Source organism: Bos mutus, chromosome X, assembly GCF_027580195.1.
Source record: "Bos mutus isolate GX-2022 chromosome X, NWIPB_WYAK_1.1, whole genome shotgun sequence".
NCBI lineage: Eukaryota > Metazoa > Chordata > Mammalia > Artiodactyla > Bovidae > Bos > Bos mutus.
In genome coordinates, this window is record NC_091646.1 from 13,828,449 (window position 1) to 13,900,537 (window position 72,089).

The following is a 72,089-nucleotide window of genomic DNA, read 5'->3' on the forward strand; positions in this document are numbered from 1 at the left end:
AAAAGCAAGAGAGTTCCAGAAAAAACATCTACTTCTGCTTCATTGACTATGCCAAAGCCTTTGACTGTGTGGATCACAATAAGCTGTGGAAAATTCTGAAAGAGATGGGAATACCAGACCACCTGACCTGCCTCCAGAGAAATCTGTATGCAGGTCAGGAAGCAACAGTTAGAACTGGACATGGAACAACAGACTGGTTCCAAATAGGAAAAGGAGTTCATCAAGGCTGTATATTGTCACCCTGCTTATTTAACTTCTATGCAGAGTACATCATGAGAAATGCTGGGCTGGAAGAAGCACAAGCTGGAATCAAGATTGCCGGGAGAAATATCAATAACCTTAGATATGCAGATGACACCACCTTTATGGCAGAAAGTGAAGAGGAATTAAAAAGCTTCTAGATGAAAGTGAAAAAGGAGAGTGAAAAAGTTGGCTTAAAGCTCAACATTCAGAAAATGAAGATGATAGCATCTGGTCCCATCATTTCATGGGAAATAGATGGGGAAACAGTGGAAACAGTGTCAGACTTTATTTTTGGGGGGCTCCAAAATCACTGCAGATGGTGATTGCAGCCATGAAATTAAAAGACGCTTACTCCCTGGAAGGAAACTTATGACCAACCTAGATAGCATATTCAAAAGCAGAGATATTACTTTGCCAACAAAGGTCCATCTAGTCAAGGCTATGGTTTTTCCAGTAGTCGTGTATGGATGTGAGAGTTGGACTGTGAAGAAAGCTGAGTGCCGAAGAATTGATGCTTTTGAAGTGTGGTGTTGGAGAAGACTCTTGAGAGTCCCTTGGACTGCAAGGAGATCCAACCAGTCCATTCTGAAGGAAATAAGTCCTGGGTGTTCATGGGAAGCACTGATGCTGAAGCCGAAACTCCAGTACTTTGGCCACCTCATGTGAAGAATTGAGTCACTGGAAAAGACTCTGATGCTGGGAGGGATTGGGGTCACTAGGAGAAGGGGACGACAGAGGATGAGATGGCTGGATCGCATCACCAACTTGATGGACATGAGTTTGAGTGAACCTTAGGAATTGGTGATGGACAGGGAGGCCTAGCATGCTGCGATTCATGGGGTCGCAAAGAGTCGGACACGACTGAGTGACTGAACTGAACTGATTCTGTTCTCTATAATTGCTCTTTCAATTTTGATCAAAAGAACAATCTTTTATCTCTTTGGGTAAGTCCTGAAATGTGTGAAGCCTTATAGTAATGACTGTTTAGTAGCTTTTCAATTTATTTTCTACTTATGATCATAAAATCCGTAACTAAAATAATTTCTCATCTTCTTTTTCAATATCTACACTTCTATTTTAACTGTTTCATGTGTTAATGCCTTGATTACAGTTTTAAAGCAATCCTTTTGTTCTTTTTGATTTAATTTTTGCCACTGAGCATAATGTTCACATCCAAAGAGAAAGCCCTCTTCTATATCTCATTCTCTAATAACCATGCAAAAGGAACATATCAGTTCTGTTCAGTTCAGTCGCTCAGTCATGTCTGACTCTTTGAAACCCCATGAATTGCAGCATGCCAGGCCTCCCTGTCTATCACAAACTCCCGGAGTTCACTCAAACTCGCGTCCATCCAGTCAGTGATGCCATCCAGCCATCTCGTCTTCTGTCATCCCCTTTTCCTCCTTCCCCCAATCCCTCCCAGCATCAAAGTCTTTTCCAATGAGTCAACTCTTTGCATGAGGTGGCCAAAGTACTGGAGTTTCAGCTTTAGCATCATTCCTTCCAAAGAACACCCAGGGCTGATCTCCTTTAGAATGGACTGGTTGGATCTCCTTGCAGCCCAAGGGACTCTCAAGAGTCTTCTCCAACACCACAGTTCAAAAGCATCAATTCTTTGGCGCTCAGCTTTCTTCACATATAAAAGATGCTTAACCTCATGAATAAATAAAGTAATGCAAATTAAAATGAAAACAAATACAGTTTTTTCACTTGTCATTTAGCAAAGATAAAAAAGATTGATATGCCCAATTGCTGACATAGTTATGGGAGAACAGATACTCATGTTCTACTATATTTTAAATATTCTGAAAGTTTAAATTTGGTTTTCTCATTAACTCAGTATTTATTCATTAGGGAGTATTTTTTCCCCAAAAAATGTGCATAGGTTCTGTTTTAAATGTGCTGCTTTTTTTAAATTGCATTATGGTAAAAGAATTCCGCCCATTCATTTTTCCATTCTTCCAGTTTACTGAGCTTTTATGGTGGGGCCTAGTAAGTGATCTCCTGTCAAATTATATCATAAATGCTTTTATAAAAGCATATTTTTATTCATGTAAATATAACATTTATATCATATTTATATTCCACAAAATAGGTTAATAGTGTGTACTAAATTAATTCATAATGTATTAATTATATTATTAATATTCTATATCAGAGGTCTGCAAATTAGGGCCCATAAGGTAAATCTGGATAGCCACCTGTGTTGTAAATGAACTTTTTTGGGAGCCCAGACAGTCCTGTTCAGTTATGCATTATTATCTGAGCTCTTTCATGGTACAATGATGCCCATAAAGCCTAGAATATTTATTATTGGCCTTTTACAGAAAAAGATTATTGACCACTGTTCTCTTTTTTTCTCCCTTTTTATCTGATTATTTATTGGAATAGAGATGTTTTTAAAAAGATTTAGAAGTTACAGTTGTGTCAATTTCTTCTCAAATTTCAACAGATGCCAGTTTTATGTATTTGGCACATAACAGCCATGGCTATTCTATAAAAATGACCCTACTTGCCATATTTAATACCTTTTGTCTTGCATTATTTTAGTACTTCTATCTGTGGGTTCTGTTTGCTTGGTAAATCTTTGCCAAGTTTGTTATTTTTAATCTATCTCCAGTGCCCTGGGAGCAGGTCTGGTGTTGAAAGGAAGGACTTGCAATGGCTAATGAGGTTCCCAAGGACAAGGAGAGTGGGATTCCACACTCGTTGTCCTCAGATGACGCTTCTTGTTCTTTGAGAGTTGGACATACAGTGTGGGTAGCTGGATGCCTTATCCCTCTCTGAATGTGGTCATTGTTGCCAGGGTTAGACATAAGTTGGCTTCTAATTGTACTATTTCAGTTGGGACCATCTGTTCTGGAGTAATTCTTTTTGGAGATTAACATATTATTTATCAATAACCTTAGTTTACAAAACTGTTTGTTTTAACTTTGCAATTTTTCATGCGGTATTTTGAATTTAATATTTTCAGTGGGAGGATGAATGAAGGAGATAAATTAGGGACAGTAGATAGTTGTATCACAGCTTACAATCCCATGTGAACTTTTAGAAATACCTAAAGTTGATTTTTTTTTTTTTTTTGCCATGTGGCATGTGAGATCTTGGTTCCTTGATCAAGGATTGAACCCACACCCCCACGCCCCACATTGGAAGCACAGAGTCTTAACCACTGGATTGCTGGGCAAGTCCGTAAATGTTAAATAATTTTGATTAAATCACTTCAATATTTTTAAGCTAGTATGGTTTTTATATAGCTCTGAATGTGGCTTTCATGGGTTCTTTAAGTATGCACTGAGCTCCTACTATGTTTCAGACAACGTGCTGAATGGTAGGTAGGGTATCACGATAAGCAAGATTGGATCACTTCTTAAAGAAGCTCAGAGTTCATGTGGGAAACCAACAAGTAATTGACAAGTTCAATAAAATGATTTTATGGGTAAGAACACGATTGAGGTTCTCAATTAATCTGGACTTTTGAAAAATACAGTTTTTATTTAAATATTTAATTTGTATAACTACTCTCTGTAGAAAGGATAGCTTTTCCAACAAATGGTGCTGGAATAACTGAACTTTTGCATTGAACAAATTGATTCTAGACACTGACATTAACCCTTTCATAAAATGTAACTCAAAATGGATCATAACCTAGATATAAAATACAAAACTATAAAACTTCTAGAAGGTAACATAGGAGAAAACCTAGGTTACCTTGGGTTTAGTGATGACTCCTTAGATACAGTCCCAAAGGCATCATATGTGAAAGAAAAATTGATAAGTTGCATTCCTAAAAGTTAAAAACCAAAAAATGTTTCTACTCTTAGTTCAGATTTTTATACTTCAGCTAAAATTTTACATTTCAAATCATGGCATGGTGGTATCTCCATCCAGCCAACAACTCAACTCCTAAAGTGTTATCATCTTTGTCTCCTCTGCAGTGTTTGTGTAATTATTTTTGAAAATACTTAAATTTACACTTACTTTGTTAAAAAAGTAGAAGCATAGATCTTATCATTAATAAAATTGGTAAAGAAAACCATCAGGCCTGCTGAAAGCTGTGATTCTTAAGTTTTAGTTAGATGCTCATTGTATTAATTAAAAAAAAATAAATTCATAACGTGAAAAAATATACAAAAATTAGTACAGAGTAAGTCATAGACTTAAATGTAAAATGAAAACTATACAGCTTCTTGAATAAAACATGAGTGAAACTCTGAGTGACCTTGGATTGGATGATGAGTTTTTAAACAGCAAAAGTATGAATAATGAAAGAAAAAGTAAATAAATCAAATTTCATTGAAATAAATAACCTCTTCTGTGTGAAAAACACTGCTCAGAGAATGAAAAACCAAGTCACAGAGAGTGAGGCATTTGCAAAACACATATCTGATAATGGACTTGTGCTAAAGTTTTCCAGATAATTAAAACTCCAGGAAAACAAACAACCCAATGTGAAAAAAAACTGCAAAGATCTGAACAAACATCTCCCCACAGAAGATATATAGATGGGTACAGATGGCAAATAAGCATATGGAAATATTTGTCAGTAGAAAAATGCACATTAAAACAACAGTGTGATACCACCACACCTATGAGAATGGCCAAAACCCAAAACCGCAACATAACAAATGCTGTGAGAATGTGGAGCCACATGAACTCTCATTCATTGCTGGGGGGAATGCAAAATAGTGCAGCCACTTTGGAAGACAGCTTAACAGTTTCTTACAAAACTACACATATTCTTACCTCAGAAAAATTACATCTTATACAATCGGATATTATTCAGTGATGAAAAGAAATGAGCTATCAAACCAGGCAAAGACACGGAGGAAACTTAAGTGCACGTTACCAAGTGAAGCAAGCCAGCCTCAAAAGGCTACACGCTATGTGATTCCAACTATATGACATGTTGGAAAAGACAAAGCCATAGAGACAGGGAAAAAAAAAAAAAAAGAAAAGATCAGTGTTTGCCAGAGCTTGGGGTTTGTGGAGGGAGGAATGCAGAGATAGACTGCTGGGAATTTATAGGACAGTGCAGCTATTCTGTGGAGAAGGCGATAGCACCCCACTCCAGTACTCTTGCCTGGAAAACCCCATGGATGGAGGAGCCTGGTGGGCTGCAGTCCACGGGGTCTCAAAGAGTCGGACACGACTGAGCGACTTCACTTTCACTTTTCACTTTCATGCATTGGAGAAGGAAATGGCAACCCACTCCAGTGTTCTTGCCTGGAGAATCCCGAGGATGGGGGATCCTGGTGGGCTGCCATCTATGGGGTCACACAGAGTCAGACACGACTGAAGCGACTTAGCAGCAGCAGCTATTCTGGGTGATACCCTCAGGGTGAAAATACTGCATCATGGATTTCGCAAAACCCTTAGATCTGTGCAACAAAGGCTGAACCATCATGTAAACTTTGGACTTTGGTTGATAAATAATGTCTCAGTGTTGGTTCATCAGCTGTAACAAATGTGGCATGCCAACTCAAGATGCTGATAATAAAGGAAATTGTAGACAATAGAGTAGGTCGAGAGCAAGTATGTGGGAACACTCTGTGCTTTCTGTTCAACTTTTCTGTTAACCTAAATCTGCTCTAAAAGAGAAATCTTTAAATTAAAAAATCACTGTCAATCAGCTATCTAACTATCAATCCACACCTTTCACTTAGAAAAAAGGCCATATATTATAAAGAAGATAAGGTCTGACTTTCATACCTGCTTGACATTGTACTACAGAGCTAGAGAAACTGGACTGGAAAAGAGAAAACCAGAGTTCAAGTTTGGTTCTGACACTTACGTGACCTTTTGCCTGGGTTTTGTTGTTGTTGTTCAATTGCTAATTCATATCTGATTCTTTGCAACCCCATGGACTGCAGCACATCAGGCTTCTGTGTCCTTCACTATTTCCCTAGTTTGCTCAAACTCATGCCCATCAAGTCAGTGATGCCATCAAACCATCTCATCCTCTGTCCCTCCCTTCTCATTTGGCCTTCAATCTTTCCCAGCACCAAAGTCTTTTCCAATGAGTTAGCTCTTCGAATCAGGTGGCCAAAGTATTGGAGCTTCAGCTTCAGCATCAGTCCTTCCAATGGATATTCAGGACTGATTTCCTTTAGGATGGACTGGTTGGATCTCCTTGCAGTCCAAGGTACTCTCAAGAGTCTTCTCCAACACCACAATTCAAAAGCATTAAGTCTTCGGTGCTCAGCCTTCTTTATGGTCCAACTCTCACATCCTTATGGGACTACTGGAAACTTTAAACTGGGGCAAATACTGCCTTTTTAATTGTTAACTCATAAGATTTACATATGTAAAACATACATGTTAGCAGCACAGTGCCTTCTCTTTGAAGACTCATGGTTGTATTTTTCTCTGAGAAGCTAGTTTTTTTCTTTGGTAGATATGGAGAATATTGGACATAATCTCATTCCCTCTTCACATCAGCTACTATGAACTATAGACATCTAGGTTATGTAGTTTCATAATATTTTGGGTGTTGCCCTCACCCCAGACTTGGCTTCAACTTGCTTTTGCACACAGTTAATTTTGTCTCAACTTATTTTTACATGTATTTGATATCTCTATACTAGTGTGTGTGTATTCTTAAATATCTTTAATTCTCTTGGGAACATGTGAGGAATTAATTTCTAAGAAATAAATGAATGAAAATATTTATAATTGTAAATCAGTGCCGATTTTATCAGAAGGAATGATGTGTGGAATGAGGATCTCATTAGTAATATATTTTTTTCATAATACTCAGACTTTTATTCAGTACAACTTTTACTGGGTAATTCTCAGCATTATTTTCAGCTTGCCTCATCTTTATATTATTCAAGTGTTCAGGCAGGCCCAAGAGATGTGAATGTCTTGTTCTATTAGGATTTATGGGAATAAATGGCATGCCATGGGAATATGCTCCAGAAGTATAATCAAACGTGTTCATTTCTCTTTCTATTCGCTGACTGTAGGTAATAAAATATTGAAAAATGTACAAATTTAAGCACAGAAAAATGTTAACTGCCCAAATGTTAGTAGTTACTGATGAAATTGCATGTGTAATGGTGTCTGTCAAGAGGGTGATTCTGTAAAGGACAATTAGTCTCACCAGAAAACATTTATTGAAATTTATCTGTGGTGAAATGAACCTGAACAGATCACATGAATTGTATTTGACAATTAAATTTGATTGGAAACTGCTGATCTGGAGAATTGATTGTAGGTGTGGATTTAGCAGTACTGATCAAACGTTCACTGCTTGGCACTTTCTGGTAATGAAATTCCCTCAGGATAAGAAACACCATATTTATCAAATTTAACAAACGTATGGTGCAGATGGATTAACTTGGACATCTTATGTACCATATGCATGTCAAGTGCTAGACTCATCAGCAGATATGTTTTTTGTTGTGAAACATTACTTTTACCTGACTTTCTTCATCAAAGGATATATGATTAGGGCTTCTGCCTCATTTCCTTCAACCCTTAGTGTCAGCTCTCTTGACAGTAAAATAAGAATTTCAGAGACTGACTTTGGCCATTTCTCTAAGTAGTTATGAAAGCAAGAGTTTGACAATGGATTCAGTTCAGAAAAGAGAGATGGCCTATTACAAGGCACTTGCTGCTGCTGCTAAGTCGCTTCAGTCATGTCCAACTCTGTGCGACCCCATAGACGGCAGCCCACCAGGCTCCCCCGTCCCTGGGATTCTCCAGGCAAGAACACTGGAGTGGGTTGCCATTTCCTTCTCCAATGCATGAAAGTGAAAAGTGAAAGGGAAGTTGCTCAGTCATGTCTGACTCTTAGCGACCCCATGGATTTCAGCCTACCAGGCTCCTCTGTCCATGGGATTTTCCGGGCAAGAGTACTGGAGTGGGGTGCCATTGCCTTCTCCATAAGGCACATGGGGAAAGGTAAATTCACAAAACTGAATATATCACCAATAAATAGGTAAATAATAGCAGGCTTTCTTTGTGCTGGGAGAAAGCAGTTTAATGGATAATAAGCATGAGAGCTCTGGCTTAATGCCTCAGTTCTGCCACTCATTCTTGGAGAGACCTTGGGGCAATCACTTAACCTTCCTGAGTCTCAAATTTGTTACCATTCATCTCATGTGTATTGTTAAGTCAACCATACTTCAATTAAAAAAAAAAAAAGAATAAAACAACATTTACCTATGGGAGGAGTGTCAGGATTAAATAATATGGTATCAGGCTTCTGCTTCTGCGTATAAAGCATAACTGGAAACTTTGAATGTGTGGGATACTAAATAGCAGTAAAGGATATTTGTGGGTATTCTCAAAAAGTTAAAAAATGTATCTGCTAATTATATCTGTCTTGAAGTGCAGCGAGTTGATTCAGTCCTATTCCTCACTTCAGGGTACAGGACTATGCAAAGCCCTCAATTTAATCTAATTTGTTTTTTATCGTTCTTTCTGATCCCCCTACCTATTCCCTTCCTCCACGTGAGTAGTCATTTTTAATCATTTGATATGTCTTTGTTTATATTTTAAACATTGTATATAAATAGCATGGTGGTTTATTTTATGTGTTACTTAAGGGTTATGGGATGCCCAGAGAGCAAGTGAAACATCATTCACATCATTTCTTGGCTTAATCTGCAAGGGTGTCTTTGGAAGAGGTAAGCGTTTGAATTGATAGACTGAGTAGAGCAGGTTGCCCTGACAGTTCAGGGCAGCCTCCCAGCTGCTAAGCACTCACACAGAACCTAAAGGGCAGAGGAAGGGCAATTCACTTTCTGCTTGAGCGGAGACAGCCCTCTTCATCTGCTCTCAGAGACAGTTGCTCCTGATTCTCTGGCCTCCAGACTCAGACTGAGATCCACACCATTGCTCTCACTCTGCCCTGATTTTAAGGCCTTCGGATACAAACTGAATCTCACCACTGGCTTTCCTGGCTGTCTAGCTTGCAGAGGGCAGACCGTGGGATATCTCAGCCTCCCTAATCATGAATAAATTTCTCTAACAAATCTCCTGTTATATATATTAGGGAACCATTGACTGAAACTGCCCACCTTGGCCAGGCACAGTGATAAACTGCTTGCCTGAGTTGTCTGACAACACGAGCTCCTGAAAAGGAACCTGGTGCTGCTGTGAAAAACTAACCAGGAGAATTCAGAAGGGCCTGAAAGGAAGGAGAAGATTATACGTCTTGGCCTACCAACCTCCCAGAATCCTTTGTGCTGGACTCTATCTTGGCTGGGAGATGTGCGAGTCACCTGGAAGGACCTCAAGTCACCAGATGTGGGCCAAGCATGATGACTGACCAGAAACAACTTGGAAACTAACCCCGTTGCCATAAAACCTGAGACTGTGAGCCACATGGTAGAGCGGTTCTCATGGGCTCCTTTACCCTACTGCTCTCTGCCCTGGCACCCCTTCTCAGTAAGGTCTCTTGCTGTGTCAGCACATGTGTCCCCGTGGACAATTCACTTCTGAGTGTTAGACAAGAGCCCACTCTAGGGCCCTGGAAAGGGTCCCTCTTTATTGCAACAGTATGGTTACCACTTTTGGGATATTGATTAAGAAGACTTTCTCTAACATTAAGGTAAAAAAGTCTTCCTTTACTTACATTCACATTCTTAAGTAAATGTATATTAACTTTACATTTATGTCTTTAATTCATACTACAGGTCAGTTTTCTCAGTACCATGTACTAAACATCCTTTTCCTGTTCATTTAACATGTTGCCTTTATCATATATCTGGTTCTGATCTCTCTCTTCATCTGTTGTTTTGTGTATCTTTGCCAGGACTACACCATTTTTGTTACTTGGCCACCATGGTGTTAGTCAATCATGTCTGGCTCTTTGCAACCCCATGGACTGTAGCTTACCAGGCTCCTCTGTCCATGGAATTCTCAAGGCAAGAATACTGGAGTGGGTAGCATTCCCTTTCCCAGAGGTTCTTCCCTGAATGAAGGTGAAGGAGGAGAGTGAAAAAGCTGGCTTATACTGGGTGCTTGGGGCTGGTGCACTGGGATGACCCAGAGGGATGGTACGGGGATGGAGGTGGGAGGAGGGTTCAGGAAGGGGAACACGTGTATACCTGTGGCAGATTCATGTTGATATATGGCAAAACCAATACAATATTGTAAAATTAAAAAAAAAAAAAACTAAGATCATGGTATCCTGTCCCATCACTTCATGGCAAACAGATGTGGAAAAAAAATGGAAACAGTGACAGACTTTATTTTTTTTGGCTCCAAAGTCACTGTGGACTGTGACTACAGCCATGAAATTAAAAGACACTTGCTCCTTGGAAGAAAAGCTATGAGAAACCTGGACAGTGTATTAAAAAGCAGAGACATCACTTTGCTGGCAAAGGTCTGTCTAGTAAAAGCTATGGTTTTTACAGTAGTCCTGTATGGATGTGAGTTTTGGACCATAGAAAGGCCAAGGACCAAAGAATTGATGCTTTTGGTGCTGGAGAGGATTCTTGAGAGTCCCTTGGACAGCAAGGAGATCCAACCAATCAGTCGCAAAGGAAATCAACCCTGAATATTCACCGGATGGACTGATGCTGACACTGAAGCTCCAATACTTTGGCCACCTGATGCAAAGAGCCAACTCATTGGAAAAGACCCTGATGCTGGGAAAGATTGAGGGCAAGAGCAGAAGGGGGTGACAATGGATGAGATAGTTAGATGGCATCACCAACTCAATGAACACGAGTTTGAACAAACTCTGGGAGACAGTGTAGAGCAGGGAAGCCTGGTGTGCTGCAGTCCATGGGGTCGCAAAGAGTCAGACACAATTTAGCAAGTGAATAATGACAACAAAATATGAGATTAGAGAAGAGAGAGAAATGAGTTTGTTGATTCCTCTATAAATTCTGCTGGAATTCTTACTGGTGTTGAATTTAATTTATAGAATATTTGGGGGAAAGTATCATAGTTGCAGTATTAAGTCATCAAAACCATGATCATTGCATATATTTCAATTTGTTTGTACCATCTTTTTAGGTATTTTTAGAGTTTTACAACTTTCTGAAAATGAGTTTTATGAACATATTGTTGGGTTAATTCTCAGATACATTGTAATATTTTCTACTATTATGAATGGTACCTTAATTTCTTATTACAATTTATTATTGCTATTATAAAGGGAGATGATTCATTTGTATAATTTACTATTGTATCTGGTAACCCTGCTGAATTTTCTTATTTTAATAAATTGTGAACTTTTTGAGTGGCATTTCTGTGCAGATCATCCTATCAAGACAGATATGAAAGTTGTGTCACTTCATTTAAAATCCATGGTGGTGGTTTTGTTGCTAAGTCATGTCTAACTCTTTGCAACACCATGCGCTATAGCCTTCCAGGCTCCTCTGTCCATGGGATTCTCCAGGCAAGAATACTGGAGTGGGTTGCCATTTTCTCCTCCAGGGGATCTTCTTGATCTAGGGATCAAACCTGGATGCAGGAAGCTTCTTTACCCACTGAGCTATGAGGGAAGCCCTTAAAATCCATAAACATCATTTATTTACTGTACTGTGATGACTAGGAACTATAGTGTTATGTTTAAGAAGAGCATTGACAGTGTTCTTCTTGTTTTAGATCCTGAAATTAGTGGCTAATAGTTTCTCTATTAAATAAAATGCTTATTGAAGGACTTCAGGAGAGTTTTTCTTTTCAGTCAAGTTAAGAAAGCCCCTTCTTGAGTTTCTGAATCTTTTGCTTTCATTCAGAGGTATTAAATTTTATCAAATGTTTTCCTTAGGAAAACCTGAAATAATTCTGTAGTTTTTTTTTTTTTTCCTCTGTAGTCTTTAGGATTTTAAATATATTGCAATATTTTCTTCTGGCTTCATTTTTTTTTTCCCAGATGAGAGTAGGTCTTCATTTTGATCATTGTTTCCCTGTATGTCTTTTTATTCTGGTTGCTTTTCAGAGGTTTATTATGATGTGCTTTTTTGGGTGCTTTTTGATATATTTTTCCTGCTTGAACTTCACTGAGCCTCTTGGATCTTTAAATTATACTGATAACTTAGAATTTTTTTTCTCTTTCCATTTCAGACATACTTTTCAGTTCTCATTTTGACATTTAGTGATGACCGTTTCAGTCCAAGAAGTTTGTAATTGCCCTCTCATTTTCTTTCACATAGAGAATGCTGGTTAACTTTCGCCCCAGCCTAATAGTGTAGGCTGATTCTGATTTGTAACAATTCCCTGGTTCTGCCACAAAAGCAGTTAGCTCACCAATAGCTATCTAGATTTCCAAGAACAGCAATTAGATCACTGTTCCAGTAGTCCTCAGTGGCAGTGCACATAAGGCAAGCTCAAAGCTGTCTCTGAACTTGAGATCAAGAACATGGCATAGTCTTACCAAGGTGAGAGTGGAGAATCTCAGGAGGGCAAGAGTTCTCCAAAGAAGTGTCTTCATTATAAGGAGCCCAAATATTAACATCTCTAGTTACATTGTCTGACTTGATAGCCCTTTCCTTTATATTGCTGAATAATATTTTGTTGTATGGTTGTACTACAGTTTTATCTTTTCATCTAGCCAAGGGCATTTTGATTGCTTCCAGTTATTGGTGATTATGATGAAAGCTGATACAAACATCGTACAGGTTTTTTGTGTAGACAAAGTTTTCAACTCATTTGGGTAAATAGAAGCACAAATGGTGGATTGAAGCTATGTTTAGCTTAAGAATCTGCCAGACTGTCTTCCAAAGTGACTATTCCATTTTAAATTCCCATGAACAATAAATGGAAGTTCCAGTTGCTCCACTGACTCTACAGCAATTGATATAGTTGTTTTGAAGTTTAGTCATTCTAACAGGTGTTTCAGTTCAATTCAGTTGCTCAGTCGTGTCTGACTCTTTGCAACCTCATGAATTGCAGCACGTCAGCCCTCCCTGTCCATCACCAACTCCCAGAGTTCACTCAGACTCGCATCCATCAAGTCAGTGATGCCATTCAGCCATCTCATCCTCTGTCGTCCCTTCTCCTCCTGCCCCCAATCCTTCCCAGCATCAGAGTCTTTTCCAATGAGTCAACTCTTCAAATGAGGTGGCCAAAGTACTGGAGTTTCACCTTTAGCATCATTCCTTCCAAAGAACACCAAGGTCTGATCTCCTTTAGAATGGACTGGTTGGATCTCCTTGCAGTCCAAGGGACTCTCAAGAGTCTTCTCCAACACCACACTTCAAAAGCATCAATTCTTCGGTGCTCAGCTTTCTTCACAGTCCAACTCTTACATTCATACATGACCACAGGAAAAACCATAGCCTTGACTAGACGGACCTTTGTTGGCAAAGTAATGTCTCTGCTTTGAAATATGCTGTCTAGGTTGGTCATAACTTTCCTTCCAAGGAGTAAACGTCTTTTACTTTCATGGCTGCAGTCACCATCTGCAGTGATTTTGGAGCCCAAAAAATAAAGTCTGACACTGTTTCCACTGTTTCCCCATCTATTTACCATGAAGGGATGGGACCAGATGCCATGATCATAGTTTGCTGAATGTTGAGCTTTAAGCCCACTTTTTCACTCTCCTCTTTCACTTTCATCAAGAGCATTTTTGGTTCCTCTTCACTTTCTGCCATAAGGGTGGTATCATCTGCATATCTGAGGTTATTGATATTTCTCCCGGCAATCTTGATTCCAGCTTGTGTTTCTCCCAGCCCAGCGTTTCTCATGATGTACTCTGCATATAAGTTAAATAAGCAGGGTGACAATATACAGCCTTGATGAACTCCTTTTCCTATTTGGCACCAGTGTGTTGTTCCATGTCCAGTTCTAACTGTTGCTTCCTGACCTGAATATAGGTTTCTCAAAGGCAGGTCAGGTGGTCTAGTATTCCCATCTCTTTCAGAATTTTCCACAGCGTATTGTGATCCACACAAAGGCTTTGGCATAGTCAATAAAACAGAAATAAATGTTTTTCTGGAACTCTTTTGCTTTTTCCATGATCCAGCAGATGTTGGCAATTTGATCTCTGGTTCCTCTGCCTTTTCTAAAACCAGCTTGAACATCTGGAAGTTCACGGTTCATGTATTGCTGAAGCCTTGCTTGGAGAATTTTGAGCATTCCTTTACTAGCATGTGAGATGAGTGGAATTGTGTGGTAGTTTGAGCATTCTTTGGCATTGCCTTTCTTTGGGATTGGAATGAAAACTGACCTTTTCCAGTCCTGTGGCCACTGCTGAGTTTTCCAAATTTGCTGGCATATTGAGTGCAGCACTTTCACAGCATCATCTTTCAGGATTTGAAATAGCTCAACTGGAATTCCATCAGCTCCACTAGCTTTGTTCATAGTGATGCTTCCTAAGGCCCACTTGACTCACATTCCAGGATGTCTGGCTCTAGGTGAGTGAACACACCATCGTGATTAACTTGGTCGTGAAGATCTTTTTTTGTACAGTTCTTCTTAGTGGTGTCTTGTTTTAGTTTGTATTTTTTTAACGAAAAATGATGTTGAGCAAATTTTCATATGTTTACTTGCCATTTGTATATCTTATTTGGTAAGGTATCTGTAAAGGTTTTTTTGCCTTTTTAAAAATTGAGCTATTTCTTTGTCATAGAGTTTTAGGAGTTCTTTGTGTATTTTTGATATAAATGTATTATCAGCTGTATGTTGTACAGATGCTTTCTACCAGGCTATGACTTTTCTTTCCATTCTTTTAATAGTGTCTTTCATGCAGAAGTTTTTATTTTTAATTCAATAAAAGTCAAACATATAATTTTTATGAATCATGATTTTGGTGTTGCATCTAAAAACTCATCACCCAATTGAAGGACATATATATTTTTGCCCATATTTTTCTAGAAATTTTAAATTTTTAAAATTAGTTTAAATTTCTATGATCTATTCTATATTAATTTTTATGTAAGGCATTGCATTTCTTCATATTATATATTTGTTTCTTTTTTAACAGGGCTTCCCTGGTGGCTCAGCAGTAAAGAATTTGCCTGCCAATGTAGGAGACACTTGTTTGATCCCTGAGTTGGGAAGATCCCCTGGAGAAGGAAATGGCAACCCACTCCAGGATTCTTGTCTGGAGAATTCCACACACAGAGGAGCCTGGCAGGCTACAGTCCATGGGGCTGCAAAGAGTCAAACTTGACTGAAGTGACTTAGCATGCACACACAAGCTCTAGGCTTCATATTACTAACCAACACTTGTGCTTTTATTTCTAGTTTTTTGAAAAACAAAATGAAAAAAAATTTCCCAAGCACTGCTGAATGATGATGACACTGACCAAGAATCGTTGACTGGTTGTTGACACCACTATTTTGTATCTTGGGATATTAATCCATTAGCTGAAGTATGAAAATCTGAAATAAGAGTGGAGATATTATTTGGTGATTTCATTATATAATGTCTGAAATAGAGCTTTTCAGTGTTGATGACTAGAGTCACAGTAGTCACTCTCCTGGCCCCAGTGATAAAATACGGCAAGAGGTCTACTCTGGGCTCTCTTGAAATGCAGAGTAGCATGGGGGAAAGAACTCAAACCGTCATGGGTTATTTTGAAGTTGACCACATCCCTGAGCATACTGAAAATGTGTGAACTTCTGTAAGACCTATAATATATGGCTTGAATTAGGAGTAGTTTTAACAAATTATTAAAATGATTTTAATACAAAATATCTCATTGTTCAAAAATGAATCTCAGAACATTGCTAACTGGTTCTTAAAAGTCATCTCCAGATAGCCTGGCATCCCTCTTTTTCTTATTTTATTTTGGGTTGGTAATTTAGCTATGGTTTTTCCAGTAGTCATGTATGGATGTGAGAGCTGGACCATAAAGAAGGCTGAGCACTGAAGAATTGATGTTTTTCAACTGTGGTGCTGGAGAAGACTCTTGAGAATCCCTTGGATGGTAAGGAGATCAAATATTCATTGGAAATGCTGAAAATGAAGCACCAGTACTTTGGCACACCTGATGTAGAGAACCAACTCATTGGAAAAGATCCTGATGCTGGGAAAGACTGAGGGCAGGAGGAGAGGGGGACAACCAAGGATGAGATGCTTTGATGGCATCACCGACTCAATGAACATGAGTTTGAGCAAACTCCGTGTGATAGTGAAGGACAGGGAAGCCTTGTTTGTTGCAGTCCTTGGGGTTGCAAAGAATCAGACACAATGTGGCGACTGAAAAACAAAATTTATATAATTTTTCCATTACGACTGAATGGAAATTTTAGAATGAATGCACATACTTCTACAATTCAAATAACAAATAATTATTCCAGGATCCATTCAATCCATTCCAGCATAGCTGTCTTCCAGATAATTCCTTAAAGAAAGCATCTGATTGTGATACTATCAGTTGTGTGACTATATTTAGATTGATTAAGATTTAAGCTCTTCTTTTCATTTAATGACTGTTTTTCATCACTATTTTTGCCGATGCTTTGTCTCTGGTAAGTTATCATTCTCATTTTATAAAGTTATGCTCCATAAAAGTATTTCTATATCTAAATTGCTGTGATCCTAGAATCAGTTCAGTTCAGTCACTCAGTCATGTCCAGCTCTTTGCAACCCTATGAACTACAGCATGCCAGGTTTCCTGTCCATCACCAACTCCCAGAGCTTACTCAAATTCATGTCCATTGAGTTGGTGATGCCATCCAACCATCTCATTCTCTGTTGTCCCCTTCTCCTCCTGCCTTCAATCTTTCTCAGCATCAGGGTCTTTTCCAGTGAGTCAGTTCCTCACATCAGGTGGCCAAAGTATTGGAGTTTTGGCTTCAGCATCAGTTCTTCCAATGAATATTCAGGACTGATTTCCTTTAGGATGGACTGGTTGGATCTCTTTGCAGTCCAAGGGACTCTGAAGAGTCTTCTCCAACACCACAGTTACAGAGCATCAATTCTTCATCTCTCAGCTTTCTTTGTAGTCCAACTCTCACATCCACACATGACTACTGGAAAAAAACATAGCTTTGACTAGCTGCACCTTTGTTGACAAGGCAATATCTCTGCTTTTTAATGTGCTGTCTAGGTTGGTCATAGCTTTTCTTCCAAGGATCAAGCGTCTTGATTTCATGGCTGAAGTCACCATCTGCAGTGATTTTGGAGCCCAAGAAAATAAAGCCTCTCACTGTTTCCACTTTTTTCCCCATCTGTTTGCCATGAAGTGATGGGACCACATGGCAGGATCTTCATTGTTTGAATGTTGAGTTCTAAGCCAGTTTTTCACTCTCCTCTTTCACTTTCATCATGAGGCTCTTCAGTTCTTCACTTTCTGCCATAAGGGTTGTGTCATCTGCATATCTGGGGTTATTGATATTTCTTCCAGCAATCTTGATTCCAGCTTGTACTTCATCCAGCCCAGCATTCCTCATGATGTACTCTGCATAGAAATTAAATAAGGAGACTGACAATATACACTCTTGACTGGATTTGGAATCAGCCCATTGTTCCATGTCTGGTTCTAACTGTTGCTTCTTGACCTGCATACAGATTTCTCAGGAGGCAGGTAAGGTAGTCTGGTATTCCCATCTCTTGAAGAATTTTCCACAGTTTGTTGTGATCCACACAGTCAAAGGCTTTGGTGTAGTCAGTAAAGCAGAAGTAGATATTTTTTCTGGAACTCTCACTTTTTCTATGATCCAATTTGATTTCTGGTTCCTCTGCCATTCCTATCAACTTGAACATCTGGAATTTCTTGGTTCACGTACTGGTGAAGCCTGGTTTGAAGAATTTTGAGCATTATTTGCTAGCATGTGAGATGAATGCAATTGTGCAGTGATCCTGGAATAATTATTTGCTTTTTGAACTGTAGAAATCTGTGCATTTATTCTAAAATTTCCATTCAATTGTAATTCTGTGTTGCCAGTATCATTCCTTTACACATTCACTTGAATTTAAGGTTAAATCTGATTTTTGTTAACTATTCAGATTAATTGCATTCTACCTTGGAAAACCTGTGTGATTCAACAAATCAGCTCAAATTAGAATGAGTACAGAGAAGTTAAAATTCTCCCACCACAGTTATTATATAATTTGGTTATTCATCACATTTAAGTTGTCTTGTTCTTCCCATATTTTAGTTACCTATTTTTTCTTGACATTTTCCATGAAAGTCACTGCAAAAGTGAGGAAATAATGATATTAAAAAATTTTAGAATTTATATGGAGATCTTATTACCTGAATTATAGGAGCCTTTTTTAACTGATGGAAGTATTATGATTTTACAATATTTTATTACAGTGAATCAAATCTGGTAATGAAACAGCTGTCAAAATTAACTGCAATTCTATTAAAAATTTCAGCCCAAAATTTCCTTTTTATCCAAGCACTTTTCAACATTTGATGTTATTGTATAATTTTATTTTATTTTTGTTTTATTGGAATCTACTGTCATTCATTAAAAACTTTACTAAAGCCATCCCTGTGGTATGCTGTTTCCTCAGATTAAATTAAGAAAGCATTTAGTGGACTAAGAGAAAGTGATTAAATAGAACATTTAGTTTCTAGAAAACTTACTGGCTTTAAGTATCAATTCTTATCATCTGCTAAAAATCCCAGTATTTTCCTAAATGTTCCACTTTCTTTCACTTACCTAATATATCAGTGATCAGCATACATTGATAAAAAGCCAGGTTATCACCTAATCAGGTAACCAACACTATATTGTTGTTGCTATTCAGTTGCTAAGTCGTGTCCCAACTCTGTGACCCCATGAACTGCAGCACACCAGACTTCCCTCTCCTTCATTGTCTCCTTCACTTCAATGTTTCCTCAAACTCATGTCCATTCAGTGGCTGATGTCATCCATCCATCTCATCTTCTGTTGCCCCCTTTTCCTCCTGCCCTCAGTCTTTCTCAGCATCAGGGTCTTTTCCAATGAGTCAGCTCTTCGCATCAGGTGGCCAAAGCATTGGAGCTTCAGCTTCAGTATCTGTCCTTCCAATGAGTATACAAGGGTTGATTTCCCTTAGGATTAACTTATTTTAACTCCTTGCTGTCAAAGGGACTCTCAAGAGTCTTCTCCAGCACAATTTGAAAGTATCAGTTCTTCTCAGAAGGTGCTCAGCTTTCTTTATGGTCTAAATCCCACACCCATACATGACTACTGGAAAAACCATAGCTTTGACTATACGGACCTTTGTCAGCAAAGTGATGTCTCTGCTTTTTAATGTGTTGTCTATGTTTGTCTTACCTTTTCTTTCAAGGAGCAAATGTCTTTTAATTTACTGGCTGCAGTCACTGTCCACAGTGATTTTGGAGCCCAGAAAGATGAAATCTGCCACTGTTTCCACATTTCCCTGCATCTATTTGCCATGAAGTAATGGGGCCAGATGTCATGATCTTTGCTTGTTGAATGTTGAGTTTTAAGCCAGCTTTTTCACTTTCCTATTTCACCCTCATCAAAAGGCTTTTTAGTTCCTCTTCACTTTCTGCCATTAGAGTGGTATTATCTGTATATCTGAGGTTGTTGATATTTCTCATGACAAACTTGATTACAGCTGTGAATCATCCAGCCCAGTATTTCTCATGATGTACTCTGCATGTAAGTTAAATAAGCAGAGTGACAATATACAGCCTTGATGCACTCCTTTCCCAATTTGGAACCAGTCCATTGTTCCATGTCTGATTCTAACTGTTACTTCTTTTCCTGCATAGAGTTTCTCAGGAGGCAGGTCAGATAGTCTGGTATTCCCATCTCTTTAAGAATTTTCCACAGTCTGTTGTAATCTACACAAAGGTTTTAGCTTAGTCAATGAAGCATAAGTAGATGTTTTTCTGGACTTCCCTGGCTTTTTCTGTGATTCAGCAGATGTTGGCATTTTGATCTCTTGTTCGGCTGCCTTCAAGGTTCCTCTTCCTTGAAGCCTATCTTGAGGGATTTAGAGCATTACCTTGGTAGCATGTGAAATGAGTGCAATTGTATGGTACTTTGAAAATTCTTTGTTATTTCTTTTCTTTGGGATTGGAATGAATACTGATCTTTTCCAGTCCTGTGGCCACTGCTGAGTTTTCCAAATTTACTGGCATATTAAGTGCAGCACTTTCACAGATCATCTTTCAGGATTTAAAATAGCTCAATTGGAATTCCATCACCTCCACTAGCTTTGTTCGAAGTGATGCTTTCTAAAGCCCACTTGGCTCACATTCCAGGATGTCTGGCTCTAGATGAGTGAATACACCATCATGATTATCGTGGTCTACAAGAACTTTTAGAACTAACACCCAAAAAAGATGTTCTTTTCATTATAGGGGACTGGAATGCAAAAGTAGGAAGTCAAGAAACACCTGGAGTAAAGGCAAATTTGACCTTGGAATATGGAATGAAGCAGGGCAAAGACTAATAGAGTTTTGCCAAGAAAATGCACTGGTCATAGTAAACACCCTCTTCCAACAACACAAGAGACGACTCTACACATGGAAATCACCAGATGGTCAACACCGAAATCAGACTGATTATATTCTTTGCAACCAAAGATGCCAAAACTCTATGCAGTCAACAAAAACAAGACCAGGAGCTGACTGTGCCTCAGATCATGAGTTCTTTATTGCCAAATTCAGACTTAAATTGATGAAAGTAGGGAAAACCACTAGACAATTCAGCTATGGCCTAAATCAAATACCTTATGATTATACAGTGGAAGTGAAAAATAGATTTAAGGGACTAGATCTGATAGATAGAGTGCCTGATGAACTATGGACGGAGGTTCGTGACATTGTACAGGAGACAGGGATCAAGACCATCCCCATGGAAAAGAAATGCAAAAAAGCAAAATGGCTGTCTGAGGAGGCCTTACAAATAGCTGTGAAAAGATGAGAAGTGAAAAGCAAAGGAGAAAAGGAAAGATATAAGCATCTGAATGCAGAGTTTCAAAGAACAGCAAGAAGAGAAAAGAAAGCCTTCCTCAGTGATCAATGCAAAGAAATAGAGAAAACAACAGAATGGGAAAGACTAGAGATCTCTTCAAGAAAAGTAGAGATACCAAGAGAACATTTCATGCAGAGATGGGCTTGATAAAGGACAGAAATGGTATAGACCTAAAAGAAGCAGAAGATATTAAGAACAGGTCCGAGAATACAAAGAAAAACTGTACAAAAAAGATCTTCAAGACCAAGATAATCACGATGGTGTGATCACTCACCTAGAGCCAGACATCCTGGAATGTGAAGTCAAGCGGGCCTTAGAAAGCATAACTACGAACAAAGATAGAGGACCTGATGGAATTCCAGTTGAGCTATTTCAAATCCTGAAAGATGATGCTGTGAAAGTGCTGCACTCAATATGCCAGCAAATTTGGAAAACTCAGCAGTGGCAACAGGACTGGAAAAGGTCAGTTTTCATTCCAATCCCAAAGAAAGACAATGCCAAAGAATGCTCAAACTACCGCACAATTGCACTCATCTCACACACTAGTAAAGCAATGCTCAAAATTCTCCAAGCAAGGCTTCAGCAATACGTCAACCGTGAACTTCCAGATGTTCAAGCTGGATTTAGAAAAAGCAGAGGAACCAGAGATAAAATTGCAAACATCTGCTGGATCATCGAAAAAGCAAGAGAGTTCCAGAAAAACATATATTTCTGCTTTATTGACCTTGCCAAAGCCTTTGACTGTGTGGATCACAATAAACTGTGGAAAATTCTGAAAGAGATGGGAATATCAGACCACCTGACCTGTCTCTTGAGAAACCTGTATGCAGGTCAGGAAGCAACAGTTGGAACTGGACATGGAACAACAGACTGGTTCCAAATAGGAAAAGGAGTACGTCAAGACTGTTTATTGTCACCCTGCTTATTTAACTTATATGCAGAGTACATCATGAGAAACACTGGGCTGGAAGAAGCACAAGCTGGAATCAAGATTGCCGGGAGAAATATCAATAACTTCAGATATGCAGATGACATCACCCTTATGGCAGAAAGTGAAGAGGAACTAAAAAGCCTCTTGATGAAAGTGAAAGGGGAGAGTGAAAAATTTGTCTTAAATCTCAACATTCAGAAAATGAAGATCATGGCATCTGGCCCCATTACTTCATGGGAAATAGATGGGGAAAGAGTGGAAACAGTGTCAGACTTTATTTTCCTGGGCTCCAAAATCACTGCAGATGGTGGCTGCAGCCATGAAATTAAAAGACACTTACTCCTTGGAAGAAAAATTACGACCAACGTAGATAGCATATTGAAAATCAGAGACATTAATTTGCCAACAAAGGTCCATCTAGTCAACGCTATGGTTTTTACAGTGGTCATGTATGGATGTGAGAGTTGGACTGTGAAGAAATCTGAGTTCTGAAGAATTGATGCTTTTGAACTGTGGTGTTGGAGAAGACTCTTGAGAGTCCCTTGGACTGCAAGGAGATCCAACCAGTCCATATGGAAGGAGATCAGCCCTGAGATTTCTTTGGAAGGTATGATGCTAAAGCTGAAACTCCAGTACTTTGGCCACCTCATGTGAAGAATTGAGTCATTGGAAAAGACTCTGATGCTGGGAGGGAATGGGGACAGGAGGAGAAGGGGACGACAGAGGATGAGTTGGCTGGATGGCATCACTAACTTGATGGATGTGACTCTGAATGAACTCTGGGAGTTGGTAATGGACAAGGAGGCCTGGCGTGCTGCAGTTAATGGGGTCGCAAAGAGTCGGACACGACTGAGTGACTGAACTGAACTGAACTGCACATCTAGGTATAAATCATTTCCCCTAAAGTCAGGAACAAGACAAGGGTGCGCACTTTCACCTCTACTATTCAATATAGTTTTGGAAGTTTTGGCCACAGTGATCAGAGCAGAAACAGAAATAAAAGGAATCCAAATTGGAAAAGAAGATTAAAACTCTCACTGTTTGCAGATGACATGATCCTCTACATAGAAAACCTTAAACTCTCCACCAGAAAATTACTAGAGCTAATCAATGAATACAGTAAAGTTGCAGGATATAAATTCAACACACAGAAAAACCTTGCATTCCTATACACTAGTAGTGAGAAAATAGAAAGAGAAATTAAGGAAGAATCCCATTCATCATTACAATGAAAAGAATAAAATATTTAGGAATATATCTACCTAAAGAAAGTAAAGACCTATATATAGAAAATTATAAAACACTGGTGAGAGAAATCAAAGAGGACACTAATAGATGGGGAAATATACCATGTTCATGGATTGGAAGAATCAATATAATGAAAATGAGTATACTACCCAAAGCAATCTATAGATTCAATGCAATCCCTACCAAGCTACCAACGGTATTTTTCACAGGGCTAGAGCAAATAATTTCACAATTTGTGTGGAAATAGGAAAAACCTCGAATAGCCAAAGCAATCTTGAGAAAGAAGAATGGAACTGGAGGAATCAACCTGCCTGACTTCACGCTTTACTACAAAGCCACAGTCATCAAGACAGTATGGTGCTGGCACAAAGACAGAAATATAGACCAATGGAACAAAATAGAAAGCCCAGGGATAAACCCATGCACCTATGGACACCTTATCTTTGACAAAGGAGACAAAAATATACAATGGAGTAAAGACAATCTCTTTAACAAGTGGTGCTGGGAAAACTGGTCAACCACTTGTAAAAGAATGAAACCAGAACACTTGCTAACACCATACACAAAAATAAACTCAAAATGGATTAAAGATCTAAAGGTAAGACCAGAAAGTATAAAACTCCTAGAGGAGAACATAGGCAAAACACTCTCTGACATAAATCACAGCAGGATCCTCTATGACCCACCTCCCAGAATATTGGAAATAAAAGCAAAAATAAACAAATGGGACCTAATTAAAATTAAAAGCTTCTGCACAACAAAGGAAACTATAAGCAAGGTGAAAAGACAGCCTTCGGAATGGAAGAACATAATAGCAAATGAAGCAACTGACAAACAACTAATCTCAAAAATACCCAAGCAACTCCTGCAGCTCAATTCCAGAAAAATAAATGACCCAATCAAAAAATGGGCCAAAGAACTAAATAGATATTTCTCCAAAGAAGACATACAGATGGCTAACAAACACATAAAAAGATGCTCAAAATCACTCATTATCAGAGAAATGCAAATCAAAACCACAAGGAGGTACCATCTCACGCCAGTCAGAATGGCTGCTATCCAAAAGTCTACAAGCAAAAATGCTGGAGAGAGTGTGGAGAAAAGGGAACCCTCTTACACTGTTGGTGGGAATGCAAACAAGTACAGCCACTATGGAGAACAGTGTGGAGATTCCTTAACAAACTGGAAGTAGAACTGCCTTATGACCTAGAAATCCCACTGCTGGGCATACACACTGAGGAAATTAGAATTTAAAGAGACACGTGTACCCCAATGTTCATCACAGCACTGTTTATAATAGCCAGGACATGGAAACAACCTAGGTGTACAACAGCAGATGAATGGATAAGAAAGCTGTGGTACGTATACACAATGGAGTATTACTCAGCCATTAAAAAGAATACATTTGAGTCCGTTCTAACGAGGTGGATGAAACTGGAGCCTATTATACAGAGCGAAGTAAGCCAGAAAGAAAAACACCAATACAGTATACTAATGTATATATATGGAATTTAGAAAGATGATAACGATTACCCTGTATGCAAGACACCAAAAGAGACACAGATGTCTAGAATAGTCTTTTGGACTCTATGGGAGAGGGCGAGGGTGAGATGATTTGGGAGAATGGCATTGAAACATGTATAATACCATATAAGAAATGAATCACCAGTCCAGGTTCGATGCAGGATGCAGGATGCTTGGGGCTGGTGCACTGGGATGACCCAGAGGGATGGTATGGGGAGAGAGTTGGGAGGGGGGTTCAGGATTTGGAACACGTGTACCCCCGTGGCAGATTCATGTTGATGTATGGCAAAACCAATACATTATTGTAAAATACTTAGCCTCCAATTAAAATAAATAAATTTAAATTTAAAAAAGTATGCAAAACATATTAATTTTTTACATTGGCAACAAGATAGTAAGAGTTTTCTTTTAAAGTTGAAATTTAGGTTTTATAAGAATATTTAATTAGAAGTAAATTTATAAAAAAAGATGTATCACCATTTCTAAATAATTTAAGATATTGTTGATAGCAGACCTGTGTGAAAAATTCTAACAAACCTGATGCAGGAAAAAATTGAAAACCAGAATTTTGGTCAAAATCTAGAAGCTGTATCTGTGACATGTATAACATATTTTTATTCATTCTTTAGAAAGATGACATAAACTCCATTGATAGTGATACCATTCTTTGGAACAATTCAAAAGTTATGTATCATTATGGACCTGTCCCCAGATGGGATATCTTGATGGGGTCCATATCAGATTTGCTCAAACACCATGTTCAAACACCATGGGAATGATGTCATCCAAGCAAATAAAATTTAATTTAGGCATTTTCCAGGATATATTAGAATGAGAAGAGATCTTCCTATAAGGAACAAATTCTGTCTGTTGGGGAGGAAGAAATTTTCTTCTACCCTTATAGGTTCTTCTGGCTGACCTAACAGTAAAATTGACATGAGACAGATTAATAGGAGAAAATCAAAGTTTAGTAACATCTATACCTGGGAGAGACCCAGGAAAACTGAGTAACTCTCCCAAATGGCTAAAACCCTCACCTTAAATACCATTCTCATCTGAAGATGTTGAGGGATGGGAAGAGTCAGTTATGGAACATGACCAGGAAAAATGTGCTGTCCTCCATTGATTGAGTTTCTAGGGATTTGGTCATCATTCTTTTCTGGTAAATGGAAGCAGACAGTGTTACAAATGGACATTTCCATTACACAGGTAAATGTTTCCTACAAAAGTATAACTCACACTTGGTTTTCAAAATTTTTCCCTTTCTGCTGTTGCTTAGAAAATAACCAGATTAAAATAATATGTGAGAGAGACATATTTTGGTGGTGCAAATTCTTCTCTTTTACATATCTTTGGTAGAAAATGGTTATTTTGAATTTATGGTAATCTGATATTTGGTATGAACAGTTGTTTATTATTAATAATGTTAACAAAAGCTTATAAACATATTTTTGAGGGATTGAAAATATAGAAGTTTTAGACAAGCATTTAATTGAAAGAAAATGCATGGGAAATGGAATACCACAAAGGTGGCATTCCAATATAACACAAGGGAATTAGAACAAGGAAATGAAAATGTTTACAATTCTATGAAGAAGCTTTGGGTAAAAGTAATCCCCAAAATAATTTCTTAAAATGCTACTTTCTGTCCATTATAGAACAAAGAATAATTCCACCTTATGAGAGAATTGAATAAAGTGAAAAATGTAGTGGGTTTTTATCTTGCTTCCTATAAAATATATCAACAATATAGAATTTGATGAAATTCTTTCTTCATTGAAAGAAGAAAGAAATAGAATTTGGATATAGATATTGCTTGAAAATCACATTATATGCAATAGTAGTTTATATAATAAAATTAAAATATTTATAAGTTTTCTGTGATAGTAACGATTTATCATGTACAACACTGATAAAATATTTAGACATTGTAGGTAAAAAGCATGGTTCATTTGCAGACCTAAGTATGGCTTACATAATACTGTTGATAATTTCAGATACTACTCCCTTAGCAGTGTGAAGTTTCTGCAAAATGAAATTACAGTTGCCCCTTGAACAACATGGGGGTTAGGGGTGCTGACCCCATATAGTCGAAAATCCACTTCTATTTAACATTATAAATCCACTTTATGTATAATTTTATAGTCAGCTCTCTGTATCTGTAGTTCTGTATCCATGGAGTCAACCAACCACGGATCATGTACTATTGAAAACTCCCCATATATGTGGACCTGTGCAGTTCAAACCCATGCTTTTCAAGGGTCAGCTGTAATAAAAAATGATTAAAGAACCAAAATTGTTCACTTAATAATACTGTCAAAAAAAACACAAAAGTATATGGTAAATACATTACAGCATATTTTTTTCTGAAATAAAGACAAGGAAATATTATGAAATAAGCAATTATTATGAATATTCCATTTATTTTTCATTTTCAAAACTGTCAAAACATCAACAGAACACCTAGATAAGTGCAATAATAAACAAACTGTTTTGGATATTTGACTGACTTTCACATAAAAATCACAGCTATACACATATATTTATTTCAATATTGATTCCTTGGCTTGTAGTCCCCCTTCTAACATCTTCAAAGTGAAGCAGGCCTTCATACTTAGAGCCTTCCTGACTTCTCCTTCTGCCCCATCTCTTTTGCCACCAGTATAGGAAAATTCTCTGCTTTTAAGGGTTTATAGGATTAAATGGGATCCATGTGGATAATCTAGGATAATGTTCTTATTTTATGGCCCATGATTTTAATTAAATCAGCAAATTCTTTTGCACTGAAAGGCAGTGTATGCACAATTTACAGGGATTAGGACATGGACATCTTTGGGGAGCCATTCTATCTACCACAAGAGATGACCAGAAATACAGAGCTACAGAAATACTAGAACTTGCAGAGCTGAAGGGCAGAAAGAGTTTGAGGTGTCTTGATACGTGTTAGGGAAAGAGTTGCATCAGTGCACATTCCTTCTAGCAGTGTCTGGGATAACATGTTTCACCACGTGCTTACCAGCATCCACTATCATCAGTTTTTAACCGCTACTCATTTGATGGTGGGGAAATCCTGAGTCTCTGGGGGTAGGGGGAATACTTTTCCATATATTCGATAGATATTTGCATACCCTCATTTGTGAACTGTATGTTTATTTTCTTTGTCCATTTATTGCTTGCATTTTGAGTATTTTTCATGGACCTGTATAAGCTGATAAACATATTCACCTTTAACACTGTATGGTTTGTGAAAGAAAGTCATAAAACTTTACAAATACAGAGAAAATCATGTATCCCCCACTTTTATGAAAGATCTACATTAGTACCTGTTTTCAGTAACTGAAAGAAATCCAGAGGATTTTTGTCTTTTGGGGGAAAAAAAGGCAAAAACATAATAACATCAGTATTTGTTTTGCAGTGAGCTAAGCATCTATAGAGGCCATCTGTACCCCCAAGTATCCAGTATTGACAAGAGTTTAATGGCTCAGTTCCTTCCCCGGGAACTACATTCAGCATACAGCCTCCATGGCTTTGAAGTATCTGTGTCTGTGAGCATCTGTGTTTTATCTTCATTCATTTTGTGTCTCCTTTAGTAAAATGTGGCCTAAAGTAATTGCTTCTTTGCTTTATACCTTTTCATTTCACAGGTTTTTTAGGAATGTTCTCCTTTCAGATAGTGGGGGAAACCTATATTCAAAATTGAAAATTTACTTCTGATCACATTCCCTTGGGCTGTTTGGCACATGTACATGCAGTCTTTATACATTTTTTACACAGTTGATATCACAGTATATATGTAAATTAGCATTCTACAAATAAAATTATAACAATAGTATTTTCCTATGGGAAATTTTATTCATAACTATATCAGTTGCATAATACTCCATCATAGGGATGTGTTACAAATTGAAATATTCACTACTTGCCATATATGAGGCAACTTTTTCTAAAGTTTTCCATTTTCTCTTCGGATTTCAACTAAATGTTTTAAATTCATCCATTTTTAAGGTTCCTGTTTTACCACTTTGTAGTTTCTTGCACTGAATCTAAGCATAGAAAGTTCCCCCAAATGTAAGATAAATATTCATTACTTTTTCTGAAAATAGGTGATTTTAAGAATATTTCACACTTAAATTCTTCTGGAATTTATATTTGCATATATTGTGAGGTGGTGTTTTTAATGTATTCCTCTTCTCTCAGCTCCATTTGAATAACTAAAGAATCTCATTACTGTTTGAAAATAACTTTGTTTTCTTTTCTTTTGATACTTCTTTTATCATATAGTAAACTGATATATATTAGAGTGTGTTCTTTGGCTATATACTCCATTCCATAAGACTGCTGATTCTTGTGCCATTTCTAGGTTTAATGATTTTTTTTTTTTTTTTTTTGCTTCCCTGGTGGCTCAGTTGGTAAAGAACTCACCTGCCAATGCAGAAGATGTAAAAGACATGGGTTTGATTGATCCCTGGGTCAGGAAGATCCCCTGGAAAAGGAAATGGCAACCCACTCCAGTATTCTTGCATGGAGAATATCATGGACAGAAGAGCCTGGTGGGTTACAGTTCATGGGGTTGCAAAGAATTGGACACGATTGAGCATGCACATGCATGCATACATACACGTGCACACACACAATGATTTTTTATAATATGCTTAATATCTACAAATAAATGAAATTATAAGAAATATTGGGGCTTCCCTGGTAGCTCAGACTGTAGAGAATCTGCCTGCAATGCAGGAGACCCTGGATCGGGTCAATGCAGGATTGATCCCGGGTTCAATCCCTGGATCGGGAAGATCCCATGGAGAAGGGAATGGCAACCCACTCCAGCATTCTTGCCTGGAGAATTCCATGGACAGATCATGGGGTCGCAAAGAGTCAGACATGACTGAGCGACTACAACGAATGAATGAACAATAAGAAATATTGGCAATTTCTGTCAAATGATGTCTCCAGTTTATCTTAAGAATTATTTTTAAATATTTCTGGATTGTGTAGATACTTTTATCAAGTTTATATCAAATATATAAATCTATTTGGGAGGAGTTGAGCTTTGCTATTTATACTCTTGTCCACTCATGGTATGACTTCACTTATATATAGATTTTTAAAAATTTGCTCACTAAAGTTTATATTTTTTCCTTGTAGAAAATAGTATTTAAGGTGGTAGCTGGGTAATTACTCTGTTTCAAGGAGGTACTCAGTTGTGCTGAGTCTCTCCCATGTATACAGGGGGGACGCATGTTATTAAATTTCAGTTTCTTCCCTATCAATCTGTATTTTATTACAGGGGCTCACAGTCACAAACCTAGACGGGTAGAAAGAAAATTGTTTTCCCTCCCTACAGTTGGAACTGCAAAGTTACATTATAAAGAGGCGTGCATTAAGACGATCAACTGATCAGAGGCATCATTGTCCATCAATTGTCCACTGAGGTCCCACAGGTCCTTTTGATCTGTTTTTCCTCATTCTCAAATGTTAATCCCCTGGCAAGGTCTCTGGCACAAGTTAGGAATTCAGTATATGGCTGCCACTTTTTCTTCTCCCTTATTAAACAGGACAGAGATGTTAGCATAGCACTGTTTCTAGAAGATTCCATTGACAGTGCCTTTGAAAATCAATTAGAAGTAATGGAGACCAGAGACAGAAAACTATTTAACATGTTAGCAATAATCCAAGAGAAAGGTAAGAATAATGCAGATCAAAGCAATGGTGATGGAAAAGGAGAGAATGGTGTTGAAAACTATTTTGTAGGGAAATCTTGCTGATCAGTGTAGCAGAGTGGCTTAGACTATGAACATCAGATTCAGGCAGATCTAAGTTCACATCCTAACCATGTCACCTTGACCAAATCATTTAATTTATCCAACCTCCAATTTCTTTATCTGAAAGATGTAAATAGCTTCCCTCATGGCTCAGTTGGTAAAGAATCCACCTGCAACGCAGGAGACCTGGGTTCTATCCCTGGGTCAGGAAGATACCCTGGAGAAGGGCATGGCAACCATGCCCCTCATTGGCATGTATTCTTGTACACTCCAGTATTCTCACCTGGATAACTCCATGGACAGAGCAGCCTGGCATGCTGCACTCCATGGGGTAACAAAGAGTTGGACATAACTGAGCAACTAAGCACATAGCACACAAAATAAAAATAAGAGTAGTGCCTTATTATCTTGATTATTTACTTATCATTGCTGCTAGGTCACTTCAGTCATGTCCAACTCTGTGCGACCCCATAGACGGCAGCCCACCAAGCTCCCCCATCCCTGGGATTCTCCAGGCAAGAACACTGGAGTGGGTTGCCATTTCCTTCTCCAATGCATGAAAGTGAAAAGTGAAAGTGAAGTTGCGCAGTCACGTCCGACTCTTTGAGACCCCATGGACTTCAGCCCACCAGGCTCCTCTGTCCATGGGATTTTCCAGGCAAAAGTACTGGAGGGGGGTCCCATTGTGATCTATAATTGAACCTTGATAATCACCATGACTGAATTATATCATGGAGGTCAGGATATGGACATCAATTTGGCATAGGACTTGAAGACTGAAATTCAGATGTGAGCAAGGAATCAATTAAGGATGACTCAGATATCTTAGTTGCATGACTAGCTACAGGGCAGAGCCATTTCTAGATATTAGGGAAATAGGAAAAATCAGTGACTGTGAAGAGGAACACATATCAATAGTATAGACATTTCCACCTGGATATCTCACAAGTCCATAGCAACAGAGACACTGGAAGGGATAAACAGCCCTCCTGATAGGTACCAGGGCTATAGAAGTATGCAATATATGCTAGGGAAAGCATATACTGCACTATTTCAACATTTTCTTTTAAACCAGCGATCCTTTCTAATACACAGTTTTCTATTGCATCACAGTTACTGCCTCTGTATGTTTCATCTTCTCACCAAAATAGGTATACACCCTGCTTTCTTATGGTCATTTATTTTCTATTTATCTGCATCACAAAAAAAAAAAAAAAAAAAAAAACTGGAAGGATGGCTGGTTAGGAAGGTGGGGGAGGTGGAGTAGGTGAAGGTCCTGTACTTTCCAATGTGCTTGGATTTGAATGTGATGGAGGAAATTTTTTAAATATTTATCTGCATGAAGAACCTCAACCAATAAGTGTGATAGTTTATGATTAATGAGAAAATTTACATGAAATATGCTAAGGTAATTTAAATACCATAAGGCACATGAGTTCATATACAAAGTGGAAGTATTATTACAAATAAGATCAGCAAGATCCTTTCTACCTTAAAAGGAATAAATGGGTGTCACTTCTTATTATAAATATATTGCATGGGTTTTGTGGTCACCACATATGTTGAGGTTAAAGGTTTCACTTGTGGAAGTTATTATTTTTCTGTTTATAAATAACCTTTGCAGTAAAAACAAAAGAAACTTATTCTTGAATTAGACCTTTGCTTCAAACTTCATTAATCTTCAATGGAGTGCTTTGTTCTCTGTGTTTCCCCATCACTATATGGTAAATCATCTGTGCTCCCCTTCTCCTTCCCTCACTTAGCTTGCCAGAGAAAGGCAGGCCACAGAGGGCTTGGATTCTCCAAGTATTTATATCAAGATCATTTCATATCTAGGTTTCTCATCATATTTCACTGTGGCTCATATATATATATCTTTTTTTAGTCAAGGAAGAATCAAAGTGTTTTTTAAAGATTAATGCCTTCTATTTCCCACTAGAAAATTTTAAGATATTAATTTATAGGCCTTTCTTCTTATATTCCCCCTCTCACTAACCTCAGTTCAAGCAGATAATAGACTCTGGGTTTCATGTTTTTAGAAAATAGATGTGCCTCTGCTGAGAGGTGGTACAGCTTGTCGGGCTCCCTGCTTGAAGATATGAATAGCAAATGTATAGAAGAAGACGCATGGTCTTCCCCACGACTAACAAGAATGATTCCCTCCAGGGAATGGAGGAAGGAGAAAAGCCAATGTGTCAGTTAAGGCAGATCCATGCTGTTGACTCTTATTGCACCTCAGGAATGTATCAGGACCTCAGAGCAAATGGTTACATGGTACAGGAAGCTAGATCCGGGGCCTGAGGTTCCAAAGACATGGCAGCAATACAACAGAGATCCCTTACTCACCGGGAACTTCCATAGCCTTGAACAAAGGCCCATTAGCACTAACCGTGTTGGAGCAGAGATCAGAGCCTCTTCATCATTTTTCTCATTCCCATCAAATTCTCTGAGAATCTAGTGCCAACACAGGGTTGAAGATGGGACATCCAAAATGCCAGTGACAGAATCTCCCACCAAATTAGTGGGATGAGTGCCTAGGATCTAAAGACATTTGATCAAAAAGGAGAAAAGACTTGTTTCTGTCAAGTTGGCAAACAGATTCATACCCACACATGAATTTCAGGTAGTCGGTGTGCTAAAAATAGTACCTAGGTTCTTCAAAATAAAATCTTATTTAATTCCTGAGTGAACCTTCGCCAACTGTACATGCTACCAACCTATGGCCCTGACATTCTGACACTGTCACTTCCCAAATCTGTACCATTTCAGAGACCCAAGAACAGAAGTGAGGGACACAGCAAAATCTAAGGTTTCAAGCAAAGGACACATAGTTTGAAATAGGAAGATAACTCAGAGAGAGAAACTCAGCCAGAGATTCAGTAATTGGCACCTGCTTCTGCTTAAATTTGGCTGATGGCAGGAGACCTCATGAATTTCCCCAGCAACTGCAGGGTGTGCAGAGAAGAATATGGGGAGAGTCACACACACACAGTTTTCATCACTGTCTGTGGGAAGCCGAGGTTCCCACAGTCTGGCAGGTTCCCACAATTCTAAGACAGAGGACATTGTCAGTTGAGGGTAAGAGCTGTCATGCCCACCAGGTAGGCTCTGAACTGACTGATGGAACATGCAACCAGAGAGGGTGCCACACGTGTATGATAAGGACCAGGGCTTCATAGACACTGCCCATTTGACAATCCTCCATGTAAGGATCTGGAGCAAAGATGGAAGCTGTTCCAGAAAATCAATCTATGTTGAAGCCACATTATTTGCAGAAATGACCACAACATGGTTTAAGAATATTCACTGGAGGGACTGAGGCTGAGGCTCCAATACTTTGGCCATCTGATGTGAAGAACTGACTCATTGGAAAAGACCTTGATGCTGGGAAAGATTGAAGGCAGGAGGAGAAGGGGACAACAGAGGAAAAGATGGTAGGATGACATCACCGACTTGATGGACATGAATTTGAGTAAACTCTGGGAGTGGTGATGGACAGGGAAGCCTAGTGTGCTGCAGTCCATAGCATTGCAAAGAGTTGGATATGACTGAGCAACTCAAAAACAACAAAAATGGTTCAATAATATGTCCTCTGTCCAGCTACCACTAGAAGACCATATAGCCAACTCTAGACATCAGCTAACCCAGAATCTAGTCGAGGGTGGGATGGATATTAGCAATAGGCAGAAGACCAAATGCATTGAGAACAGCTTCCCTCCCCAACACACACATTTTAAAATGGAACACTGCTAGACATACATTTTCAACAACTGTTTTTCCAACCATGTACCATGAACACATGTTAATGCTGACATGTACACACTTCTACCAAATGATTTTTGAGAGCTCCATAAGATTCTGTTAACTAGAATTACCATTTTTTAACCAATCCCCCTTTGGTAAAAATGTTTTGTTTGCTTTATTATGTGTTTTTTATCTTAACAATTGTACCCTATTATAAAGAGCACTGTACATACTCTTGAGAATAAATATTTGGAAGCAAAATTTTGGGGTCACATGGTATGGGCAATTGCATGATACACTGCTAAATTGCTTTGTGACTCATAGCCCTGTCAGGAGTTAGAGTCAACTTCCTGGAGTCTTTACCATCACTAGACGTAGCGGGTGTGTATGGCTGCGAACACAATCTGTTTGGTTCAATTGCTCAGTCATGTCTGACTCTTTGTGACCCCATGGACTGCAGCACACCAGACTTCCCTGTCCTTCACCAACTCCTGAAGCTTGCTCAAACTCATCCATCAAGTTGGTGATGCCACCCAACATTCTCATCATCTTTCATCCCCTTCTCCTCCTGCCTTCAATCTTTCCCAGCATCAGGGTCTTTTCCAATGAGTCAGTTCTCTGCATCAGGTGGCCAAAGTATTGGAGATTCAGCTTCAGGATCAGTCCTTCCAATGAATATTCAGGACTTATTTCCTTTAGGATTAACTGATTTGATCTCCTTGCAGTCCAAGAGATTCTCAAGAATCTTCTCCAACACCACAGTTCAAAAGCATCAATTCTTTGGTGCTCAGCTTTGTTTATACTCCAATTCTCACATCCATGCATGACTACTGGAAAAACCATAGCTTTGACTAGATGGACCTTTGTCAGCAAAGTAATGTCTCTGATTTTCAATATGCTGTCTAGGTTTGTCAAAGCTTTTCTTCCAAGGAGCAAGCATCTTTTAAAACAATACATGGCCACAAACATAATGCCTTAACACACACATTGACTGTGTCATGGCTTCTGTTTGTCAGGCATCTTAACATAGTTCAGCTATGTTCTCTGCTTCAGAGTCTCAGCAGCTATAATCAAGATGTCAACTGGGCTGCATTCTTACCTGAAGAAGAATCCACTTGTAGACTTAGATTGTCAGCAGGATTCATTTCTCCATGGCTCAAAGGCTGAGAACTACCTGTTCTTTTCAACTAGAAGCCTCCCTCAGCTCCTAGAGGCCTCCCAACAGTGCCTGACCATGTGGCCCTCTGCAGAATCAGTTCATAGCATGACATCTTACTTTATCAAGGACAACAACCTAGGATACAGCCAGCTAACAAGAGAGTCTTACATACAGTATATAATTGCGGGGGTAACAGCCCATCATCGTTACCATGTTCTATAGGTTAAAAATGAGTCAGGTGTTCCATGAGAAGCTCTACTGGGAGGTTTTCTACAGTGGCATGGACACAGGAAGGTAGGAGTCACAAATGTCACCTTAAAGTCTGTTCACCACCCTAGATCCTATCATTTGTTTCCCTTTTTACAAATTTAACACATGGATCATTGCTTTAATTTGCACTCATTTTGCCTTGATAAGTAAAATGTTTAATGGAAAAAAAATGGTCAGTGTTAAATGCTGCTCCTTCACACACACACACACACACACACAGACACACTCAAAAAGTAAGTAACATAAAAAGCTCACAGCTCTAGCACACATTAACCATGAATTTCCTAGAGCACTTTTTCCATGGAATTTAAGATGACCATGCACCAAAATAGTATCAAGAAAGGTAGTATTTCATGATGTTTATGTGAATGTTCTCTGGAGCTAAAATGCCTGAGTTTGAATACCGGCCTCACTGTTTAGAAGCTATGACACTTTCAGCACTGATTTGGTCTCAGTCTGTGTTTCAATTTGTAAGATTATGCTTATGTTAGTCAATGCTTAGACTTACTGGGCACTTTCTATGTGCTTCACTTTTAAGCACTGTAACATATGCTAACCCATTTAAATCTTACAGTAAGCTCATAAAATAGATATTGTGAAAGATATCACCCCTGGGTATGGGGCGTATTAGAGTTAACTTAAGTAAAGGCCATAGAATAGCCCCTGGCATGGAGAAAGCACTCAATAAATGTTAGTGATCATTATGATGATAAATGTAGGGCTGTGCTCATGCCCAGTGCTCTGGGTGACACAAAGAGTATAATACTATGTTTAACCCCCAAGAAGATTATTGAGGGAAATGGACATTTACTGGAAAAGAGCAGAATCAAGATCACAGATATTTCCTTAGGCAGCATATGATTAAGTGACATGTGTTATGGCTAGGTCCAGAGAATCTAAACTTCTTCTAGAAGAGAGGGGTCACAAATTCTGTTTCAAAGAATGGACAGGGGATGTGAATCAAGAGAAAACTGGGAATGGGAAGCTACCAAAGAATGGAATAGTTGGCACAAAGGCTGAGAAAAAGGAATGGCCAAGGCTGGTCTCTGAAGGAATGAAACATTAGAACTCTGGTAGAAGAACCAGGCTTCCAGGAAGTGAACAAGGCAAAGCTGGACAGGGAAGCCGACACAATCATACAGGTGGCCTTGAGGTACTGCATGAATCTGTGAATATCCATCCCTCTAGGGAGTGTTATTATTGATTCAGTGAATAAAATGATGATTTGTCATAATGAAGAATCTGTATTTCAATAAGAACAAATTCAATGCTAAACTTCCATCTGAGGAAGAAAACAATGGAATACCCTCAAGCCTTCACTGACTCAATGCCACTAAGGCATCCCGCCAGAATTGACTCAACAAAATGCCTCCCCAGACTTTTATAAATTCCTGGAATGTCTACTTTCATTTGTCACATGGAGACACAGTACCTCTAATTGTTAGGCAACTACCAAGTGTACAAATTGTGGCTATTCGAGGAGAAAACAGGGTCCCTGGCTGGGCAGGGACCATGATTTACAACAGGAAAAGACAGTCTTGTTTATTGAGCACCTAGTGCACTCCTGGCATTATACTAAGTGCTCTCCCATGTGTGCATTTAATCCTAATTGGCACCACGGGCCTGATCAACCCCTTTGGCTCTTCTGCTGATTCAAACTGTTGGTGCTGAAGAAACACACTACTTCTCATTTTGTTCATCTGTCTACACTTATGGACACACAAATTGAACCATACAACTCGCAGCTCTTGTCCCACACCAACACAGAAGACAGTACCAGACTCATTAAACCCCCAGGATCTGAAATAAGATGTGTGTTGGACATGAAGGTGAGAGATGCCAAGCTGCCATCCAGGTGGAAAGCCTTGTCCTTGTGGGTGTTTACATACACGGACAATGGCAATAAAATACTACACCCAGGGAACATTTCATATAGCTACAAACACCTGCAGGTACATTTATTACTTCATTTAACACTCACAATAACTGTGTGAGGTAAATACTGTTACAAACTACATTTTATACATGAAAGAATTGCTCCTCTCTCAAGCTAACACATTTCACTTGGACTCAATCTTTCCACTTGTGAGTTTTGACATGTTACTGATTTCTCTTTGCACCCCCATCCTAGCCCTTTGGGTGCTGACAGTCAAATTATAGACTTTGATTATAGATCAATATTTTTATGTTTAATAAACACTCATCCTCTGCTTAATCTGGGTTATTCAAATAACATGTATAGTAACTAGCTTCAAAACATTAGGAATGTGATCTAATTTTGCACCCCAGCCTATAAATCTACAAATATTCATATGATTCTGTCTCCTACCTACAGGGACATTACTTGTTAATCTAAGTTCAGATGGTGACTAGAACAGTTTCAAGAAGTATAAAGTTCTCGACAGGCATAAAGATTAACCTGCTGGAAGACTCGCCAAAGAGAAAAACTTCTTTCTCCTGGGTGCATTTAATTTGTTTTCCTTCAGATCTATATGGGTTTCCCTGATAGCCCAGTTGGTAGAGAATCCACCTGCAATTCAGGAGACCCTGCTTCGATTCCTGGGTTGGGAAGATCCACTGGAGAAGAGAAAGGTTACGCTCTCCAGTATTCTTGGGCTTTCCTTGTGGCTCAGCTATGAAAGAATCTGCCTGTAATGCAGAAGACCTGGGTTTGATCCCTGGGTTGGAAAGATCCCCTGAAGAAGGGAACAGCTACCCACTCCAGTATTCTGGTCTGGAGAATTCCTTGGACTGTATAGTCCATGGGGTTGCAAAGAGTTGGATATGACTGTGTGATTTTCACCTTCAGATCGTTGTTGACCTCAGGGAAATAATGCTACCTTTTTTTGATCTTTATACTTCCACTCTGTCAGAGGACACTTTCTCTACTCTCCTTTATCTGGCTCTGTCTGCTTCTCTGCTACTTGATGATAATTAGACCTACTGAAGAGATAGCTTTTGGTGCCCTTTGGTTCCATTACAATGGGCAGCCATGGAAAATGTAAAGGCCAGGGGAGCGTGTCAGTGGGACAAATACAGATGAATGTGTGGGCTGCTGCACACCAGGGCTCAGAAACCTGGTGGGCAAAGGAAGGGCTTGAAGATGAAGTCTCCCAAAACAGACTCTTCTGCTACTTGGTGTCCTTGAAGATTCAGAGCAGCAGCCATGCAAAAGCCAGAGCAGGCTCAACAGGATAAAACATTCAAGAATCTCAAGTTTAGCAAGAAGGGGCATTCATTCCCAAGGTGGATGTACACTTGGGCTGCTGTCACTTTTGAAAGTGGTTGTTAATGGAAAGCAACTTGACTTCCCTTTCTAAATTCACAAGCTATAATTAGGTATATGTGGACAAAGTACTTGCATAGAATGTTAAAAAGTAATGATTCACCATGTTTCTTCATCAAGAAATAGTCCTTTGTATTTTGATGGATCCTCTGTATTAAAGCAACAAGCTGTCAGGATGCCAACTACCTTTCTTTGTGGCTTATCAATATGTTATGAGAGAGATACCGTTAAAAATAGCAGTGAAGTCAACAGAAGCTTGGGGATTAGAACTAACTCCAGGCCCTCCATCATTTGTTTTCCTTCCTCAGAGACAGCTCTGCGGAGGCTTAAACATTTCATTCAGAGACTTTTACGATTTGAAAGATTGGAACTCTTTGTACTGCTTCTAAAATAAATTCTAGGTGTTAAGTCGCTTTAAATGAGTTGAAAAGTGTTTAGGATTCCAAGTTCAGTAAGATGCTGCCCATTTTCAAGATATTAAAACTGAAGTTTGGGTTGTTTAAGGAGCCTCCCGTATAAGAGTAGGGGAAAGGATAAATTGGGAGAGTGGGACTGACACATACATGCTACTATATATAAAATAGATAATTAATAAGGACCTACTGCAAAGCACAGAGAATTCCACTCATTACTCTGTAACTCCCTATATGGGAAAAGACTCTGAAAAAGAATAGATATATGTATATGTTATATTAACTGAATTGCTTTGCTGCACACCTGAAACTAACTAAACATTGCATAACAGGTTCACTTTGCTGTACACCTGAAATTAATACAACATTGTAAATCAACTATACTCCAATATAAAATAAAAGTTTTAAAAAAGAAAGAAGCTTCTCCTAATGAGAAGCTTCTCATCCTAACACAGCTATGATGAACGTCAGGAGTCTCATTGAAACCTTTTTCCAAATTCCAAAGCACATGTCCCTTTCACCAAAGAACTCTGTAGAAAAATAAGACTTTGTTTTTAAGGTACAAGAAAAAAAAAAAACACTAAGATATAATAAAAACATATCTACTCTCCATGGGCATAACCTCTGAGAAAGGACCACAAGCAATGTCTACTATTATTTTGCACTTCAAGAAAAATACAGACATATTTTCCTCTAACCTATGTCCAAAGAGACAGACCCTGAGCCCAAGCTTTCTTTGCTCCTTTCTGCTTTATGACCCCATGAGTCTATCACCTAATACTTTGCAAACTAAAAGTCCACAGTGGTTTCTGATATCTCCATTTGTGCCTGAAAGTGGGACAGAAAGTATGAGCATAAAATTGCTTGCCTGTTACATGCAGTTAATATTAATGTTGTATAATGAAGTAGGACATGTTGATCCTATTTTGACTGAGGAGCTTTAAGGAGTTAAATATGATGTGCTCAAGCAGCATTGGTGAAACTATTTTTCTCCTAAATGTCACATAGTTAAGAGCCCATTGAGACATACTCATTTATAGAAACCTCCTTCTCCCATGCCTTAAATCCAAGTCAAATATGAATGGCATAATGGTTTAATGAACCAACATTCCTCTCAAGTTATAGCTAACAAGGAGTAAGAGAGACAAGAATATTTCCTGTAACTATCTGCTTCTTCAATAACACTATTTCCATAGTATGTCCCCTAGTCACCTCCATTAGATGGCATGAGTTTGTAGCTGAACTTACTTCACTCTTTATTCACTTCCTTTCATCTACTGAGAGGATGCCTTTTGCCTTTCAAAGTTCAGCTCTCACTCTTGAAACAAGGCTGCTCACCTGCTCTAAGATTTCTCTTTCCCATGAAGCCAGTAAAACTCATGAATACTTTAACAGGCCATAGGAGGTGAGGCTCAGTGATTGCTTGAGGACTAAATATATCATTTATACAAGAATTAAACAGCAAATACAAGGCTCAACTATACTAAAATAGTGGCAAATCTTATAGCTTATTTATGCTCCATAATGTAAACGTGTTTGGAGAGAATCTAAAGCATGTGATACAAATACCATGAAAGGACTTTGAGGAAATGAGGTGACTTGAGCTAATGTATGTGAGGCTGCCTGCCCCCTGCCGTTCCCATACCTGCTGGACTGGCCACGGAACTCAGAAATTAGGGCAACCTGCCTCAGCACTGGAAGAAAAGTCACCACTTACCTGCCATGAACTGAGCAATTCTCACCAAGTGAAAGTCAGAGAGGATCACTTTCAAAGTGAGACTAACAGAATTCAGATTATCACAGAACACAGAACTACAAACTCTACAGGAAGGCAAACAGGTGCTCCACTGAGATCTCAGGCACGGCTGGGAGTGCTTGGGAAGACAAGTGAGGAGGGCCCTATGAACAAGCTTTGAAGAAATTCACTTTAAGAGAATTATGAAAAGAATACTGCATAAAATGAGGAGATTATCCTAGCACTGAAGAAGGGGAATAGGAGCATGCTTATATAAATATTTACTCCAGGAAATGAGATCACACTGTAGTCACCATCTAACACCTTTCATCAAAAGCAAACAAACCCTACAGGAAAATAAAATACCAGCACGCGGTCTTAAACAATACTAGCACTAATAAAGAATTACTGCAGAAACTGCATCCCTGAAGCTTCTCAACTGGTATTCCCATAGAATACACCAGAACAATTATAAAAAAAAGTAATATGCAAAAATATCCATGAAGACAGCCTTCTTGAATGAAGTAAGACTTCAGCTTTAAAAATTGAAAGGGCAAAATTAGAGAATATAGATGAACACCTACACATGCCCTGATTAAATTTCTGAAATTTAAGCATAATTCATCTTTCAATCATCTAGTCAGAAAAACAAAAACAAATCAAAACAGATTCCTTACAAAAGAGAAACAAATGTTGGTTCCAGGCTCATTAGAGCTTGATAATGTATGCATTTATACACATGCATATATATTAAACCATATTTCCCTATAACAACAAAAATATATTAAACATATATTCTTAAAATCCTCAATAAAATACTAGTGACATGAATACATCAAATACTATAGGTATAAAGTTATTCAATAATTTCAGGAGGCATAGCAACCACTTCAACTCTTAAACCTCTATTACCTCCAGCCTCAGTATACTTTTAAGAGAAAACACAGCCCCATCCCACTTTGATCTACTTCCTTAACCAACATTTGCATGATCCTTCCAGACACAATGCAATTAGTATTCACTTCTCATTGTACAATAAGTAGTTGAATTTTCAATTGTATATCCCGCTGCTTCTCCTGGGCTCTGCTGGTGGCTCAGATGGTAAAGAACCTGCCTGCCAATACAGGAGATCTGGGTTCCATCCCTGGGTCAGGAAGGTTCCCTGGAGAAGGAAATGGCAACCCACTCCAGTGTTCTTGCCTGGAGAATTCCATGGACAGAGGAACCTGGCAGGCTACAGTCCATGGGGTTGCAAAGAGTCGGACATGACTGAGTGCTCTCCACTACTGCTTACCATTTTCTCTCTATTAGCTCTTTGCTAACAATTATAGATGCAAATTTTTTCCATTCTAAAAACATACCACTCACAGACTAGTTAAGAAAAGCTTCTTCCAACCCAATTTCCTTTTTCCTTAGCCATTTCATTCCTTCACTCCTTCACTTCTAAACTTCTTGAAATTGTGGTCTGCATTGGCTACTTCCATCTCCCCATGTTTCCCATCTCACAATTTGAGTTTTTTTTTTTTTTTTTTTAAACCAAGATTAGCGGCTTTCTTATTATTAAAACCAGTGAGCACTCACAGCCTTGTCTTACTCAGTCCCTCAGCCATGGTCTGATTGAATGCAACTGGCTTCTAGAAATACTTTATTCTCCTGTTATCCACAACACACTGTTTATTTTCTTCCAACCTATCTGGGAATTAACTCTCAATCTTTATTGCCAGATTCACTGCTCTGATCTATTCCTTAAATGCTAAGTCTGTGTGAAGTTTCTTACATAGGCTCCTTTTATCACTTTACACTGTCCAAACATGATCTCACCCATTCCCCTGGTTTAAATGATAACATAAATGTTAAGGATTCCTAAACAAATCCAACAACACACATTTATATGCACATCCCACAGGTTTCTCAAATACTATTAATAATACTTTACACTCACTAGCCCTTTGCATATTATCCTGTATGTATAGCTTTCCTCTTCATTTACTACTTTTTCCAAATGTGAATCAATGCACACATTTTATTAAGTATCCAGATATGTTTCCCTTAATATGCAGACACCTTACCATGTCACTAAATAATATATGGCACACTTTTACAATACATTACTAAATACATGATGCTGAAGCTCCAATAGTTTGGCCAACTGATACAAAGAGCTGACTCATTGGAAAGACCCTGATGCTGGGAAAGATTGAGGGCAGGAGAAGTAGGGGGTGATAGAGGATTTTGAGATGGCTGGATGGCATCATCGACTCAATGGACATGAGTTTGAGCAAACTGCAGGAGATTGTGGAGGAGCCTGGTGTACTTCCGTCAATGGGATTGCAAAGAGTCAGACACAATTTAACAACTGAACAATAAGAATATGCAACAGAGATAGCATATAATATGTAAAGCCTAAAGTATTTGCTTTGTATTCCTTTACATAGAAGTTTGCAGCCCCCAGCCCTATGGCCATGAAGACAATCTTTTGTGTCACCATTGTACCAGTAGAACTTTCTTTGGTGATAGAAATTTCTATAATCTGTGCTGTCTCATATGATAGACGCCAGCCATATGTGGCTATTGAGTACCTGAAATGTGCTTAATGGGTTTGAGGAACTGAGTTTTTTTTTTTTTTTTCTTCTAGTTTCATTTACTGATAATTTCTAATTTAATTGATTTAAAATGTCAAATACCTACAATTTCAATGTAGTTTGTATCTTATATTTAAAAATAAAGAATATTGAGAGCTGAATCATTTCAATGAGATAAACAACAAAGACTCAACATCTCTTAATATTATCCAGAAACAGATTTTAAAATACACAGTGGAACACTAAGTGGCAAACAAAACTACAATACATCCAAAGGTTAAACTCCTTTGAAAAACAGCTGCTGTGCAATTCTCAAGAATGGGATTTCCATGTTTCATTAATACATCTAAAATATGTCCACTGCCTACTACAAATGCTGATGATCCTCAGAAAGCTGGTCTGAATCAAGAACTGAGTTTTTGGTATTATTTAATCCACTTCAATTGCAAGATGTGTATTGTGGTTACTATAATGAACAATGTAGTCTTATGTTTTTATCTAAGTTTTAACACTGTATCTTTCAGAACTGTCTAAAATCCAACTACATGTCTGTACATGTTGTCAAATAAATTCCTAACCTTTTTCCTGGGCTTCCCTGGTGGTCCAGTGGTAAAAAATCCACCTGCCAATGCAGAAGACATGGGTTTGATCTCTGGATCAGGAAGATCCCCTGGAGGAGAACATGGAAACCCACTCCAGTATTCTTGCCTGGGAAACCTCATGGACAGAGGAGCTGATGGGCTACAGTCCATGGAGTTGCAAAGAGTTGGACACAACTGAGCAACTGAAAAATAAGAATAGTCATTTTCCCATGGTGATACAAATAGAATAATATACAGGTAGCAGAGTGGGGTTGGTAAGATCCCCTGGAGGAGGGCATGGAAACCACTCCATTATTCTTGCCTGGAGAATCCCCATGGACAGAGGAGCCTGACGGGCTATAGAGTCAATGGGATTGCAAAGAGTTGGACGCGACTGAGTGACTAAACACAGCACACAGCAGAGTGGGGAAGATGTATGTGACTTCTAGAGGCCAGAGTCAACCTCAGAAAATTCTGTGACTTTTTTTTATATCATTTTCATAACACTTATGCACTAGGATTAGTTCTTACTTCTAAGTAACTTATTCCTAAAACTAATACAATTATTATCCATATTTTCCATATGGGGAACTGTGGCACAAAGTTTATGTCCAAGGGCATAGAGACAGTAGGTACCACAACCAAGACTTGTACTCAGGCCATTTTGGTGGCACAGCTCATGCTGTTAAACCACTGACTCAGCAAATGTGGCTTTTTTCTATCTTATTGCACTAGCTCAGACCACTAATCACTGCATTAGTAAACTGGTAGTGGTTACACTCTTTGTCTTATCCCTGATTTTAAAGTGATAATATTTTAGTATGGTATCTGATTCATTTTTGTCAATAAATTTTATCAAGTAAAGGAGTTCCCTATTTCTTGTTTGCAAAATTTTATCATGAATTATGTAATTCATGAAATAGAAATTTTAATCAAAAAATGTTGATTTTCTGCATATACTGAAATCATCACATAGCTTTTTTATCTTTAATCTCTTAGTATGATGAATCATTTTTCTAATGTTGAATTAAGTTTGCATTCCTGGAATAAACACAATCATGATGTTCTATGTATATAAATGTATATAAGCTGTATGTTATCTATATGTCATATATGGTATTTATATGGTGAGAGAGAATATGGAGCTGGTTTGCAATTTTTAAGAGTATTTTAGTAGCAATTTTCAGGACCAAGACTAGCATGCAGTTTTCCTTTCTTCTACTACCTTTATCTGGTTTTTCCATCAGGTACATAAGCCTAATTCAATCAGTTAGAGAATACCCTTTTTCATTCTCTTGGCAGTCACTATCTCAGGTCTGTCAGTCTTTGGAGGCAACTTACTATGTTCCCTCTGGCTGGTTTTAACTCCATTTCTTTGTTTCAGTATTCCATAGTTTATATATCAATGTGCTTAGGTGTGAGTAAGTTTAATCTTATTTGTTCTTTTTGGGATCAGTTTGAGAGTTTCTTTCACAAACTATGGAAAATACTTAACTGTAAACTTATTGAAAATTTCCTCTCTTCCCATCTTCCTATTGTATCCCTCTAGTATTTTGACTAGATACATTAATCCTTCTAAGTTTGTCATGCATTATTCTCAACATAGATTTTGTATTTTCCATCTCTGTTTCTCTGTACTGAATTCTGAGTAATTTCTGATGTATAGTCAAGTTTATGAATTCTCTTCAGCGATGTTTAACATTTTTAAAACCATACACCAAGGTTTTGTAATTTTTAGAAGATCAATTTTACCCTTTTTTTCAAATTTCACTAACAAAATTAGTCAATTGGATAATTTATTTTTCTTAGCCAAATTTTCAATACCCTCTATTTCTCTAAACATGTTAAATATACTCATTGTATATTATTTTTTTCTGATAATTCCAGTGTTCACAGTCTTGGTAGTTTGGTTTCATTTTAGGACTTGATTGTTTCTGTTGATACTGAAGAGTTTTTTTTTTTTTTTTTTTTATCTTTTAAGAGTTTTGACTATGAGTTCAATATTGGGTATGTAAACGTGCAGAAGAAACAATTATTCAATATTAGGAATCAAGTTGAAGCAATTTCCCTTTTGATAGGTCAAATGAGATAAAATATATGGTTATCTTGATAGATGCTAAAAGATATCCTGTAACATTTGTCACCAATTCCAGATTTCTTTTAAGAGAAGAGTAAACTAAAAGTAGCATATATCCCTAAGTGCTGTGTATCTTAAAATATGATATACTGGTGCTATCTGCACTAAAATCTTCGAAATATTGTTTCAAAAGGTTTATTTTTTCCACAGATTTCGAGAAATGGGCCTTCCAGGATGGTGGGAAACTAGAAAGAGGTACTTATTAGGGACTTAGGGGCACAGACTACTTTACTCCCTGGGGGAAATGTGACCTCACTGATACCGAGTTTGGACCAAGATCTTAGAAAGCCTAACACAAACCTCTCCTTAGAAACGCTAAACAAAGAGATGTGTACATTTTCCTTCAGTAGTAATGTGAGTCCTAAACAGAAAAGAACTGTAAAATTATATTAGGCTTTGCTCTTCTGGGAAATCTGAACCTTTTGCAGACAGTGTCATCAGTTAGGTGCTGCTCCTTTGGAGACTGAGGGATGCTGCACTGTTATATGTTATAGGATTTTGTGTCCTTGGCTAAATGAACCTGGAAATTACAGTAAGCTGTGAGTTGTATATGCTGGTCTTTTCCAATTAATCAACAGAATTTCTGAAAGCATGTAACAGGACACTCATGCCAGGGGCTGACAGATTTGAGTTAAAAAAAAAAAAAGTATGACCAAAATGTTTAGAAAATAGTATGCATTTAAACACATCCTCTTGGAAAATTACAACACAGTAGATAATTAAAGGCCCCATAAATTCCATCCATATGGATAACTGCTTGGTTCAGATAAAGGGTTAGCAACCTTTTTTTCTGTAAGGGCCAGATATAAACATTTTAGACTTAGCAGGTCAAATGGTCTCTGTTGCTCAACTCAACCCTGCATTTGAAGTACAAAGCAACCACAGAAAATACCTGAACAAATGCCATGGCTCTGTTTCAATAGAAGTTTATAAAGAGAGACAGAGGGCTGGGTATGACCCATGTGCCATAGCTTAGTAAATGACCATATCCTACACATATCTGATCACAAAAATTTTATTCACTCAAATCTCAATCCATAATCTATGTGCTTTAAAGTAATAGGCAAATTTAAATGATAAATAAATCCTACTTGAAAGGCAAGCAGGACTTCCCTGGTGGCTCAGGTGTTATTGCGGGAGACATGGGTTGGATCCCTGGGTTGGGAAGATCCCCTGGAGGAGGGCATGGCAACCCATTCCAGTATTCTTGCCTGGAAAATTCCATTGTCAGAGGAGCCATGAGAGCTACAGTCCATGGAGTTGCAAACAGCTGAACATGATGGAGTGACTTAAGTACACACATTTGAAAGGCAAAGAATGTTTAAAACTTTTTATAAGCTTTCTGTAGGATTTATGAAGGATACAGTTATCTAAAAAATATTAGGGTAATAGAAGAGTGATAGGATTTTAAAATTTGTATTGTTTTCAATTTCCTTATACATGGACTTTTAATACTCATTTCTCACTCAACCTGTCTTTAATGATATGTCTGTCTTGTGATTATGTTATAGAAAATCAATTTGAAGTTATGATATCCAGAGTTGGGACTAAAATATAACAGAATATTAGAATCACAATTGCAAATTTACTAGCTTTTAAGTTGTATGACTCTTTGTACATGTGCTCAGTTGTGTCTGACTCTTTGAGACCCCATGGACTATAGCCCGCCAGGCTCCTCTGTCCATGGGATTCTCCAAGCAAGAGTACTGGAGTGGATTGCCAATTCCTTCTCCATTTAAATTGTATACATGTTATGATTTTCTTGTCTTAAAAGTCTTAGTGAGGTAACATGTTTCCATGAACCGAAAAGCCAACTCTGTGGTAGACCAGTTTGATAAATGCTGAATATAGGACCACTAAATTAAGTATATGGTGTCTGCAAACCTTACCTCATAACTGCTATGACTTTTGATCATTTTATTCAGAACTTTAGTATTGATATTATTAAGCAACTCAATCAATGGAGGATAAAAGTACTATAAACAAATAGATCTCTTTCTACTTTCTCAGATTAATAATTTTTTCCTCCTTCTGCTTGGTTGATGTGACCTAAATGTATAATTTGTCCTTCATTTCTTAATGTTAACAGTATCTTAAGGCAAGGCATTCCTAGAGATTTTAAGGAAAGTAGAATATTTATATGAAAGAGTACAAAGTTCACTTTTAGCTTAATCACTGTGTGAACCTTAACAAAATCACCTTACTTCTTTGACCAACAGTTTCCTCATCTGTAAAATAGGATAATTAAACCCTTCTCATGAGGTGATTTCTAATGATACCTCATCATATATATGTGAACACCTGAGTAGAGCTCCTGACGAAGAGCAGATGCTTGAGAATGGATAGCTACATTTGAAGATGTGAGCGTTTCTTAAATTTTCCTCGCCAGGACTCTTTTACAGTCTAAATGTGTTTAGAAGGCATGTTTTATGCTTTAGAAGACTCGCTTAAGGGGATCAACACAGGAATCAAAGTCCATTGCATTCGCATTTCAAAATAAGATATTGTGAAGATTCCCCACACGGTTTAGGAAGAATCTTCCCCAGAGAGAAATGTGCTAATAGAGTCCTAAATAGTATAGTGATTGCCAGACAGCATTATTCATCCTCATGACAACTCCAGAGCAAACAGCCTGGGGAAGGCCATAGTCACATTACTAACAGTGGTTCAGACTTGCTTATTTTAAAAGCATTCAATCAGCCAAAGCTCCCTTTCCACTAACAATTTCCAATCACAAACCTCTCTTGGTTGACGGCAATAGATTTCTCATTACAATGTGCTATCATTACAGGTTGGCCTACCCCATGGCTTTACTTTAGGTTAGAAATATCTCACCTCTATTTCACTGACCTGCAAAGATCAGAAAATAAACCTATTTCCAGTCTACACAGAACATGTTATGATTTATCAGAAGACTATGTGTTATTTATTAAAAAGTGAGTTTGTCCCCAACTCACTTTTTATTATAAATAGCTGTTATCATGCTTGCATGAGTGCATTCAAAGTCTTATTCAATTTTTTTGGAGAGCTAGAACCTTTGAATTGGTTTCCCAGACTGTTTTAGGCAATCACCACCTAGTAAAAGCAAAGCTATTTGAACATCTCCATTATGGAATCTGGTTTGCTGTCTATAGGCCTCTATACATAGCACTTTCAATTAGGACACCTGGCCTATTCTTTAAACGTCCCCACAGGACATAATCTAATTTTAAACTCCAATCTTCATTAGTGCACTATAGCCTCAACCCTTAATCTCCAGCCTAATTTAATTCTGTTCATCTCCTCTTTGTCTGACCTCTATAAAACTAACTTACAAGGGTCTTCACACTCTTGTACATATCTTGCCCGGATGAATAGCATCGAGGATTCCAGTCAGCAGATAGAAGATGGGTGGATTATGGACTATATTTCCAACAATTCACAGACTTCCAAGCCTCTGGCCTTTGGGTCACAATTTCTCTACCTAGATCCACCTTCCTTCCTTCCACTGGGAAACTTCAGTTTATTGTTCCACTCAGAGCCATCTACTACAGCAATTGTCTTTGTAGGTTTTCTTTTATGCCTCACTAGGTGAGAAAGCCTTCAAGGGCTGAGACCTATCTTTTTATTCTCTTTGCATATGAGGAATGAGGGGGAGGTACTGTGCTGGTTGCCTTCATCCTCCACTTGAGCGAACACTACGGACCACTTCAATGATGCTTGAACCACTTGACCTTTAATCTTGGGTTCCAGGCTCCCTAAGTCTTCTTTATTTAACTGTTCTCTCTCCATTGCCCTTGGTAATTTCACTGACTGATGGGTTTTGAGTTAGATCCAAGTTCAAAGTCCAGGTGTGTCCTTTACTAGCCCTGTCACCATAAAGAACCCACTTCTTAGCTCCTTTTCTTTTCACTGACCATCAACATATGATTCTTTGCACACTTGCCTGATACAGAATTGTAACTTCCTCAAAATCATGGATATATTTAGTCCCCCACACCTAGCTTCATACACGTTACAGGTAGGCAGTCAGGAAATACTGAATAAGTGAATCCTCTCAAGATGCCATTCATTCATTCACTCAATTTGTATTTGAGGACACTTTTCTTTTACTTATGTTATAGCATTTTGAAGTCGGGCAGTCCTGGATTCAGAATCTATTGATAACTTTGTCACCTGAAAGTGAAAGTCACTCAGTCGTGTCTGACTCTTTGCAACCCCATGGACTGTAGCTTGCCAGGCTCCTCTGTCCATGTGGATTCTCCAGGCAAGAATACTGGAGTGGGTTGCCATGCCCTCTTCCAGGGGATCTTCCCAACCCAGGGATCGAACCCAGGTCTCTCTCATTGCAGGCAGATTCTTTACCACTTGAGCCACCAGAGAAGCCCACCTTAGTCACCTGTTACTACGCGATTTCATACTACATTTTTTACATGTCCAACTTTCCACTCAATTATAAACTCTTAAGGGGAGACAGTATATATTGTTCATCTTTAAGTTATTCCTCTTTAAAGGTTATCATGGGGACTCACATTCTGACTCCCATAAAAGGGTGCTTAATGAAAAGCAAGTGCAAAAGCAGAGTAACAAGTGCCAAATACTTTATATAAATAAGGTGTTTTCATGATTACTGTGCTGGGTCCTCTCATTAGAACCCTTTCTGTGGCAGCACTTCCATGGGTTACAGCATGATCTTGATAAATGAGGAAGATATGACTTTTGAGTTTCCCCTCTGCTGCTTTCTACATGTCTTACACCTTCAAATCCCTGACAGTTATCAGCCTTGACACTATTGCTATAAGGTAACAGTTATGTTAGGTAGGCGGTGAGGAGATACCCCTCGTCCAAGGTAAGGAGCAATGGCTGCACTTTGCTGGAGCAGCTGTGAAGAGATACCCCATGCCCAAGGTAAGAGAAACCCAAGTAAGACTGTAGGTGTTGCAAGAGGGCATCAGACGCCAAACACACTGAAATCATACTCACAGAAAACTAGTCAATCTAATCACACTAGGACCACAGCCTTGTCTAACTCAGTGAAACTAAGCCATGCCCGTGGGGCAACCCAAGACGGGCGGATCATGGTGGAGAGATTTGACAGAATGTGGTCCACTGGAGAAGGGAATGGCAAACCACTTCAGTATTCTTGCCTTGAGAACCCCATGAACAGTATGAAAAGGCAAAATGATAGGATACTGAAAGAGAAACTCCCCAGGTCAGTAGGTGCCCAATATGCTACTGGAGATCAGTGGAGAAATAACTCCAGAAAGAATGAAGGGATGGAGCCAAAGCAAAAACAATATCCAGTTGTGGATGTGACTGGTGATAGAAGCAAGGTCTGATGCTGTAAAGAGCAATATTGCATAGGAACCTGGAATGGTAGGTCCATGAATCAAGGCAAATTGGAAGTGGTCAAACAAGAGATGGCAAGAGTGAATGTCGACATTCTAGGAATCAGCGAACTGAAATGGATTGGAATGGGTGAATTTAACTCAGATGACCATTATATCTACTACTGTGGGCAGGAATCCCTCAGAAGAAATGGAATGGCCATCATGGTCAACAAAAGAGTCCAAAATGCAGTACTTGGGGGCAATCTTAAAAATGACAGAATGATCTTTGTTCGTTTCCAAGACAAACCATTCAATATCACAGTAATCCAAGTCCATGCCCCAACCAGTAACGCTGAAGAAGCTGAAGTTGAACGGTTCTATGAAGACCTACAAGACCTTTTAGAACTAACACCCCAAAAAGATGTCCTTTTCATTATAGGGGACTGGAATGCAAAAGTAGGAAGTCAAGAAACACCTGGAGTAACAGGCAAATTTGGCCTTGGAATATGGAATGAAGCAGGGCAAAGACTGATAGAGTTTTGCCAAGAAAATGCACTGGTCATAACAAACACCCTCTTCCAACAACACAAGAGAAGACTCTATACATGGACATCACCAGATGGTCAACACCGAAATCAGACTGATTATATTCTTTGCAGCCAAAGATGGAGAAGCTCTATACAGTCAGCAAAAACAAGACCAGGAGCTGACTGTGGCTCAGATCATGAACTCCTCATTGCCAAATTCAGACTTAAATTGAAGAAAGTAGGGAAAACCACTAGACCATTCAGGTATGACCTAAATCAAACCCCTTATTATTATACAGTGGAAGTGAGAAATAGATTTAAGGGCCTAGATCTGATAGAGTGCCTGATGAACTATGGAATGAGGTTCGTGACATTGTACAGGAGACAGGGATCAAGACCATTCCCATAGAAAAGAAATGCAAAAAAACAAAATGGCTGTCTGGGGAGGCCTTACAAATAGCTGTGAAAAGAAGAGAAGTGAAAAGCAAAGGAGAAAAGGAAAGATATAAGCATCTGAATGCAGAGTTCCAAAGAATAGCAAGAAGAAATAAGAAAGCCTTCTTCAGCGATCAATGCAAAGAAATAGAGGAAAACAACAGACTGGGAAAGACTAGGGATCTCTTCAAGAAAATCAGAGACACCAAAGGAATATTTCATGCAAAGATGAGCTCAATAAAGGACAGAAATGGTATAGACCTAACAGAAGCAGAAGATATTAAGAAGAGATGGCAAGAATACACAGAAGAACTGTACAAAAAAGATCTTCACGACCCAGATAATCACGACCTAGAGCCAGACATCCTGGAATGTGAAGTCAAGTGGGCCTTAGAAAGCATCGGGGCTCAGATAAATAATATCAGAAATGATAGAAGAGAAGTTTGTCTGATACCACAGACAAACAAAGGATTATAAGAGACTACTATGAACAACTATAAGACAACTAATTGGACAACTTAGAAGAAATGGAAATTTTTAGAAACATCTACATTTTAAGACTGAATCATGAGGAAATAGAAAATAAGAACAGACCTATTACTCGTAAGGCTATTGAACCAAGGATCAAAAACTTTTCAACACACAAAACCCTGGAGCCAGATGGCTCAATGATGACTTCTGTGAATCATTTAAAGAATAACTAAGGTCGATCTTTCTCAAGTTCTTCCAAAAAATCAAAGTGGAGGAACACTCCAAAATCATCTTACGAGGCCAGCATTACCCTGATACCAAAACCAGAACCAGATAAGAAAACAAGAAGAAAACTACAGGCTAATATCCCTGATGAATTTAGATGCAAAAATTCTCACTTCAGTGTTAGCAAACTGGATTCAGCATTGCATTTCACCAAAATCAAGTGGTGTTTATCCCTGGGATGCAAGAATTGATACATACCTGCAAATCAATCAACATGATAGAATGAAAAATAAAAATCATATGATCATCTCAGGTAGATTCAGGAAGAGCATTTGAAAAAACACAACATCCTTTCATGATAAAAAGTCTTCAACAAATTGGGTATAGAAGGAACATACCTCAACAAAATAAAGGCCATATAAAACATGCTCACATCTAACACCATACTCAAATAAAAGGTTGAAGATTTTTTCCTTTGATGTAAGAAACAAGACAAGAATGCCCACCACTCCTATTCAACACAATACGAGAAGTCCCAGCCAGAGGAATCAGGCAAGGTAAAGGAGTAAGTCATCCAAATCAGAAAGGTAGAAATAAAATTATTTTTATTGTGGGTGATATGATCTTATATAGAGACCCAACCAAAAAAATTGTTAGGACTAATCAACATATACAGTGAAATTTAAGGTACATGATCAGCATGCAGAAAACAGTTGCCTTTCTATACACAAACAATGAAACATCTGAAAAAGAAAAAATACATTCACAGTAACATCAAAAGCAATTAAATAGTTAGGAATAAATTTAAAGAAGGAGGTGAAAAGTACACACTGAAAACTATGAGAGATTAATGAAAGAGGTTGAAGAATACTCAAATGGAGAAAAATCCCACATTCATGGATCAGAACTAATACGTTTAAAATGACCACAGAAAAAGATAAATACTATATGATTTCACTCACATGGGGAATATAAAAAAAGCAAACTCAGAAACACAGAAGAATGGTAGTTTTTCAGGGGCTGTGGGGGTGAGGGAAATGTTGATCAAAGGGTACAAACTTCCAGTTGTAAGATTAATTCTGGGGATCCAATATATAGCATGGTGACTATAGTTAATACTGAATCACATGCTTGAAAATTGCTGTGAGAATAGATCTTAAATACTCTCATCTCAAAGAAAAAGGTAATTTTGTGAGGTTATGGAGGTGTTAACTAAGCTAGTTGTGCTTATCATTTTGCAATATATACTTGTATCAACTTATCACTCTACAACTTAAACTTACACAATGTCTTATGTTGATCACACCTAATAAACCTAGGAGTGGAAAAGAAAATCAGATGTATTTCCCTTAAGAAATTAATATTCATTGAAAATCTAATAATATGGAATTACGATTGCATTTGAGGAGAAATTAAAGGAATGAATAATCCCCAAAAAAAGAAAGCATCACTATGAACAAAGCTAGTGGAGGTGATGGAATTCCAGTTGAGCTATTCCAAATCCTGAAAGATGATGCTGTGAAAGTGCTGCACTCAATATGCCAGCAAATTTGGAAAACTCAGCAGTGGCCACAGGACTGGAAAAGGTCAGTTTTCATTCCAATCCCAAAGAAAGGCAATGCCAAAGAATGCCCAAACTACCGCACAAGTGCACTCATCTCACACGCTACTAAAGTAATGCTCAAAATTCTCCAAGCCAGGCTTCAGCAATATGTGAACCGTGAACTTCCTGATGTTCAAGCTGGTTTTAGAAAAGGCAGATGAACCAGAGATCAAATTGCCAACATGCGCTGGATCATGGAAAAAGCAAGAGAGTTCCAGAAAAACATCTATTTCTGCTTTATTGACTATGCCAAAGCCTTCGACTGTGTGGATCACAATAAACTGTGGAAAATTCTGAAAGAGATGGGAATACCAGACCACCTGATCTGCCTTTTGAGAAATTTGTATGCAGGTCAGGAAGCAACAGTTAGAACTGGACATGGAACAACAGACTGGTTCCAAATAGGAAAAGGAGTTTGTCAAGGCTGTATATTGTCACCCTGTTTATTTAACTTCTATGCAGAGTACATCATGAGAAACACTGGACTGGAAGAAACAAAAGCTGGAATCAAGATTGCCAGGAGAAATATCAATAACCTCAGATATGCAGATGACACCACCCTTATGGCAGAAAGTGAAGAGGAACTCAAAAGCCTCTTGATGAAAGTGAAAGTGGAGAGTGAAAAAGTGGACTTAAAGCTCAACATTCAGAAAACGAAGATCATGGCATCCGGTCCCACCACTTCATGGGAAATAGATGGGGAAACAGTGTCAGACTTTATTTCTCTGGGCTCCAAAATCACTGGAGATGGTGACTGCAGCCATGAAATTAAAAGATGCTTACTCCTTGGAAGGAAAGTTATGACCAACCTAGATAGCATATTCAAAAGCAGAGACATTACTTTGCCAACAAGGGTCCGTCTAGTCAAGGCTATGGTTTTTCCTGTGGTCATGTATGGATGTGAGAATTGGACTGTGAAGAAGGCTGAGCACCAAAGAATTGATGCTTTTGAACTGTGGTGTTGGAGAAGACTCTTGAGAGTCCCTTGGACTGCAAGGAGATCCAACCAGTCCATTCTGAAGGAGATCAGCCCTGGGATTTCTTTGGAAGGAATGATGCTAAAGCTGAAACTCCAGTACTTTGGCCACCTCATGTGAAGAGTTGACTCATTGGAAAAGACTCTGATGCTGGGAGGGATTGGGGGCAGGTGGAGAAGGGGACGACAGAGGGTGAGATGGCTGGATGGCATCGCTGACTGGATGGACGTGAGTCTGGGTGAACTCTGGGAGTTGGTGATGAATAGGGAGGCCTGGCATGCTGCGATTCATGGGGTCGCAAAGAGTTTGACATGACTGAGCGACTGATCTGATCTGATCTGATGTTAGGTAGTGGCCTGGCACGTGGGGGATGCTCAGTTAATGTTTGTTACCTTTCTTCTCTGTTTTGGTTTAAAAGGTGTAGTAATGGGTCCCATGTATTTTATATGGATCACTAATAAGCTTTTAACCAGTTGAAAATGACGTGATTTCATATTATGATCCCTTTTGATTGCAGAAGGGAGATTTTTTTTAAGTGGAAAAGAGTATTGCTATTAAGATGACTTCATTTCAGTAATCCATTTTAATCTGACATGTCAAATATCATATTTATTATTCTAAGAGACAAACTTACCATACCCAATTTACATTTTCTTTTAAAATGTTGAGACTGTAATAAAGAAGAATGAAACAATACCATTTGTAAAAATATGGATGAACCTAGAGATTATCATCCTAAGTGAAATAAGTCAGAGGACAAAATGCCATACAGTACCACTTATATATGGAATCTGAAAAACAATGCAAATGAACTTATATACAATGCAGCAACAGACACAGAAAACAGACCTGTGGTTGCCAAGGGGGAGGGATGGATTGGGAGTTTGGGATTAGCAGATGCAAACTAATAGAATGGATATACAACCAGGTCCTTAATGCATAGCAAAGGAACTATATTCAACATCCTGTGATAAACTATAATGGAAAATAACATTAAAAATGTATACATATATATAACTGAATCACTTTGCTGTACAGGAGAAATTAACACAACATTGTAAGTTGACTATATTTCAATAAAATTTTAGAAAATATGTTCTGACTGTAGAATTTTAAGCTCTGAATCCCACTCTGAAAAACTTGATAAGTAACAGCTTTTGCTAGAATTAAATATATCATTACTGCTTAAATTAAAAAAAATACTATTTTTCACACAAAACAGTGGCAATGGATGATAAAAGATGATTCTGTTTGACATGAGATTATACTCAAGACCTATGGGTTAGGAAATCTTTAAAGACTGCCACAGCCATGGAATATTACTATAAATTGCAAGGGATGCAAAACTTCTATGAAAATCAAACACTCCAGGGCCCTATTTAAAAGTTGGAGTGTGCTTATCAGTCTTAAATTCACAGTGAAGAGAACCTGATAGTCTGCAACATTCTAAAATCTACAACAGTCATATGCGTGTTTAGAGGGACAAAATTTATCTTAAAACACCACCTAAATTCTCACTAATATTCTTATATATCTCAAGTTCCACCTGAAACAAAATACAGACAAGCTCAAAATTTTCCTGTAAAACTTCAGCTTATGTAAAAAATTAGGAAAGTATTATGACTCACACTGTTTTAAAAAATCAGTATCATTCAAAATTTAACCAAGAATGTTAATTATGTCTCTATATAAATATGTTTGTGGTTTCTTTTTTCCAGTTTCTAAAGTGATTTTTAACCATTTCCATACAGAGCAGAAATCTGACTATCCCCCAAAGCTGTAAGGAATAATCAGAGGATGTTATATATCCTTTACCAGCTCGAAATTCCTACCTGCTACAGCTTCAGGCAAACAATAGGCTATTTGCTTAGCATGTCTGAGCAACTGGCATTTCAGGTACTTAGAGGGAGCAGAGGAATTGGCACATTTGCAGAATCAGTCACACCTATGGGGAGTCAGATGCCTTTTAAACCCTTGCTTCTGTAGTTGGCCAAATCAGCCTGGAGTCCAGGGAAGCAGGTATGAAAGCACCAGAAACTCAGGCCACTGCAATGCTTCTTTTACTTACAAGTTTTACCTTCCACTTTGTAGGCACCACAAGTGAGTATCATACTATAGAACAAATGAATTACTGAAAAGGTGTGTGAAATGTATGGATGGATCTTCACCTACTAAACTCTATTTTAAATGTGCAAGGCACGTTTATGTTATAAAGGAACCCCATTAAAATCTTCTTTAAGAAGAAAATGTCTGTCAATGAAAGAACTACACATTCTCTGACTTCGTGATTCTTAACCTTTCTGGGTCATTAGACCACTTTGAGACTATATGGAAAGTTATGGAACTTACTGCATGAAAGAAAAATCAAGGCAGATGAGAAACTTTGCATACAATTTTAGGAACTTCAAAGACCCCTCCTCACAGTCTTAGACTTTAGAAAGAATTTCTTCTATAATTAGAGGTATTAAAACTCAAGGTAGTAAGTGAAGCAAAAGTAACTTCCCAGGATATATACTATAAGATTGAAAATACTTTGGAGTCTGTGGCTTTGGCTATACCAATTGATTGATCCATTCACTCATATATTCAACAATTTTTATTTCATATGTACCATATACCAGGGCCTGTTTTTAGGTGCTGGGAAGCAATGAACAAGAAATAGAAATCCAGCTCTCATGAAGTTTATATAATGAAATGTGATTCAAGCTGCCTACAGTGTATGTACCAAGGTGGAAAAAAATACACCTTAAGAGGCAATACTGGAATTACTTTTAAGCTGTGGTTCTCTGTCTTGGATGTAGATGACAGTCACCTGGGGCACTTAATCTCAAAAACTCAGCCACACTGCTACCACATCACCTACCTTCTCTTACACTTTGTGAAGAGTTGTACACTCAGCAACACACAGTATACTGTTTACAATTTATGTGCATGCGTGTGTACGTATGCCCACGTGTGTATGGGTGAGGGGGGGTGTCGAGCACTGCAAAGAAAGGGTCTGAGGTACACCCAGGCATATACAGAATATAGAGGTGGGGGGGTAAGGAAATGATCCACGAACAGGACAATCTAGTGAAAAAAAGTATCTCAGAGTCAGAGGCGACCATGAGAACCTGAAGCCCTTGGGGGGAAAATGTGGAAGGCTTCCAGGGGTCATTGAATTCTTAGCGTGTGTATCTGGAAGGTTAGGGAGGCCTCTGGGTCCACACTTGGGAATAAAACCGTGCTATCTGTACCAGGTGTGATTACCACATAGTGTAACACTTTTCACGTCAAGACGGAAGTGGCTGCTGCCTGAATGAGGTGACATAGTGGGCATCAAAAGGTTCTTACCCATTTTCTTTGTAGATTAAAAAAAAAAAAAAGACCAAAACGTCTAAAAGGCATGCCGCAGCACAGGAGACATATCGAGTTCCACTGTATCTTTCAGCCATGTAAATCATTTGGGGTTGTGTTCCTGAAGCCTGCAAGTAATTATTCAAACTAAACCTGGAAGCATAGAAAACTAAAAAGTTTACATTCAGGAAGGTCCATGAATGTGTTCTTTTTGATCCATCTTTCTAACCAGGTGAAAACCTCACTTTCTAGCTCAAATTATATTCAGAGCCAGGAAGCTGTGGTGGAATTCAGTTTCCTTTATAGCATACTTCTAGAACTGTAGCATGCTTGCCTAGGTGCCAGGTTTATTGGTGACTATGCTGGACTTGATAAAGGGACCTATTTTTATCTCCTCAAGTCCAGTTAGTATAGCTGATTAAAAGAAAGAAAGAAAGGAAGGAGAGAGGGAGAGGAGAGGAAAAAGAAAGATCAATATGGTATAACTTCTTCCTTCAAGTGAAGGTCTACATTTCATCACCAAGTGTTCATAAATTTTAAAATTTATATATTTATCTATTAAATTATTTGGTGGTGGGGGGCGGGGGTGGAGGTGCTTCCCAGGTGGCTCAGCAGTAAAGAACCTGCCTGCCAATGCAGGAGATGTGGGTTCAATTTCTGGGTTGGGAAGATCCCTTGGAGAAGGAAATACCACTGCAGTATTCTTGCCTGGAAAATCCCATGGACAGAGGAACCTGGCGGGCTATAACTCATGGGGTCGCAAAAGAGTCAGACACAACTTAGCAAATGAGCAGACACAGCATATGTGTTAAATTATTTATATTTGACGTGAGGATTATTCAATCCAGCACTATTGACATTTTACAGCAGGAAATTTTTGGTTGTGGGGATGTGGTCCTGTGTGCTGCAGGATGTCCAACAGCCCATGTGATCCCTACCCACTAGAAGCCTGTAGCATCCTGCCCACCAATTATGACAACCACAAATGTCTCCATATATTTCCAATTGTGGGGGCAGGGGGGTGGGAGCTGCCCCACATTGAAAACCACAGGTGTTTACTTTCATGAAGAATTCAAAACAACTTGCAAACACACATACAATAAAATACAAATAAAATATAAGCATCATCATTACCAAGGAAACAGATGAATAAAAATTCAAAACCAGTGGAAGAGGAACTGAGGTATGAAGAGATTAAGGACTAAAAAGACTGATTCTGTTGAACCTCAAGTATTTCTTCTGAGCTTTCCGGTTGCCAAAGGAGCAGGGAGGGCAGCAGAAAGTCAGAAAGAGACCAGCTACTGCACATGCATAAACTGAACTCTTCCAAACCTGTCTGCTCATAAACATATCACACATACAAACACACACCTGCTACTTCTCAGTAATAACCATCATCTGTGTCTACCCAACTACTCAAAACTCTAAAACTTAAGGATTATCCTCTAAGGTTCCCCTTTCTCCTACCTAAGAGCTCCACCTACCCACCCCACACTGAACCTGTTATTAGCAAATCTTGTCAATTATAAAACAAATATATATCTGAAATCCATCTTTGGACCTGTCTCCTTTGTCATCTCCCTTGGACCAAGATTTCATCATTTCCTGCCTGGTCTATACCAAGAGCCTCCTAATTTATCTCTTTGTTTCCATTTTGTACCCCTTCAATCACTTCTCAGAGGAATCTTCTTGAATGTAAACCAAATCATATGACTTTCCTGCTGAAACGTCCCAAAGCTTGGCAGTGCACTGAGAATGAATCAAAACTCCAACATCCAGCTCCTACCTGTTTTTCCAAAATTTTCTAACCATCTCACCCATTGCCACCAACCAACCACACTCCATTTCTTTCAGTTCCCACCACACAGACTCTTCCCCAGCATCAGGTACCACAATTATTATTTCCAACTTACTAATAAGGGTATCGTTTTGTGATTTCTCAGCTACATGGTACACATACACCAAAGCATTAATATGACTTGTTACAGGAATTTAACACTAGGGAAATGTGGGAGTAGAGTAAGTTCTTCCTGTCTGATTTAGGAACGTGGTATTTACCAGGAAGGCAGGAAGGGAAGATGGAGGTAAAGCAAAGAAGGCAAGAAAAAGACAAAACCTACAAATGGAAGTGGCAGCCCATGAGTGTGAGTGGGAATCCACAAAGGCAGACGGGGTGGTTGGAGTTCTCGTTACCTCCAAGCTCCATACAGTGAGTGTTTGGAAGGAAAAGGCGCTCTTTGTGAAGATCTGCTCTCACCCCAGGAGGAGCAGTGAAAGGAGCAGGATCCAGGGGAAGCTGGGGCAGCCTCAGGCTCCACCTCTCCTGCTGCCCTGAATCCTCGAGGTAACCAGCAGATGGATGAGTGAAAAGGCCTGTGAATTACAAGAGCACGTGCCTCCACTTCTCCCAGGGGAAAACATCTCCCTTACTGCTGCTGGTCTTCAAGCCACCAAAACTCCTATTCCAACTGAGCAAAAATGTCCAGGGAAGGGAATTCTGTGACAAACGAGTGTGGCCTAGCCAGGTTGCCACATTACAGTGCCTCCACATCCTGGTAGCAAACAGAAATGCTTTTATTGATTTTTTTAGTTTATTTTAAAAATACATTTATTTTAATTGGGGGCTAATTACTTTACAATATTGCATTGGCTTTGCCATACATCAACATGAATCCACCAAGGGTGCACACGTGTTCCCCATCCTGAACCCCCCTCCCACCTCCCTCCCCATACCATCCCTCTGGGTCATCCCAGTGCACCAGCCCCAAGCATCCTGCATCAGACATTGAAACTGAACTGGCGATTCATTTCATATATGATATTATACATGTTTCAATGACATTCTCCCAAATCATCCCACCCTCGCCCTCTCCCACAGAGTCCAAAAGACTGTTCTATATATCTGTGCCTCTTTTGCTGTCTCGCATACAGGGTTATCATTACCAAAATTCTAAATTCCATATATATGCATTAATATACTGTATTGGTGTTTTTCTTTCTGGTTTACTTCACTCTGTAGAATAGGCTCCAGTTTCAATCACCTCATTAGAACTGATTCAAATTTATTCTTTTTAATAGCTGAGTAATACTCTATTGTGTATATGTACCACAGCTTTCTTATCCATTCATCTGCTGATGGACATCTAGGTTGCTTCCATGTCCTGGCTATTATAAACAGTGCTGCAATGAACATTAGCGCACACATGTCTCTTTCAATTCTGGTTTCCTCGGTGTGTATGCCCAGAAGTGGGATTGCTAGGTCATATGGCAGTTCTATTTCCAGTTTCTAAGGAATTTCCACATTGTTCTCCATAGTGGCTGGACTAGTTTGCATTCCCACCAACAGTGTAAGAGGGTTCCCTTTTCTCCAAACCCTCTCCAGCATTTATTGCTTGTAGACTTTTGGATAGCAGCCATTCTGACTGGCGTGAAATGGTACCTCCTTGTGGTTTTGATTTGCATTTCTCTGATAATAAGTGATGTTGAGCATCTTTTCATGTATTTGTTAGCCATCTGTATGTCTTCTTTGGAGAAATGTCTGTTTAGATCTTTGGCCCATTTTTTGATTGGGTCATTTATTTTTCTGGAATTGAGCTGCAGGAATTGCTCGGATATTTTTGAGATTAATTCTTTGTCAGTTGCTTCATTTGTTATTATATTCTCCCATTCCGAAGGCTGTCTTTTCACCTTGCTTATAGTTTCCTTTGTTGTGCAGAAGCTTTTAATTTTAATTAGGTCCCATTTGTTTATTTTTGCTTTTATTTCCAATATTCTGGGAGGTGGGTCATAGAGGATCCTGCTGTGATTTATGTCGGAGGGTGTTTTGCCTATGTTCTCCTCAAGGAGTTTTATAGTTTCTAGTCTTACATTTAGATCTTTAATCCATTTTGAGTTTATTTTTGTGTACAGTGTTAGAAAGTGTTCTAGTTTCATTCTTTTATAAGTGCTTGACCAGTTTTCCCAGCACCACTTGTTAAAGACATTGCCTTTTATCCATTGTATATTCTTGCCTCCTTTGTCAAAGATAAGGTTCATAGGCGGTGGATTTATCTCTGGGCTTTCTATTTTGTTCCATTGATCTATATTTCTGTCTTTGTGCCAGTACCATGCTGTCTTGATGATTGTGACTTTGCAGTAGAACCTCAAGTCAGGCAGGTTGATTCCTCCTGTTCCATTCTTCTTTCTGAAGATTGCTTTGGCTATTCGAGGTTTTTTGTATTTTCATACAAATTGTGAAATTATTTGTTCTGGCTCTGTGAAAAATACCATTGGTAGCTTGTTAGGGATTGCATTGAATCTATAGATTACTTTGGGTGGTATACTCATTTTCACTATATTGAGTCTTCCGATCCATGAACATGGTATATTTCCCCACCTATTAGTGTCCTCTTTGATTTCTTTCACCAGTGTTTTACAGTTTTCTATATATAAGTCTTTAGTTTCGTTAGGTAGATATATTCCTAAGTATTTTATTCTTTTCATTGCAATGGTGAATGGGATTGTTCCCTTAATTTCTCTTTCTATTTTCTCATTATTAGTGTATAGGAATGCAAGGGATTTCTGTGTGTTGATTTTACATCCTGAAACTTTACTATATTCATTGATTAGTTCTATTAATTTTCTGGTGGAGTCTTTAGGGTTTTCTATGTAGAGGATCATGTCATCTGCAAACAGTGAGAGTTTTACTTCTTCTTTTCCAAGTTGTATTCCTTTTATTTCTTTTTCTGCTCTGATGGCTGTGGCCAAAACTTCCAAAACTATGTTGAATAGTAGAGGTGAAAGTGGGCACCCTTGTCTTGTTCCTGACTTTAGAGGAAATGCTTTCAATTTTTCACCATTGAGGATAAAGTTTGCTGTGAGTTTGTCATATGTAGCTTTTATTATGTTCAGGTATGTTCCTTCTATTCCTGCTTTCTGGAGAGTTTTTATCATAAATGGATGTTGAATTTTGTCAAAGGCTTTCACTGCATCTATTGAGATAATCATATGGATTTTATTTTTCAATTTGCTAATGTGGTGTATTACATTGATTGTTTTGCGGATATTGAAGAATCCTTGCATCCCTGGGATAAAGCCCACTCATGATGTATGATCTTTTTAATGTGTTGTTGAATTCTGATTGCTAGAATTTTGTTAAGGATTTTGGCATCTATGTTCATCAATGATATTGGCCTGTAGTTTTTTTTTTTGTGTGTGTGTGTGTGGCATCTTTGTCAGGTTTTGGTATTAGGGTGATGGTGGCCTCATAGAATGAGTTTGGAAGTTTACCTTCCTCTGCAATTTTCTGGAAGAGTTTGAGTAGGATATGTGTTAGCTCTTCTCTAAATTTTTGGTAGAATTCAGCTGTGAAGCTTTCTGGACCTGGGCTTTTGTTTGCTGGAAGATCTCTGATTTCAGTTTCAATTTCCATGCTTGTGATGGATCTGTTAAGGTTTTCTATTTCTTCCTGGTTCAGTTTTCGAAAGTTGTACTTTTCTAAGAATATGTCCATTTCTTCCAAGTTGTCCATTTTATTGGCATATGATTGCTGACAGTAGTCTCTTATGATCCTTTGTATTTCTGTGTTGTCTGTTGTGATCTCTCCATTTTCATTTCCAGTTTTATTGATTTGTTTTTTCTCCTTTTGTTTCTTGATGAGTCTGGCTAATGATTTGTCAATTTTCTTTATCCTCTCAAAGAACCAGTTTTTGGCTTTGTTGATTTTTGCTGTGGTCTCTGAGTTTCTTTTGCATTTCTTTCTGCCCTGATTTTTAAACATTTCTTTTCTTCTACTAACCCTGGGGTTCTTCATTTCTTCCTTTTCTAGTTGCTTTAGGTGTAGAGTTAGGTTATTTATTTGACTTTTTTTCTTGTTTCTTGAGGTATGCCTGTATTGCTCTGAAACTTCCCCTAAGCACTGCTTTTACAGTGTCCCAAAGGTTCTGGGTTGTTGTGTTTTCATTTTCATTCCTTTCTATGCATATTTTGATTTCTTTTTTGATTTCTTCTGTGATTTGTTGGTTATTAAGCAGCGTGTTGTTCAGCCTCCATATGTTGGAATTTTTAATAGTATTTCTCCTGTAATTGAGATCTAATCTTACTGCATTGTGGTCAGAAAAGATGCTTGGAATGATTTCAATTTTCTTGAATTTTCCAAGGCTAGATTTATGGCCCAGGATGTGATCTATCCTGGAGAAAGTTCCGTGTGCGCTTGAGAAAAAGGTGAAAATCATTGTTTTGGGATGAAATGTCCTATAGATATGAATTAGGTCTATCTGCCCTGTTGTATCATTTAAAGTTTGTGTTTCCTTGTTGATTTTCTATTTAGTTGATCTATTCATAGGTGTGTGTGGGGTATTAAAGTCTCCCACTATTACTGTGTTATTGTTAATTTCCCCTTTCATACTTGTTAGCATTTGTGTTACATATTGTGGTGCTCCTATGTTGAGTGCATATATATTTATAATTGTTACATTTTCTTATTGGATTGATCCTTTGATCATTATGTAGTGACCTTCTTTGTATCTTTTCACAGCCTTTGTTTTAAAGTCTATCCTTTCTTAATGAGTATTGCTACTCCTGCTTTCTTTTGGTCTCTATTTGCATGGAGTAATTTTTTCCAGCCCTTCACTTTCAGTTTGTATGTCTTCCTTGTTTTGAGGTGGGTCTCTTGTAGACAACATACATAGGGGTCTTGTTTTTGTATCCATTCAGCCATTCTTTGTCTTTTGGTTGGGGCATTCAACCCATTTATGTTTGAGGTAATTATTGATAAGTATGATCCCGTTGCCATTTCCTTTTTTGGGGGGGTTCCAGTTTATAAACCTTTTTTGTGTTTCCTGTCTAGAGAAGATCCTTTAGCATTTGTTGGAGACCTGTTTTGGTGGTGCTGAATTCTCTCAGCTTGTGCTTGTCTGGAAAGCTTTTGGTTTCTCCTTCATATTTGAATTAGATACTTGCTGGGTACATTAATCTGGGCTGTAGGTTATTTTCTTTCATCACTTTATGCATGCCATGCCATTCCCTCCTGGCTTGAAGAGTTTCTATTGAAAGATCAGCTGTTATCCTTATGGGAATCCCCTTGTGTGTTATTTGTTTTTTTCCCTTGCTGCTTTTAATATTTGTTCTTTGTGTTTGATATTTGTTAATTTGATTAATATGTGTCTTGGGGTGTTTTGCCTTGGGTTTATCCTGTTTGGGATTCTCTGAATTTCTTAGACTTGGATGATTACTTCCTTCCCCATTTTAGGGAAGTTTTCACCTAATATCTCCTCAAGTATTTTCTCATGGTCTTTCTTTTTGTCTTCTTCTTCTTCTGGGACTCCTATGATTCGAATATTGGGGCCTTTAACATTGTCCCAGAGGTCTCTGAGATTGTCATCATTTCTTTTAATTTGTTTTTCTTTTTACCTCTTTGATTCATTTATTTCTACCATACTATCTTCTACCTCACTAATCCTATCTTCTGGCTTCATTATTCTACTATTTGTTCCCTCCAGAGTATTTCTGATCTCATTTATTGCATTATTCATTATATATTGACTCTTTTTTTTTCTTCTAGGTCCTTGTTAAACCTTTCTTGCATCTTCTCAATCCTTGTCTCTGGGCTATTTATCTGTGATTCCATTTTGATTTCAAGATTTTGGATCATTTTCACTATCATTATTTGGAACTCTTTATCAGGTAGATTCCCTATCTCTTCCTCTTTTGTTTGGTTTGGTGGGCATGTATCCTGTTCCTTTACCTGGTGGGTATTCCTCTGTCTCTTCATCTTGTTTATATTGCTGTGTTTGGGATGGCCTTTCCATATTCTGGCAGTTTGTGGAGTTCTCTTTATTGTGGAGTTTCCTCGCTGTTTGTGGGGTTGTACGGGTGGCTTGTCAAGGTCTCCTGGTTATGTAACCTTGTGTGGGTGTTCTGGTGGGTGGGGCTGGATTTCTTCTCTCTGGAGTGCAATGAAGTGTCTAGTAATGAGTTATGAGATGTCAATGGATTTGGAGTGACTTTGGGCAGCCTGTATATTGAAGCTCAGGGTTGTGTTCCTGTGTTGCTGGATAATTTGCATGGTATGTCTTGCTCTGGAACTTGTCGGCCCTTGGGTGGTGCTTGGTTTCAGTGTAGGTATGGAGGTGTTTGATCAGCTCCTATCAATTTTTGGCAATGGCACCCCACTCCAGCACTCTTGCTTGGAAAATCCCATGAATGGAGGAGCCTGTTAGGCTGCAATCCATGGGTTCGCTAAGAGTCAGACACAACTGAGCGACTTCACTTTCACTTTTCACTTTCGTGCATTGGAGAAGGAAATGGCAAGCCACTCCAGTGTTCTTGCCTGGAGAATCCCAGGGGCAGGGGAGCCTGGTGGGCTGCCGTCTATGGGGTCGCACAGAGTCGGACACGACTGAAGTGACTTAGCATAGCATATCAATTTTTGTTCCCTGGAGTCAGGAGTTCTCTGGTGTTCTCAGGATTTGGACTTAAGCCTCCTGTTTCTGGTTTTCAGTCTTATTTTTACAGTAGCCTCAAGACTTCTCCATCTATACATCACTGTTGATAAAACATCTAGGTTAAAGATGAAAAGTTTCTCCACAGTGAGGGACACCCAGAGAGGTTCACAGAGTTACATGGAGATGAGAAGAGGGAGGAGGGATTTAGAGGTGACCTGAATGAGATGAGGTGGAATCAAAAGAGAGAGCAAGCTAGCCAGTAATCACTCTCTTATGTGTGCTGCACAGTCTGGACAACTCAGAGATGTTCATGGAGTTATACAGAGAAGAGAAGAGGGAGGAAGGAGACAGAGGTGATCAGACAGATAAAGGGGGGAATCAAAACAAGCGAGACAAATCCAGCCAGTAATCAGTTCCCTAAGTGTTCTCCAATGTCTGGAACACACAAAGAGATTCACAGAGTTGGGTAGAGAAGAGAAGGGGGAGGGAAGAGGTAGAGGCGACCTGGTAGAGAAAAAGGAGAGTAAGGGGGAGAGAGCAGTCAAGCCAGTAATGTTGCTCCCAAGTAAAAATGGGTACTGAAGATTGGGTTCTTAAAGGTACAAAATTGATAACAAATACCAAAAAGCAAAGATTAAAAACCTAGAGTAGAGGTTGGATTTTCAAAAATACAATATTAAAGAAAAAAAAAAACAAAGTCACAAAAATTATTATGTATACACACACACACACACACACACACACACACACACATATGAGGTTTGCTTTAAGAAATAGGGTCTCTCTTTTTTTTTTGCAAAGTAATAGTAGGTTATAAAAATGAAAATTAAAGGAATAATAGAGGAATTAAAAAATAAAGAATGATAGTAAAAATAGTAAAATATATTTCTAGGACTTTCTCTGGTGTTGTTGTGGTCAGTGTGGGGTCAGTTCTTTTTTGGATAGTTCCTTGATCCAGCTTATATTTCTCAAGATCTATAGGCCCTTTCTATGTATTCGGTACTAACTACAGGGTTTTAATCTATTGCACCTGTCATTTCCAAGGAGGTTCCGTCTGTTTTAGCTTCTATTTGCTCGTCTCTTCAGTGTCTAATTTCCACCCTGACACAAGGGGGCAGTGGTGGACACTTTTTTAGGCTAACTTGTTCAGTTGTGCTGTGGGGATGGAGGGAGGCTGCAAACAAATAACACTGGCGTGTGCTCACAGTGTCTTGGCCACACTGAGTTTGCTCCCCACTGATAGCATGTGTGCTTTCCCTGTCTACACTGCTTAGGTTCTAGGTTGCTCCGCTGGGAACTGTCTGAGCCTGGCCCTGGGTTGTATGCACTTCCAAGGTCTAAGTCACTCAGATTCAGGTATTCAGATAGTCCTCAGAAGTGCAGACTCGGCAGGGCCTGTGTTTTGTGTCCTTCCCAGGTCCGAGCAGCTCAGGTGACCAGGTGTTTGGCGAGCACGGTCGCTGCCACTTATCGCCTCCCCATCCCTCCCGCTCAGTTTTCTGGGTGTACAACCAGCGCACCTTCTCAGGCGAATGTTAACCATCCAGAATCCCAAGAAGTCTTAGTTAACAACGAAGCCCGCTTGCAGTTTGGTAGATTATGCTTCTCTGGGGCCATGATTTCCCCCTTCTGGCTCTGGCTGCCTGTCACTGGAGGGGGATGGTCTGCAGTGGGCCAGCTCTGCTCAGTCCTTTGTTCTGTGAGCAGGCCTGAAGGTGTCTTAGGTTAGGGCTTTTCACATGGTAGCTATCCCACAATCTGGTTTGCTAGCCCAAGTTAGTTCCCTCAGATTGCCCTCGGGGCATTCAGGCCCGGTCCTTACTCTAAGAAATGCAGCCCGCGCCTCCCTGCCCAGCCCCCGCTTGCTAGCGTCGGATGCAGGCATATGCACTGCTTCTCCACTGGGGGAGTTACCACTGGGCACGTTATCTGTGGGTTTTAATTATTTATTTATTTTTCCTCCCAGTTATGTTGCCCTCTGTGGTTCCAAGGTTCTCCACAGACTTGGCAGTGGGAGTGTTTCCTGGTGTTTGCAAACTTCTCTCTTTTTTGAGACTCCCTTCATGGGGACAGAGCTCCGTCCCTACCTCTTTTGTCTCTCTTTTTGTCTTTTATATTTTTTCCTACCTCCTTTCGAAGACAATGGGCTGCTTTTCTGGGTGCCTGATGTCCTCTGCCAGCATTCAGAAGTTGTTTTGTGGAATTTACTCAGCGTTCAAATGTTCTTTTGATGAATTTTTCAGGAAAAAAGTGGTCTCCCCGACCTATTCCCCCACCATCTTAGGACCGCCTCCTCCTTTTATTGATTTTGAACAAAATGTACCCCAAATTTAGAAGACTTCCAAGGTTAAAAAAAAAAAAAAGATAACATGGGTTGATTTACCAGTCCTTCAAAGATATCATTTTGAACCTCAGACTGACCACGGGCAGCAAACATGTCTAAACGATCATGTTGATGTTTTTCATTGTGTTTACACCATACTAGTATTTGCAGAAAAATGTTATAAACCAAATACTTTGTGTATATATGTAATGCTATTTTTAAATTTGGGGAACTATAGCTTCTATTTTGGAGAAGGCAATGGCACCCCACTCCAGTACTCTTGCCTGAGAAATCGCATGGACAGAGGAGCCTGGTGCGTTGCAGTCCATAAGGTCGAGAAGAGTCGGACACGACTGAACGACTTCACTTTCACTTTTCACTTTTCACTTTCATGCATTGGAGAAGGAAATGGCAACCCACTCCAGTGTTCTTGCCTGGAGAATCCCAGGGACGGTGGAGCCTGGTGAGCTGCCGTCTATGGGGTTGCACAGAGTCGGACACGACTGAAGTGACTTAGCAGTAGCTTCTATTTGAATTGGTAGAATACTTTGTTTTTATAGATGTAGCTATAAACTATCTATGCACTACCACTAATGCCAAGCACATTTCTGCTCCCTATCTTTCTTATTTGAGTAGGAATATTGTTTTTAACATCATGCTGGGCTCTACCTGTATTTTTTATTATCACCATATATGCATTTCACCACAAAATAAATTGCATTTGTATTTTAAATTTATTTAGATGTGAATACACGTACAGGTAAATGTTAATTACAACAGAAAATGTTTTTCCCTTCAGTTTTGAAGTTCTAAAGTGAGTTTACAGTAACATTTATAATAAAGGCAGATACACTGTCTCTGACAATGTTTTATTCACAAAGGCTTGCCAAGGTAAGCTCCATAAATTTGGTTTCTTAAAAATGGTACTATTATTGGAATAAGCTCTTTTTTATTTGAAGCATCTGATAATACTGATATGAAATTCAACTCTTTTATCTGCAACTGCAAAGATCTTCTGCGAGTGGAACCAACACAGTATAAATTGTCCTTTTATTTTTCCTGCATGCACAAACACTTTGAATTTGAAAATGAATAAAATTAAATTAGAATAGGGATTTCACTCTCCAATCATGTTTTACAGAGTAACATGGAAACATCTTTTTGCAATGAAACATGTTAGTAGTAAACTGTCATCCTCTGAAACACTCTCAAATGATGATTAACTTTCAAGTGATTGCTGACGCTTCTTCAGCAGATTGGTGATTTCTTATTTTCACTTGATCAATGGTACCACTACCACCCCAAAGAGGAAGTGGGTAATATCAAGGGATATTTAATTTTTATCATCAATTTTCTTGCAAGATCAATATTGAGTACTTACTATTTGCATTTAATATGCACTTTTATTTTTTGGAACTCAGAGCTACAGAAAAGGTGAATCACAAAAACTTAAAAAAAGTTACTTTGTAAAAAATGAGAAGTCCAAATAGGAACCACATGTAGATTACTCTGTCTATAGACTATAGTATGGCTGGTCAGCCCCAATTTCCACCCTATATTTCTTGGACACAACCTGTAATGTCCCATGATTCCTACTGACCATGACAAGTGGCAACCTTACCTTATAGCTTCATGTACTTAACAGTTCTTGGCTTAGATCACGGCACAAGTGGCTCCTGTAAGGCAGTGGAGCCAATGACTTCTGCCATCACCATTTGAGACTAGAAGGAAGCACTGATTCCCAGCACTAGGCAGCACACACTTCACTGTATCCACAAATACCTAGCATGCTGACTTTAAAAGCGAAGATCAAAGAAAAAGATATGGTCCAGCACTTTCCACTATACAAATATCTCACACACCACACGATGAGACCAAGTCAGAAAGCAGAAATATACATTGCCAATCTGCCAAAGCTACCCTGACATATTTTAATGCAACTATTAATATTAATGTTGTTTAGTCACTCAGTTGTGCCCAACTCTTTGCAACCCATGGACAGTAGCCTGCCAGGCTCTTTTGCCCATGAGGATTCTCCAG